The sequence below is a fragment of the Copadichromis virginalis genome, linkage group LG10 (genome assembly GCF_057382275.1).
Source record: "Copadichromis virginalis isolate Kocher_CV1m ecotype Utaka linkage group LG10, C_Virginalis_male_GT1.1, whole genome shotgun sequence".
Taxonomy (NCBI): Eukaryota; Metazoa; Chordata; class Actinopteri; order Cichliformes; family Cichlidae; genus Copadichromis; species Copadichromis virginalis.
In genome coordinates this window covers 8770618-8836910 of record NC_140627.1, presented here as the reverse complement: position 1 = coordinate 8836910, position 66293 = coordinate 8770618, and the positions used below count along the sequence as shown (strand labels likewise).

Sequence of the window (66293 nt, the reverse complement as noted above, 5' to 3'; positions counted from 1 at the left end):
AAGCTACTCAGAAACACCACTATTCCTTCACTCTCACATTCACACACTGGTGGAGGCAAGCTACAGTTGTAGCCACAGCTGCCCTGGGGCTGACTGACAGAACCGAGGCTGCCATATCGCGCCATTGGCCCTTCTGGCCAACACCAGTAGGCAAGTAGGGTAAAGTGTCTTGCCCAAGGACACAACGACCAGGACAGAGAGCCCAGGGATTGAACCAGCGGCCTTCCGGTTACAGATGCGATTCCCAACCCCCTGAGCCACGGACGCCCAATTCATATTGGTCATTCGTGTCACCGGGGCTTCAGGTGAGGTTCTAGCGTCCCCAGCATGTTCACGAGGGTGCGGTTAAACCGTTCAGTTGTCCCGTTGCCCTGTGGGATAGGGCGTGTTGTGGGTCTTAGTGATGCCGGTGTATTTACAAAGCTCCTTCACCACAGCACTTTCAAAATTGCGCCCTTGGTCTGCATGCAATTTCGCTGGGAAGCCAAACCGACAGAAAAAGTTTCTATACAGCACCTTAGAGACTGTGCTGGCTGTTTGGTCTTTAGTGGGGTATGCTTGCGCATAGCGTGAGAAATGGTCAGTGACAACGAGGACATTTTCGATACCACCTTTTGATTTCTCAAGAGTCAAAAACTCCACACAAACTAGCTCCAAGGGGGCACTGCTGTGGATACTGACCAGGGGGGCCCTGAGTTTTTCTTAGGCAGCACCTCTCACATTGCTCGCACCAAGCCTTGATTTCCTGAAACATCCGTGGCCAATAAAATCTCTCCCTTATCATGGTGCTCTCAAAACCAAGGTGGCCTGAGTCATCGTGGAGAGCAGTCTTGACTGATATACACAAATCCTCTGGTAGCACCAATTGCTCAACTACTCCCCTTTGGCTGTCTTGGATGCAGCGGTACAGGACGCCATCCCTTACCACTAACCTTCTCCACTCCTTTAAGAGAAGACGCACGTGCCCTCCACCACTGATCCGCTCACTGCGGCTTGGTTTCTGGTTCATACTCTTATAGTGCAAGACAGGGCCAATAACAAGGTCTTTTTTCTGCCCTGCACGGATCTCCTGTTTGGTTATGGTGGGCAAGGATTCCATCCCCACATCCCTGCAAGGCTCAGTGGATATAGGGGGGCCGAGTTCAACTTCCTCCCCTGCAGACGTGCCATGGCCAGTGAGGCTTTGAGTATCCTGGGTAGCCTGTCTCACACCATACCCCTGTTCGTTGACACCCACCCACTGAGGGCATGTCTGTAGGATGTGCGTGACCTCCTGGTTAGACATGCAAGAGAGGGCATCAGCGTTTGTGTTGCTCTGTGCCCTCCGATACTGGACATCAAAATCCAAAGCAGCCAGCCTAGACACCCACCGCTGGCCTGTAGCATCCAGCTTTGCTGAGGACATAACATATTTGAGAGGGTTATTGTCTGTCTGGACAGAGAACCTACGCCCATAGAGGTGGTCGTAGAATTTGTCTGTGACTGCCCATTTGAGAGCAAGGAACTCGAGTTTGTGTGCAGGATACCTTGTCTCTGCTGGGCTCAAACCTCTGCTGGCGAAGGCTATGACCCTCTCAGCTCCCCCTTGGACCTGAGCTAGAACGGCGCCCAGACCTTCCCCTGAGGCGTCCGTTTGCAGAACGAAAGGCAAGCTATAATCAGGATATCCCAGCACTGGAGCGCTTGTCAGCCTTTCTTTTAGGGTCTCAAAGGCCTTCTCGCATTCATCTGTCCACACAAATGGTGGATCGGTGGCCAGACTTTTCTTTCCCCCTCGCTTTTTCTTTCTGGAGTCACCAGCAGTTAGGCGGTACAGGGGAGCAGCTAGGGTAGAGTACCCACTTACATACCGCCTGTAGTATCCAGCAAATCCCAGGAATTGCAACACTTCTTTGGGGTTTGTGGGCCTCACCCAGTTTTTCACCCTGCTGATCTTCTCTGGGTCTGTCCAGATCCCCTCAGCAGACACCAAGTGACCCAAATACTGAACCTCCTTTCTCACAAGCTGGCATTTAGAGGGCTTTAACTTCAAGCCATGCTGCAGTCTTTCTAGATGCTCATCAAAGGTTTTGGACAATATGATAGGTCATCAAGATAGATTAGGAGGTGGGTGAAGTTCAGATCGCCAAAGCAGCAGGCCATGAGTCTCTGAAAGGTGGAGGGAGCATTCTGCAGTCCAAAGGGCATACGATTTGCTTCAAACAGCCCCATAGGGGTGCTGAATGCCGTCTTGTGTTTGTCATGCTCCGCCACCTCTACCTGCCAATAACCAGAAGTGAGGTCAAGGGTGGAGAAGTATCTTGCCTGCCCTAGAGCCTCCAGGGCTTCCTCTATTCTGGGGAGAGGAAAAGCATCTCTCGTGCTACAGGAGTTCAGTTTCCTGTAGTCAATACACAGCCTTAGTGATCCATCTTTCTTGGTTACGATCACGACAGGTGAAGCATATGGACTTTTGCTGGGCCTGGTAACTCCCGCTGCCTCCATTTCTGTCAGCAACCTTCTCACATCCTGCCACTGTGATGGGGGGATCTTACGGTAAGGCAGTCGAAATGGCTTAGAGTCGACCAGAGGGATTTCATGTTGCACAGTCTTTGTATGGCCATAATCCATGGGGTGCTGTGAGAACACACCTATGTTCCTTTCCACAAGCTCTTTAAGAAGGGAACGCTGGTGCTCATTTTTGACGTCTGCTCCACTTAAATCCACTTCCTGGCTTGCCACAACGTGGTCCATACCCAGGCATACTTCTCTGCCTCCGCTAATGTGATGACTGCCCCACACCCTGTCTGAAAAGTCCACAATACTTTCCACCAGAGATGCCTTGGCCAGATGCGTGTGAGGCTTGATAGTGATAGCATGCTGGGAGAGGTTCATCACTCTTACCAGGGCACATCCTTTCTTTACATCAGCAAGAACTCTGGCGACAAGGATGTCTTGGCTGAGCTGCAGGGAGGGGTGACCTTCAATTAGGGCTGTATAAGTCTTTCTTTGTGGTCTAGCTTTGTAAAGAGAGGATTCGCTAACCCTTTTGGCTAAACAAGTAATTTGTACTGTTATTGTGTATTTGTCCTCATCTATGATTTCTAAGAGCATTTCATGTTGTTTCTCAGTTTTACCCTACTTCAACTGGCCTAAGTAAAGGGAGTGAAGTCAAACCCTCTTGTCTGCGTGGTCATTTTGAAGAGGAGTTTAGTCTGAATGTCGACTCTAGCAAGGCGTTAGAGGCAGAGGACATTACAGCTATATTTAAAAAAACAGAAGTTACATTGTCAGTACAGTGGAAATACATTTCACATAAATAATTTAGTGCTGAACAAGAATTAAAATGTTTAAAAATGAGTTAATTTTATGATGTTTGTAAATGTAGTTAAAAATGAAGTACAGAAGTATTGTGTTTTGTTTATCTTTGTGAAATAAGTGTTATTGTGATACATTGTGGATCTGATATTATCAATGGATTTAAGCAACATTTTGTTCATGTTTTGTCAAAGTTGTATTGAGAGATTTATACAGTCTCTAGCTCAGAATTTTCATGTTTGGTTGAGGTTGTTCAATATCTGTAAGTGGCAAAGGAGGGTGGTTGGTGGAGACTGGACATTAGTCTAATGTCACAGTCAGGAATTCCTTATTCTAAACTTACCCTTCAGAATTAAACACAAGAGACACATTCAACTTTTAATATATTTTTAATTTAGAATATCCTTTTGATGATCACCATGACTGAAAAAATAGCAGGTTTATGGAAAATGACTGATTACTTTAGATAAACAAGATTTCCAATACTGAGATTTTATGTAGAGAACCACAGAGGAAAGTTTATGAGTAAACTTTAAACTTTGTGTCTTCAGTAGCCTTTATAGAACACAAAGGGTCACACAACAGCTCCTGGATGATGAACTAGTTCTGCCTCTAGAACGACATCTAGGACAAACGCTGCCGTTAGCTCCAGGATATGCAAATGGTAATAAGGGAGTTAGAGGAGTAAAAATACACTGTAGCAAGATGCAGTAACATGTAAGACTAGGATGTACATGATCTAAAAGTGACAGCTTATAAAACACAGATATTTCTTTGTAAATTACTACGTGCCTGACCACTACTATTTTTTTCTTGTGTGGTTAGTGAATAGTGAATCATTAATGCAGATGAAATAAACCAGCACAGAACATAACAGCATTAGTAACAGTGTGTGAGCATAGAGTATCTCCAATGTGTCTCAGTCACGCCAGCTGAATTTCATTAATTTAATAGCAGTGTAATCGCGGATGCAGATTAGTGTTTAATGACATGTATCTAACCTGATAAGTAAACATCTCTCATAGTTGGACCAATTGAAAAAAAAGCCTTAAATGTTTGGAAAAACGGGCCTGAAATAAGTGAAAAGCAATCAAAACAGTTCTGTTTTATGAAAAGTACATTTTAATGGAAAATGTCTGCAGCAATAACTCTGACAGGTAGGCTAGTGTAACGAGTTTAAATGTTTAATGTCCTGCTGGAACTCAAAGGTCAACCACGTGATGATGGTACAGCCTGAGTCACTGATAGTGAACTGTCTGATTGCTGTCACGCCACCATCCATGATCGATACGTCATTTAACCTTTTAGGTGTCTGTGGTCTTTTTTGAAAAAATGACGGCGGCACCGTCCACTCCTGAACTGCACTGCATATGATGCAAATAATTAAATCAGATACTGTTTGCATGTTGAGTAGATTGTCTTTAATAAATTCATTACAAAAGTGTCAAGTGTTTATTTTCATTTACACACACTATTTCATCAAATAAATCACCCTTTTGAGCACCTAAACATGCTCAAATTCTTAACATTTTGTAACACAGAGATTGGAGTTATGCATATTAAAATTAATAACAGATCCATATGTAAACATTAAATCACAATCATAGCGCCACCTAGTGGCAACAGAAACTGTCATGTTTTACACTTCGGAGGACTGGGTGGTTGACCTGAGCTATCTAAAATTTGGTCAGAAAAGCCTCAAGGAGTTGGTATTGCTTTATTTTGAAAACAGTCAGTTTCTAACAAAGGGTGTGACCCTGGTGCAAATTTTGATATTTCGAATGAAACACAACCTTGCTTTAACTCAGACAGATTGTCCAGTCCTGACCTGAACACATCAATAGCAAGCAATAGTGAGAGCACCACCTAGTGGCAACACAAAATGATGTTTTATACTCTGATGTACTGCTACACTCAGGCTGACCACATCCAATTCAAAAGCAGTCTGAATAAACTTCAGACCTTCATGGTGCTTTATCATGAACAGTGTGATTTCTCATTCAACAGTGGGAATTCAGCATAAAGAAACAAGATGCTGTTGAGGGGCTTGAAAAACCTAAGAAGTCATGAAAACTGGTACACGCCTCCAAACTGATAAAGGCTTTCATGTTTTATGGGTCATAGTTCCACCTACAAAATGATTATTATTATTTTTAAAATGTAGTGTTATGTGTAGTTAAATGTTACAAGTGTTTATACTGTAACATTTCATCCATGTGTCTGAAATTTAGCAGCCTTGTGGAATGTCCTGACAACTTCAAAAAAGCCTCTTGGAGCCATATCTTACAGTTTTTTCTGATTGCTTAAGCACATTTTTTGTAACTATTGGCTAATTTTGCAAAACTCTTCACACAAATAAGAAAACCTATCACCCAATAATCAAAACATTGTAGTTCTCTTGCAAAAGCAAACACAGCTAGATTAACTCTTCACACCTTCGTAAAAATTGTGTTTCCGTATCAAACAGTACACACAAGCCATCATCTACTAAGCACACAATGCGCCAACTGCACACTGATGGTATGAATACAAAACACATCTGGCTTTTGCTTTCTCTGTGCACAAGGTAGGCTATGTCAGTTTGGGCTCATACTTCTGTCATAGATCCATAAGCATAGAGGGATCCAAACTTCAAGTACTGGTGTTTATTCAAACACATCAAAACAAACACAAGTGTTTATTTCCAAGTATAGGATTATTTGCAATCGCCATAATGACTATATGGGTTACTTGGTCTGCAGTGAACATGCTTCCTCTGCCCCAGCATCTGGTCATCTAGCAATTCTGTAAAGTAACAATTTCAGTATTTTTACATCAATGGTATTGGTGTGTTTCTCATTGGCATATGGCAGTGCTACAAATCTTTGTGCGAAGTGACTGTACTAACCGATTCTCATTTCAAGATGTCCTTATGGTACTTGCTACAGTGTAGCGGCTCGAGTTAGGCTGGACCCGTTGGCCAGCTACCCTCAGGGTCATTCCACGGTTGATTACATGGTCCACTATTGTAGCTCTGATGTCATCAGCAATTCTATTTCTTACTCTTCCTACCCTTCCTCTCCCCCCTCCTCATCTTCCTCTCCCCCCTCCTCGTCTTCCTCTTGCTCCTCCTTGTCCTTGTCGTCCTCTTCATCCTACTTCTTCACCTCCACGTCATCTTCCTCGGCCTCCTCTACTTCTCACTCTTTCTGCTCCCTCCATTGTACTCCGCACACACAGCGTACCTGTATTATAGTGCTTAGGCTGATTGCAAAGTGAACTAATTATCTAAAAAAGTTTTCACATGTGAAAGTGTGCCAGACAGTTGGCAAATTAGTGTTAATGATAGCCATACATGTGTATACTTTTGCTAGGAGTGTGTTGGAAATTTGGTAATTGAGTGTTGTGCAGTGAATTGTGCCTACAGTTGTGCAAAGTGTGTGTTACAAAATTGCAAACTGAGTGCAAAGCAGTTTTTGTGCTTTTAGTTTTGCAAACTCAGTGAGTGGTTTTGCTATAAGTCTGAATAGTTTTAGAGATTGTGCTACAGGAATCACAGTTAGGGTTTAAGCATTCAGAAAAAACTGTAAACCCAACAGGAAGTCAGCCACTTTAAATGTCAGGTGTAATTCTGGCATTTTCACAGTTTTCAGGCTTTGTACTTTAATTCCTCCTGGATTGGATCAACACTACCTTTGGTGAGTTGAATCTAAGCCTTGGCGATGTTAAACTCTGAAGCTTTTGAGTTTTTGTGAAAGGGCTTTTTTGTAGCTAGCTGTGTGCCAGAATTTTGATCATTCCCCACTGGACATGAAATCTCAACTAAATCTTAACTTAGGGCTTAAAGGGTGTGGCTCTGCTGATTAGCCTGACTGTGAGGACACGTGGCTATGCTGATAGCCATGTTGGCACCTGAATCAGGGCATTAGGGCAGATTAAGGCTGGCCTAGCAAGCCCATTATACCCCCCTCCCCCCCAGAGAAGTTCTTGAGATCTAGAGAAGTCACAACCTAACCCAACTGCTGAACAAGACTTTAGTCAGGTAAGACACTGAAAGCAAAATATATCAGTGTAAATACCCCATTTACATCTAATATGACCCAACAAGTCCTCACTTTTACCTCTTACAACTTTAAACACAAGTTCACGCTCCCAGTTCTGTCCTGTATAAAGGTTAGTAAATGTTGGTAAACTAACACATAGTTCACAAGCACTTTCTAGCACAGCTACTAAAGGGCCAATGAGTTTAAAATGTGAATAAAAGGTAATTGTAATCAGAATCATCAGAATCAGAATACTTTATTGATCCGTAGGGGAAATTATTTTGGTTACAGTGCTCCAGATTACAGTAAGGAAAAAAAAGAATAAGTAAGGAAAGTAAGGAAACAAGGACAAACAAGGTTGTTGTTCTGGGAAAAGGTAGTGTCTGTGTTGTGTCTACGTTATGATCTGTAGATTATTTGGATAATGACTGCAGTAATGCATGAACTAATCTTGTAACCACATATTTTAATCAAGTTAATGCCACAATTTGACTTTTACACATCTACCTCTTCCATAAAGCCTAAAAAGATGAACTGAGATTAATTTAGCTAAAGCTAATGTACTCTTCTTTTCTAAAGTGGTTTCTCCTGTAGTTTAAATGCTTCATTAACATGCAGAGCAGTGTTTATATTTTTTTAAAATCTTATTTTAACCAGGAAGTGAAATGCCTAAGATTAAGACTCTTTTGTGAGAATGAACTTGGCATCAACAGGCAGCAAGGTTTTTCAATGGCAGGAAAAACCAACGCTCCTGGAGAACACGCTCAAACACTGGGAGAACATTCAGTGCAGAAGAGCCCCAGGAAGCTTTGCAACTTTGAAATTTTCAAATTTCAACCACAGATGCTTTTCCTTATGAACTTGATCACCACAATTTATTTAGAAAGATGCACAATACGTCACCACTTAGGTTGTTTAGACTGCTGTAAAGCCTTAGAGCCTCATGTTTGACACCTCTGCTTTCTGCAAACCATGTCGTATAATGATGGTTGTATAATACATAATGCATATAACTGCATAATCGTATAATGACAACTTATAAGTATTGACGTGATAAATAATAATACAGCATGACTGTGTCACATATATAAAAGATAAAAACACTTAACCTTGGAGTGTTTTATTATTTAATGCTGAACACGAGAAAAAAGCTCCTAGTTGTCACTCAAAGGTGACCATAAATAACATTCAACCTTAACGGTTAGTAATGTGTAATAATTATTTTTGCTGTAAAATGATGTATTTTACATGGAAGTCTTTGGGACTGACTCATCTTTGGAAGCATTTGAGGAGGTGAATGTCATTATAATTATGGACAACGCTTTACATCATTGTGATCACTTCACAAATCAAACTGCAAACAGCAAGTGTGGCCTTGATGATCTAGTCAGTCCTGTGTTCTACACTTGTTACATGTAACAGTGTGTGTTATCATTTATCCAGACATGTTATTAAGAAACAAATCAGATCTTAATATAATAATAATTCTTTATTTAAAAGGGACAGTGCAGTTTAATATAGTCCAAATATAAAACATGATATTGATGTACTGCACATAGCTATTGCTAATTTAATATTTAAATGTTGGCTAAAACAAGGGCTTTGTCCTGTCCTCGCTTTTCAGTCTTTGTGATCTGCAGCCTCAGGGTTGAGATGCGCCACTGGGACAAAGGGAAGGGTTACAATAGGGAGGGGACTATAAGTGACGAATAAGTGGTTTAGGGTCTCTTCCAACCGCTCCGGATCAACGCGTCCGCTCGCAGGAAAGGCTGGTTTCGGAGATCTGTGAGTAGGCATGGAGAGGGGGGGTGAGAGACAGGGGGACACACATGTTAGACGACCAAGAGGTCAATCTGGACATTTGCTTCTGTTTACATCTCAATTTCTTAAGAGTGTTTTTAAGCAAGAAGAGCAGAGGATGTACACTCAGTTCTCACTTTATTAGGTACACCTAATTTATATCAGTTGTTCCCTCATTTCTGTAAATGAGGTTAAGCTAAAAAAAGAAAAGCAAATAGGAACACCTTACTGTATAATGCAGTACATGAAAACAGCACCACAAACACTTCCTCTTTTTTACAATGAAGATGAAACTATGAAAAGTTGCCTTTATTGCAGGACTGTTGTTAGTCTGCATTAGTTTGAGCTCCCTAATAAACTGACAACTGAGTGTTTATTGTTATAATTTTCAAATCCAGAAAATCTGGAAACACTTGTGCAGTTAAAACTTTGGGTTAAAGCTGAAATTGTCCATAAGAGCTACAAAATTAGCAAATGTGGCAGGAATGCCACATTCCCATAGCCTTGTATTTCAACTGCTAGACGTTGTGCTTCAAAACGGAGAAATTCAAGGCTTTGAGACGGTGAATTTGGCAAATCAGTAACACTAAACAATGAGGACGTTACAAAGTAACCACTCTGGTTACGATACAGTGGTCAACAAGCTCTTGAGTTTGCAGATTACCAAACAGGATGGCTGTCACAGAGGAAACAAAAGTGTGGATACAGACTGTGTTCACGTAAGTTTGATTCTGGTTTCTTCTAGAGCCTGTTGACCAAATAGCTGTTGAGCACACCGCAGGTGACATTTAGCACAGACAAACATGGCGGACGCTGCCGACTGGTGAGAGGTAAATAAACAATGGACAACATGCAACACGTAACAGGAAGGGGTGAGGATGCCATGGGTTACCGGTCCGTTGCCATGGTAACCGGTCCGTTGCCATGGGTTACCTGTCCGTTGCCATGCGTTTACATGCGTTGTTATGGGTTAACTGTCCGTTGCCATGCGTTTACATGCGTTGTTATGGGTTAACTGTCCGTTGCCATGGGTTACCGGTCCGTTGCCATGGTAACCGGTCCGTTGCCATGGTAACCGGTCCGTTGCCATGGGTTACCTGACCGTTGCCATGGGTTAACTGTCCGTTGCCATGCGTTAACTGTCCGTTGCCATGCGTTTACATGTGTTGTTATGGGTTAACTGTCCGTTGCCATGCGTTTACATGCGTTGTTATGGGTTAACTGTCCGTTGCCATGGGTTATATGACCGTTGCCATGGGTTAACTGTCCGTTGCCATGTGTTAACTGTCCGTTGCCATGCGTTTACATGCGTTGTTATGGGTTAACTGTCCGTTGCCATGGGTTACCGGTCCGTTGCCATGGTAACCGGTCCGTTGCCGTGGGTTACCGGTCCGTTGCCATGGTAACCGGTCCGTTGCCATGGGTTACCTGACCGTTGCCATGGGTTAACTGTCCGTTGCCATGCGTTAACTGTCCGTTGCCATGCGTTTACATGTGTTGTTATGGGTTAACTGTCCGTTGCCATGCGTTTACATGCGTTGTTATGGGTTAACTGTCCGTTGCCATGCGTTAACTGTCCGTTGCCATGCGTTTACATGCGTTGTTATGTTTTAACTGTCCGTTGCCATGGGTTACCGGTCCGTTGCCATGGTAACCGGTCCGTTGCCATGGTAACCGGTCCGTTGCCATGGGTTACCTGACCGTTGCCATGGGTTAACTGTCCGTTGCCATGGGTTAACTGTCCGTTGCCATGCGTTTACATGTGTTGTTATGGGTTAACTGTCCGTTGCCATGCGTTTACATGCATTGTTATGGGTTAACTGTCCGTTGCCATGGGTTAACTGTCCGTTGCCATGCGTTAACTGTCCGTTGCCATGCGTTTACATGCGTTGTTATGGGTTAACTGTCCGTTGCCATGCGTTTACATGCGTTGTTATGGGTTAACTGTCCGCTGCCATGCGTTAACTGTCCGTTGCCATGCGTTTACATGCGTTGTTATGTTTTAACTGTCCGTTGCCATGGGTTACCGGTCCGTTGCCATGGTAACCGGTCCGTTGCCATGGTAACCAGTCCGTTGCGATGGTAACCGGTCCGTTGCCATGGGTTACCTGACCGTTGCCATGGGTTAACTGTCCGTTGCCATGGGTTAACTGTCCGTTGCCTTGCGTTAACTGTCCGTTGCCATGCGTTTACATGCGTTGTTATGGGTTAACTGTCCGTTGCCATGGGTTATCTGTCCGTTGCCATGCGTTTACATGCGTTGTTATGGGTTAACTGTCCGTTGCCATGCGTTTACATGCGTTGTTATGGGTTAACTGTCCGTTGCCATGGGTTATATGACCGTTGCCATGGGTTAACTGTCCGTTGCCATGCGTTAACTGTCCGTTGCCATGGGTTACCGGTCCGTTGCCATGGTAACCGGTCCGTTGCCATGGGTTACCGGTCCGTTGCCATGGTAACCGGTCCGTTGCCATGGTAACCGGTCCGTTGCCATGGGTTACCTGTCCGTTGTCATGGGTTAACTGTCCGTTGCCATGCGTTTACATGTGTTGTTATGGGTTAACTGTCCGTTGCCATGGGTTACCTGACCGTTGCCATGGGTTAACTGTCCGTTGCCATGGGTTAACTGTCCGTTGCCTTGCGTTAACTGTCCGTTGCCATGCGTTTACATGCGTTGTTATGGGTTAACTGTCCGTTGCCATGCGTTTACATGCGTTGTTATGGGTTAACTGTCCGTTGCCATGGGTTATATGACCGTTGCCATGGGTTAACTGTCCGTTGCCATGCGTTAACTGTCCGTTGCCATGGGTTACCGGTCCGTTGCCATGGTAACCGGTCCGTTGCCATGGGTTACCGGTCCGTTGCCATGGTAACCGGTCCGTTGCCATGGTAACCGGTCCGTTGCCATGGGTTACCTGTCCGTTGTCATGGGTTAACTGTCCGTTGCCATGCGTTTACATGTGTTGTTATGGGTTAACTGTCCGTTGCCATGCGTTTACATGCGTTGTTATGGGTTAACTGTCCGTTGCCATGCGTTAACTGTCCGTTGCCATGCGTTTACATGCGTTGTTATGTTTTAACTGTCCGTTGCCATGGGTTACCGGTCCGTTGCCATGGTAACCGGTCCGTTGCCATGGTAACCGGTCCGTTGCCATGGGTTACCTGACCGTTGCCATGGGTTAACTGTCCGTTGCCATGCGTTTACATGTGTTGTTATGGGTTAACTGTCCGTTGCCATGCGTTTACATGCGTTGTTATGGGTTAACTGTCCGTTGCCATGGGTTAACTGTCCGTTGCCATGCGTTTACATGCGTTGTTATGGGTTAACTGTCCGTTGCCATGGGTTAACTGTCCGTTGCCATGCGTTTACATGTGTTGTTATGGGTTAACTGTCCGTTGCCATGCGTTTACATGCGTTGTTATGGGTTAACTGTCCGTTGCCATGGGTTAACTGTCCGTTGCCATGCGTTAACTGTCCGTTGCCATGCGTTTACATGTGTTGTTATGGGTTAACTGTCCGTTGCCATGCGTTTACATGCGTTGTTATGGGTTAACTGTCCGTTGCCATGGGTTAACTGTCCGTTGCCATGCGTTTACATGCGTTGTTATGTTTTAACTGTCCGTTGCCATGGGTTACCGGTCCGTTGCCATGGTAACCGGTCCATTGCCATGGTAACCGGTCCATTGCCATGGTAACCGGTCCGTTGCCATGGGTTACCTGACCGTTGCCATGGGTTAACTGTCCGTTGCCATGGGTTAACTGTCCGTTGCCATGCGTTTACATGTGTTGTTATGGGTTAACTGTCCGTTGCCATGCGTTTACATGCGTTGTTATGGGTTAACTGTCCGTTGCCATGGGTTAACTGTCCGTTGCCATGCGTTAACTGTCCGTTGCCATGCGTTTACATGTGTTGTTATGGGTTAACTGTCCGTTGCCATGCGTTAACTGTCCGTTGCCATGCGTTTACATGCGTTGTTATGGGTTAACTGTCCGTTGCCATGCATTAACTGTCCGTTGCCATGCGTTAACTGTCCGTTGCCATGCGTTTACATGCGTTGTTATGGGTTAACTGTCCGTTGCCATGCGTTAACTGTCCGTTGCCATGCGTTTACATGCGTTGTTATGTTTTAACTGTCCGTTGCCATGGGTTACCGGTCCGTTGCCATGGTAACCGGTCCGTTGCCATGGTAACCGGTCCGTTGCCATGGTAACTGGTCCGTTGCCATGGGTTACCTGACCGTTGCCATGGGTTAACTGTCCGTTGCCATGGGTTAACTGTCCGTTGCCATGCGTTTACATGCGTTGTTATGTTTTAACTGTCCGTTGCCATGGGTTACCGGTCCGTTGCCATGGTAACCGGTCCGTTGCCATGGTAACCGGTCCGTTGCCATGGGTTACCTGACCGTTGCCATGGGTTAACTGTCCGTTGCCATGGGTTAACTGTCCGTTGCCATGCGTTTACATGTGTTGTTATGGGTTAACTGTCCGTTGCCATGCGTTTACATGCGTTGTTATGGGTTAACTGTCCGTTGCCATGCGTTAACTGTCCGTTGCCATGCGTTTACATGCGTTGTTATGTTTTAACTGTCCGTTGCCATGGGTTACCGGTCCGTTGCCATGGTAACCGGTCCGTTGCCATGGTAACCGGTCCGTTGCCATGGTAACCGGTCCGTTGCCATGGGTTACCTGACCGTTGCCATGGGTTAACTGTCCGTTGCCATGGGTTAACTGTCCGTTGCCATGCGTTTACATGTGTTGTTATGGGTTAACTGTCCGTTGCCATGCGTTTACATGCGTTGTTATGGGTTAACTGTCCGTTGCCATGGGTTAACTGTCCGTTGCCATGCGTTAACTGTCCGTTGCCATGCGTTTACATGCGTTGTTATGGGTTAACTGTCCGTTGCCATGGGTTAACTGTCCGTTGCCATGCGTTTACATGCGTTGTTATGTTTTAACTGTCCGTTGCCATGGGTTACCGGTCCGTTGCCATGGTAACCGGTCCATTGCCATGGTAACCGGTCCGTTACCATGGGTTACCTGACCGTTGCCATGGGTTAACTGTCCGTTGCCATGGGTTAACTGTCCGTTGCCATGCGTTTACATGTGTTGTTATGGGTTAACTGTCCGTTGTCATGCGTTTACATGCGTTGTTATGGGTTAACTGTCCGTTGCCATGGGTTAACTGTCCGTTGCCATGCGTTAACTGTCCGTTGCCATGCGTTTACATGCGTTGTTATGGGTTAACTGTCCGTTGCCATGGGTTAACTGTCCGTTGCCATGCGTTTACATGCGTTGTTATGTTTTAACTGTCCGTTGCCATGGGTTACCGGTCCGTTGCCATGGTAACCGGTCCGTTGCCATGGGTTAACTGTCCGTTGCCATGCGTTTACATGTGTTGTTATGGGTTAACTGTCCGTTGCCATGCGTTTACATGCGTTGTTATGGGTTAACTGTCCGTTGCCATGGGTTAACTGTCCGTTGCCATGCGTTAACTGTCCGTTGCCATGCGTTTACATGTGTTGTTATGGGTTAACTGTCCGTTGCCATGCGTTTACATGCGTTGTTATGGGTTAACTGTCCGTTGCCATGCGTTTACATGCGTTGTTATGTTTTAACTGTCCGTTGCCATGGGTTACCGGTCCGTTGCCATGGTAACCGGTCCGTTGCCATGGTAACCGGTCCGTTGCCATGGGTTACCTGACCGTTGCCATGGGTTAACTGTCCGTTGCCATGGGTTAACTGTCCGTTGCCATGCGTTTACATGTGTTGTTATGGGTTAACTGTCCGTTGCCATGCGTTTACATGCGTTGTTATGGGTTAACTGTCCGTTGCCATGCGTTTACATGCGTTGTTATGTTTTAACTGTCCGTTGCCATGGGTTACCGGTCCGTTGCCATGGTAACCGGTCCGTTGCCATGGTAACCGGTCCGTTGCCATGGGTTACCTGACCGTTGCCATGGGTTAACTGTCCGTTGCCATGGGTTAACTGTCCGTTGCCATGCGTTTACATGTGTTGTTATGGGTTAACTGTCCGTTGCCATGCGTTTACATGCGTTGTTATGGGTTAACTGTCCGTTGCCATGGGTTAACTGTCCGTTGCCATGGGTTAACTGTCCGTTGCCATGCGTTTACATGTGTTGTTATGGGTTAACTGTCCGTTGCCATGCGTTTACATGCATTGTTATGGGTTAACTGTCCGTTGCCATGGGTTAACTGTCCGTTGCCATGCGTTAACTGTCCGTTGCCATGCGTTTACATGCGTTGTTATGGGTTAACTGTCCGTTGCCATGCGTTTACATGCGTTGTTATGGGTTAACTGTCCGCTGCCATGCGTTAACTGTCCGTTGCCATGCGTTTACATGCGTTGTTATGTTTTAACTGTCCGTTGCCATGGGTTACCGGTCCGTTGCCATGGTAACCGGTCCGTTGCCATGGTAACCAGTCCGTTGCGATGGTAACCGGTCCGTTGCCATGGGTTACCTGACCGTTGCCATGGGTTAACTGTCCGTTGCCATGGGTTAACTGTCCGTTGCCTTGCGTTAACTGTCCGTTGCCATGCGTTTACATGCGTTGTTATGGGTTAACTGTCCGTTGCCATGGGTTATCTGTCCGTTGCCATGCGTTTACATGCGTTGTTATGGGTTAACTGTCCGTTGCCATGCGTTTACATGCGTTGTTATGGGTTAACTGTCCGTTGCCATGGGTTATATGACCGTTGCCATGGGTTAACTGTCCGTTGCCATGCGTTAACTGTCCGTTGCCATGGGTTACCGGTCCGTTGCCATGGTAACCGGTCCGTTGCCATGGTAACCGGTCCGTTGCCATGGTAACCGGTCCGTTGCCATGGGTTACCTGACCGTTGCCATGGGTTAACTGTCCGTTGCCATGGGTTAACTGTCCGTTGCCATGCGTTTACATGTGTTGTTATGGGTTAACTGTCCGTTGCCATGCGTTTACATGCGTTGTTATGGGTTAACTGTCCGTTGCCATGGGTTAACTGCCCGTTGCCATGCGTTAACTGTCCGTTGCCATGCGTTTACATGTGTTGTTATGGGTTAACTGTCCGTTGCCATGCGTTTACATGCGTTGTTATGGGTTAACTGTCCGTTGCCATGCGTTAACTGTCCGTTGCCATGCGTTTACATGCGTTGTTATGTTTTAACTGTCCGTTGCCATGGGTTACCGGTCCGTTGCCATGGTAACCGGTCCGTTGCCATGGTAACCGGTCCGTTGCCATGGTAACTGGTCCGTTGCCATGGGTTACCTGACCGTTGCCATGGGTTAACTGTCCGTTGCCATGGGTTAACTGTCCGTTGCCATGCGTTAACTGTCCGTTGCCATGCGTTTACATGCGTTGTTATGTTTTAACTGTCCGTTGCCATGGGTTACCGGTCCGTTGCCATGGTAACCGGTCCGTTGCCATGGTAACCGGTCCGTTGCCATGGGTTACCTGACCGTTGCCATGGGTTAACTGTCCGTTGCCATGGGTTAACTGTCCGTTGCCATGCGTTTACATGTGTTGTTATGGGTTAACTGTCCGTTGCCATGCGTTAACTGTCCGTTGCCATGCGTTAACTGTCCGTTGCCATGCGTTTACATGCGTTGTTATGGGTTAACTGTCCGTTGCCATGGGTTAACTGTCCGTTGCCATGCGTTTACATGCGTTGTTATGTTTTAACTGTCCGTTGCCATGGGTTACCGGTCCGTTGCCATGGTAACCGGTCCATTGCCATGGTAACCGGTCCGTTACCATGGGTTACCTGACCGTTGCCATGGGTTAACTGTCCGTTGCCATGGGTTAACTGTCCGTTGCCATGCGTTTACATGTGTTGTTATGGGTTAACTGTCCGTTGCCATGCGTTTACATGCGTTGTTATGGGTTAACTGTCCGTTGCCATGGGTTAACTGTCCGTTGCCATGCGTTTACATGCGTTGTTATGGGTTAACTGTCCGTTGCCATGCGTTTACATGCGTTGTTATGGGTTAACTGTCCGTTGCCATGGGTTATATGACCGTTGCCATGGGTTAACTGTCCGTTGCCATGCGTTAACTGTCCGTTGCCATGGGTTACCGGTCCGTTGCCATGGTAACCGGTCCGTTGCCATGGTAACCGGTCCGTTGCCATGGTAACCGGTCCGTTGCCATGGGTTACCTGACCGTTGCCATGGGTTAACTGTCCGTTGCCATGGGTTAACTGTCCGTTGCCATGCGTTTACATGTGTTGTTATGGGTTAACTGTCCGTTGCCATGCGTTTACATGCGTTGTTATGGGTTAACTGTCCGTTGCCATGGGTTAACTGCCCGTTGCCATGCGTTAACTGTCCGTTGCCATGCGTTTACATGTGTTGTTATGGGTTAACTGTCCGTTGCCATGCGTTTACATGCGTTGTTATGGGTTAACTGTCCGTTGCCATGCGTTAACTGTCCGTTGCCATGCGTTTACATGCGTTGTTATGTTTTAACTGTCCGTTGCCATGGGTTACCGGTCCGTTGCCATGGTAACCGGTCCGTTGCCATGGTAACCGGTCCGTTGCCATGGTAACTGGTCCGTTGCCATGGGTTACCTGACCGTTGCCATGGGTTAACTGTCCGTTGCCATGGGTTAACTGTCCGTTGCCATGCGTTAACTGTCCGTTGCCATGCGTTTACATGCGTTGTTATGTTTTAACTGTCCGTTGCCATGGGTTACCGGTCCGTTGCCATGGTAACCGGTCCGTTGCCATGGTAACCGGTCCGTTGCCATGGGTTACCTGACCGTTGCCATGGGTTAACTGTCCGTTGCCATGGGTTAACTGTCCGTTGCCATGCGTTTACATGTGTTGTTATGGGTTAACTGTCCGTTGCCATGCGTTAACTGTCCGTTGCCATGCGTTAACTGTCCGTTGCCATGCGTTTACATGCGTTGTTATGGGTTAACTGTCCGTTGCCATGGGTTAACTGTCCGTTGCCATGCGTTTACATGCGTTGTTATGTTTTAACTGTCCGTTGCCATGGGTTACCGGTCCGTTGCCATGGTAACCGGTCCATTGCCATGGTAACCGGTCCGTTACCATGGGTTACCTGACCGTTGCCATGGGTTAACTGTCCGTTGCCATGGGTTAACTGTCCGTTGCCATGCGTTTACATGTGTTGTTATGGGTTAACTGTCCGTTGCCATGCGTTTACATGCGTTGTTATGGGTTAACTGTCCGTTGCCATGGGTTAACTGTCCGTTGCCATGCGTTAACTGTCCGTTGCCATGCGTTTACATGCGTTGTTATGGGTTAACTGTCCGTTGCCATGGGTTAACTGTCCGTTGCCATGCGTTTACATGCGTTGTTATGTTTTAACTGTCCGTTGCCATGGGTTACCGGTCCGTTGCCATGGTAACCGGTCCGTTGCCATGGGTTAACTGTCCGTTGCCATGCGTTTACATGTGTTGTTATGGGTTAACTGTCCGTTGCCATGCGTTTACATGCGTTGTTATGGGTTAACTGTCCGTTGCCATGGGTTAACTGTCCGTTGCCATGCGTTAACTGTCCGTTGCCATGCGTTTACATGTGTTGTTATGGGTTAACTGTCCGTTGCCATGCGTTTACATGCGTTGTTATGGGTTAACTGTCCGTTGCCATGCGTTTACATGCGTTGTTATGTTTTAACTGTCCGTTGCCATGGGTTACCGGTCCGTTGCCATGGTAACCGGTCCGTTGCCATGGTAACCGGTCCGTTGCCATGGGTTACCTGACCGTTGCCATGGGTTAACTGTCCGTTGCCATGGGTTAACTGTCCGTTGCCATGCGTTTACATGTGTTGTTATGGGTTAACTGTCCGTTGCCATGCGTTTACATGCGTTGTTATGGGTTAACTGTCCGTTGCCATGCGTTAACTGTCCGTTGCCATGCGTTTACATGCGTTGGTATGTTTTAACTGTCCGTTGCCATGGGTTACCGGTCCGTTGCCATGGTAACCGGTCCGTTGCCATGGTAACCTGTCCGTTGCCATGGGTTACCTGACCGTTGCCATGGGTTAACTGTCCGTTGCCATGGGTTAACTGTCCGTTGCCATGCGTTTACATGTGTTGTTATGGGTTAACTGTCCGTTGCCATGCGTTTACATGCGTTGTTATGGGTTAACTGTCCGTTGCCATGGGTTAACTGTCCGTTGCCATGCGTTAACTGTCCGTTGCCATGCGTTTACATGCGTTGTTATGGGTTAACTGTCCGTTGCCATGGGTTAACTGTCCGTTGCCATGCGTTTACATGCGTTGTTATGATTTAACTGTCCGTTGCCATGGGTTACCGGTCCGTTGCCATGGTAACCGGTCCGTTGCCATGGTAACCGGTCCGTTGCCATGGGTTACCTGACCGTTGCCATGGGTTAACTGTCCGTTGCCATGGGTTAACTGTCCGTTGCCATGCGTTTACATATGTTGTTATGGGTTAACTGTCCGTTGCCATGCGTTTACATGCGTTGTTATGGGTTAACTGTCCGTTGCCATGCGTTAACTGTCCGTTGCCATGCGTTTACATGCGTTGTTATGTTTTAACTGTCCGTTGCCATGGGTTACCGGTCCGTTGCCATGGGTTACCGGTCCGTTGCCATGGTAACCGGTCCGTTACCATGGCAACGGACCGGTTACCATGGCAACGGACAGTTAAAACATAACAACGCATGTAAACGCATGGCAACGGACAGTTAACCCATGGCAACGGACAGTTAACCCATAACAACGCATGTAAACGCATGGCAACGGACAGTTAACCCATGGCAACGGACAGTTAACCCATGGCAACGGTCAGGTAACCCATGGCAACGGCCCGGTTACCATGGCAACGGACCGGTTACCATGGCAACGGACCGGTAACCCATGGCAACGGACAGTTAAAACATAACAACGCATGTAAACGCATGGCAATGGACAGTTAACGCATGGCAACGGACAGTTAACCCATAACAACGCATGTAAACGCATGGCAACGGACAGTTAACCTATAACAACACATGTAAACGCATGGCAACGGACAGTTAACCCATGGCAACGGACAGTTAACCCATGGCAACGGTCAGGTAACCCATGGCAACGGACCGGTACAGTACATTTCAACATTTTCAGCAATCACTCACAATCCTGGCACAGTGAACACATCGCACAGTGGCATGATTGTTCTTGCATTTGTGTTTGACCTGACACATGGCTCTTTTTCCAGGACTAGGTGTGGAGGGTTGTGTCCGAAGCAACTGTTCTTTTCTTGCCTTCTTCTCAGCTACATGAGAGTGAGCCAACTCTCTTGCAAGCTCCACCACATTTACATATGAATGACTAGGAATGGTTCCATCAGCCTCATTACTACATTTTCAGAAAGTCTCTCCCCAGTGGGACGATTGGGGTCCTTGCCAAGATATGGGAAGACATTGCAAATGTACTTGGATTTTAGGTCGCAAGCCACCCAAAACTTGATCCCAAACTTGTCAGGTTTACTTGCAATATACTGCAGGAAACAGCACCGAGTCTTTGATGGGAAAAGCTGTTCATCAACGGTGATATGTAGACCAGGGTTGTAGCATGTGATGCAGTTGGTGACCAATGATCCCCACACACTGGAAATTGCAGCGAACTTATCAGTCTTTGCTCGATTTGCTCCATTGTGGCATCAATCAGACCACTGGTATAATGTTGAAATGTACTCACTCACTTTTTATTATTATTTGTAAATATGTGTACAAATGGTTGGTTTTTTGTACTGTTTTTATCAATAAATCTCAGCAACAAAGGACCTACACCCATGTGTGTTGATTTCTCCCTAAGACGGCAAACTGAAACACTCCAAGTTGGTGACTTTTGGAGATTTATTTCCCTGGATGATTGAGAATGCATCAAGATGAAACACAAAAGGAAGTTCACAGCTTTTAGCAGCTCCCCCACCCCCTCATCCACACACCCCCACTCCCCTCCCTCCAGAATTCCCAGCTAACAACCTAATATACATATGAATGACTAGCCAATTTAGCTTCCACTTGGCTGAAGCTAAAGCTTAGCTAAAACCCATTTGGCTGCTCTCCGGGTTTTAAAGGTAGAAAAAGCCAAATGGCAGTCCGTGGTGATGTAAGTGTTAAGTAACTTTTGTCCCATCTTACCCACACTTCACATGATTGATTAGAGTCCATGTCTGGAGACATCTATGTGCCAGTATCAGGTCACCCTTATGGCACCTCCTATTGGCAATAGGTGATAATCATCCCATGTCTTTCCCCAGGACACTGACAAAGAACTGAAGCCTGCTAAGTAAAAGAGTTTTGCTCTCTCTTCTTCCCATTCGGTTGAGCAATTTTCTTGCATATATGCTATAATTTACAAGCATCCATGCACCCACTACACTACACTTGTTCTAAAATTTTCAGTCAGTTTAATTAAATATATTTTGGTCCTATAAACTCTGTGGTCTTTTTGGTCTCTCCTTTTGTCTGAATTCTGGGTTGGCTCATGACAAAATGAGGTCTTGTCCTCTTTAAAAACAGACTGGTTTAGTGGGTTTTAGCCTGCTTTCCAGTGGCATTAATTTCGTTTGAACTTTCCTGGTAGGGGGCTCGAAGGGGACGTATCTGACAGTGTAATTTATTTAGAGAGATTCATTGGTATCTTTGGGGGAGAGAGAGCTAAGTCACTGGTTGTTCAGGTAGTTTGTTTGTTGGTGCATTCAATTGGTTCTTTACAAGATGTGCTACTGCCATTCAATTCTGTATGTTTCACTTTAAACAGTAAATATGTTTTCTTTGTTCTATTATGAATAAAATGCAGGCTTATGAGATTTGCAAATTATTGCAGTTTAAAAAAATCTGTTTTATGATATTATATTTTATAATTTGCGTCAGACTTTTTTAAATTGAGGCTTTAATTAGAAAAGGTGTACTTCACAATAGATAAGGCACAAGAGTCTATTTTCAATCACTGTAGACCTATAAAATGTTCCCTACAGCTGGAATAAAGTATTATAAAGTTCATTAGTTAAGATCAATATGTATACACACACACAAACACACACACAGATGTTGTTCAGACACAATATCACAGTATTGGTTCAGCATACTGCTTACACAGTGTTGACTATTTCCCAGACTGGCTACCATCAGAGTTTCAGAGTGATCAGAGTTATTTAGTCAGTCAGGAAGCAGTCTGCCCGTCTCATTAGCCAGCCTCCAGTACCTCTTCCTCAAGAGGAACGCTGCTGCCTTGGGCTGCCTTTGCCGGGTGAAAATACCCTTCTTGTTCCCCACCACACGATAGATTCCTGAAGACACAACACAGTTTGACAAGAACACTGTCACAGTGCAGAATATAATAAGCTGAATAAATAAAGCTCTGGTTTTTAACCTAATGGCTGCTTCCCTAGAGCTTCAGCTATTGTTGTATTTAACTGCAGTTCTGGCTCTACAGGTTGCTTTATTTTGAAGCTGCAGTACCTTGTGATGTCATGAAGTCTGCAAAGTTCCAGATGAGTTCACCAACGAAATACTGATTCCTCTTCTGGTCGAACACATCATGGTAGCTCTGCAGGAGAGCATTCTGGTACTCCTCAGTGAACATCATGGGTGGATCCTAAAGAGTGACAGTAAGACTTGTTAAAGGTGCAGAACTGACTTGTGAGTGAGTGGAGTGAGTTAGTGAGTGAGTGTATTCTTACCATGTGAAGCCCTGGAACTGCATCTGCTCCATATTCACTCTGGATGATGGGTCTCTGGTACTTTCTGTACCAGTTTTCAAAATGAGTGCTCAGCTGAAGAGGAATGATATCCAACCGGCCTTGATCAAAATACCAGGCAAAGTAACTGTTTGCACACACTACATCTACATAGGGACCCTAGAGAAAAAAAATAACCCAGAAAAGGATTCAGAAGTATTCTTCAACATGGTTATGATTTACAATTATTTATTAAATATTTATGACACAATTTTCTTGCAGTCACCCTTTAAATAATAAAATCTGTAAGGTGCTTTTTATCAACCAGTTTCAAGTTGGGTAAATGAGTGCATGGCGCTTCTGTTTTAAAATAAACACCATGCCCCACACTGACATGCATTAATGTTCCTCGGTCCACTGCATTAAACTGGAGGCTCTGCTCTTCATCTCTTCATTGCCTAGGTGAATCGTGGTATCAGAACTCCACTCTCAGTTTAGGATAACAACCGCATCATAGGAGTCAAGACGGAGCACATATAATCTTATTGTATGCAGATGATGTTTTACTATACTAACAGAACCACACTCGTCATTATCTCCATTGAAGAATTTTATCTCTGAATTTCGTCTTTACCCAGCGTATAAGATCAATACAGACAAAACTGAGGAAATGGATGTAAACAATAATATTCCAAAGAGGGTGAAACATACTCCTTGTTCATATGTCCTTGTCCTTGATGTAAATATATAAAAAATTGTGTATGTTTCTGTTCTGTGTCTTGTGTACTGTTTGTTTGTATATGTGTCTTTCTTGCTGCTGTTACACCCACATTTCCCCTTGTGGGACAAATAAAGGATTATTATTCTATACTCAGTTGACTAAATTTACTTACTATGACTTATTAGGACTTAAAAAGAAAAATCAACATGGGTTTTGTGAGCTGCTCATCTGGTGTTAATTAACTAACTTAGTTAAATTGCTATCTTGAGCAGGGCATAGACCTGAAGCACTCAATGTGATTCATTTCACTTAGTATAAACTTCACCTTTTAACATGATTATAACAGAGGTGCTACTTAGCAAATTCTGTTACACTATTATCATCAACGATGTGTCAAATAAAAAGTCTGGAAACTGAAAAAAGAAAGGGATGTGCAGACTTTGTTTAATATGTGATGTTGACATTGATTGATTGAATCTTTATTTTGAACATGTTGAAAAAGTACAACAAAATAGAATTAAAAGAGACAAATGAACAAAGCAAACAAAAGGAAAACGAGCAACCACAACTCCAAATAACTTTCATGTTCAAAAAGGAGCAGGAAGAAGCATAAGCTTATTTAATCCCACCCCTTTTCCACTATCTAGTATCAATAGACTACAGAAATACCTCCTTGCAATTACATTATATGTCATGTGTATTTATTTTTTTAAATATATATACATATATGTTTCTATCTATCCATACATACGTATATACACATACGCACATATACACATTTTCAATAACCCCATTAACACCTCTAGGATACACAACCTACAAATATATATATATACACCCATACCAACATACCCGTGCACCCGCACACACATGAAAATATTAGACAACACCCTATCAAATCTCTACCTTTTCCCTGTACCCTGTAAAAACCATATCCTTAAACCGCTTTTTAAACTGCGCCATGCTCGGACATTGCTTCATATCTTTACTTAGTCTGTTCCACAGCTTCACTCCACACACAGAGATGCAAAAACTTTTTAATGTTGTACGGATACGAGGATGTTTTAAAATTGAATTCCCCCCTCAAATTATATCCCCGTTCCCTTTTAATTAGTGTGATGGATGAAGAAACTCACCCCTTTGTCCATGTCAGCTGCAGCGATTGTGACGTAAGTGACAGGTCGGGTTTGGTCCAGAGCTTTGGTGTGCTCAATCAAAGTCCTGTAAGGGGGTAGAAAAAAAGGAAGTGATTTGATGTTGGGCTCAAATCAGCAAAAGATGTGTCTTGAAATGCAGTTGTACTAAATACAGGAAATGCCGTCTGGGACATACCAAGTGTTGCTACATTATGGGGAATTGGCTGGAATTATTGACTTTAAATGTTAAATTTCCTTCCTTAGTTGGACATTTAGTTGTCTTATTTCTGTTTGGTTAAAATAAATGTTTGTTTCTTAATAATTACATTAGTGTTTGTCTCTAAGTTCTTCTTTGCTTGTTTTTTTTTTATTTTTTTTAGCTCAATTGTTTGTTGTTTTATGCTCAATTTAGTTTGGTTTTAAATGTTAGTTTGTTATATTTTGTTGCCATTACAATTAGGGCCAGTAGGATACAGAATATTTAAGCTCAACATGATATTTAGTAAATTAAAAAGCCGATATTCCAAAATATCAGCCAATTTTTATTTATTTGATCATTTTTTCCTCTCTCAAACATGACTTGTTTATACTACACTCTGCTTGGATCAGCTGGTTTTTGTGTTTGTGGGGTTCCAAACAACAGGGACGTTGCAGAGTTGCACCTTCTAATGGCTGAACTATGCAAAATCAACACTCTACTTTTTAAAAAAAATAAATTCATCACTTCAGCTCGAATTAGTTCTGTTCACTTAATTTCTTAGGGCTCCATGATCACCTTTTGGGTTTTTTGCTTTTTTTTGTAAAACAAAATCCACTTTATAAAAAACTACATTATGTTACTCATGCCTAACTAGCCTTGTCCCTCATACCAGCTATCAGATGGATATCAGATGCTACAGACAAACTGATCTTTTCTACCAGGATTTTAAGAGTTATTACTGTTACACCTTCAGTGTGATAAAGCACATATTTGAGAAGTAGAATAAACATCAGAATTCACATTTTCAAACAAACGGAATAATCCAACATCATGTTGCTTATCTGTGCAGTGATGACTATTTGAAGGGTGGCAATAATTGGAGCTTTACACCTCAAAAGAAAAATAACCTGTACTCACTTGAAATAAAATTCAGCAGGAGGCATCTCTGAGGCGGGCTCATTGGCTACCGACCACATGACCACAGAGGGATGGTTCTTGTCCCGGCGCACAAGCTCGTCCATGACAACCAAGTGGTGAGACAGAGAGGCGTTTCGAAAACTGCGACTATCAGCAAGGCACAAAAGAACACAACTCAGCCTGAGCTGAAAGACTAACGACTCAGATCCATCCACACTGCAAGATGTGAAGACCTAACTCACAACTGTTCTGCTTTCCAGTAAAGTTCAGCTATTGTGAGTTAGTCTTTTATTATAAAATGTAATATTATGAGTACTGTACACATTCAGGTTTAGAAACATGTGGACAAAAGTCAGTTAAAAAAATATGAAAAAAAACCCCTCCAATTTGTCAAAGGAGCTTGCAAAGAAAAGCGTCTGGACTTCTTTAAGTTGCTTGAAGACGTTTCACCTCTCATCCGAGAAGCTTCTTCAGTTCTAAGGTCAAATGGTGGAGATGTAAAAATACTGAAATTGTTACTTTACAGTATCAGAATCAGAATCAGAATCAGAATACTTTATTGATCCCTGGGGGAAATTATTTTTTTGCTAGATGACCAGATGCTGGGGGCAGAGGAAGCATGTGGAGAGTCCCAGATAGTCCCACTCCAATTTACAGTTTTTTCTGAATGCTTAAACCCTAACTGTGATTCCTGTAGCACAATCTCTAAAACTATTCAGACTTATAGCAAAACCACTCACTGAGTTTGCAAAACTAAAAGCACAAAAACTGCTTTGCACTCAGTTTGCAATTTTGTAACACACACTTTGCAAAACTGTAGGCACAATTAACTACACAACACTCAATTACCAAATTTCCAACACACTCCTAGCAAAAGTATACACATGTATGGCTATCATTAACACTAATTTGCCAACTGTCTGGCACACTTTCACATGTGAAAACTTTTTTAGATAATTAGTTCACTTTGCAATCAGCCTAAGCACTATAATACAGGTAAGCTGTGTGTGCGGAGTACAATGGAGGGAGCAGAAAGAGTGAGAAGTAGAGGAGGCCGAGGAAGAGGACGTGGAGGTGAAGAAGTAGGATGAAGAGGACGACAAGGACAAGGAGGAGCAAGAGGAAGACGAGGAGGGGGGAGAGGAAGATGAGGAGGGGGGAGAGGAAGGGTAGGAAGAGTAAGAAATAGAATTGCTGATGACATCAGAGCTACAATAGTGGACCATGTAATCAACCGTGGAATGACCCTGAGGGTAGCTGGCCAACGGGTCCAGCCTAACTCGAGCCGCTACACTGTAGCAAGTACCATAAGGACATCTTGAAATGAGAATCGGTTAGTACAGTCACTTCGCACAAAGATTTGTAGCACTGCCATATGCCAATGAGAAACACACCAATACCATTGATGTAAAAATACTGAAATTGTTACTTTACAGTATCAGAATCAGAATCAGAATACTTTATTGATCCCTGGGGGAAATTATTTTTTTGCTAGATGACCAGATTGCTAGATGACCAGATGCTGGGGGCAGAGGAAGCATGTTCACTGCAGACCAAGTAACCCATATAGTCATTATGGCGATTGCAAATAATCCTATACTTGGAAATAAACACTTGTGTTTGTTTTGATGTGTTTGAATAAACACCAGTACTTGAAGTTTGGATCCCTCTATGCTTATGGATCTATGACAGAAGTATGAGCTCAAACTGACATAGCCTACCTTGTGCACAGAGAAAGCAAAAGCCAGATGTGTTTTGTATTCATACCATCAGTGTGCAGTTGGCGCATTGTGTGCTTAGTAGATGATGGCTTGTGTGTACTGTTTGATACGGAAACACTATTTTTACGAAGGTGTGAAGAGTTAATCTAGCTGTGTTTGCTTTTGCAAGAGAACTACGATGTTTTGATTATTGGGTGACAGGTTTTCTTATTTGTGTGAAGAGTTTTGCAAAATTAGCCAATAGTTACAAAAAATGTGCTTAAGCAATCAGAAAAAACTGTAATCTAGCTGTGTTTGCTTTTGCAAGAGAACTACAATGTTTTGATTATTGGGTGACAGGTTTTCTTATTTGTGTGAAGAGTTTTGCAAAATTAGCCAATAGTTACAAAAAATGTGCTTAAGCAATCAGAAAAAACTGTAAACATGTGTATGGCAGACAGTCATCTTGTCTAATACTGTCAGGGTCCTCTGAGCAATTATGGACTAATATTATAATGTATGTATTTTGTATTGCTGTCCCTCATTCTCCCTGCTTGTAGACATATGTGCATGTAGGTGTGTGTGTGTGGCCCTGGCAGGTGCTTGGCCACACCTGAAGACCTTGACACACCTGCAGTTGATCAGGCCTGTCGGAGGAGCTACTTGAGAGTGTGGTGGAGCTCTCTCCGATGCTGGATCATTGCGTGGCTTCACGTTAGTCTCTCGACCAGTTCTTAGTTTGAGTCTCCTGCATTATTGTGTGTCTGACAGCTGCCTCTCTCTTATGTCCCCAGGAGTAGCGGGAGACGAGAGGGCAGCGAGCACGGGGTGCTCATCATGGAGAAGCGGAGACAGGAGCACTAACACTGGGAAGAGGACACGTCACGGGAGTCGGGAGAGCACGGGATTTATTGTCATGTTTTTCCATCACTGTAAATAAACGCACTGTCTATACACAGAGCACCGCACCTGGGTCCTCATTCCCCATATCCCCACGGTCTGCCAGCCAGACCGTGACAGATACACTGTGTGACATAGCTGTAATTAACTTAGGAATGAAGTCAAGTTTGATATGCAGACTGAATGCTTATAGCCTATGACAATCACATGTCATTTCATGCAGTATTCCTATTGGTCACAATAGTGTGTAACATTTTTTGGCAATTCTAACTTGGGCAGCATGAAGTTCATAAAGAGTTTCAGCAGGGGTGGTATTGGACAGCATGTGCAGTTTTCTCTATGTCTTCATATGCTGTGGCAAACAGAATCTTTCACTTTTGACCTTACTGAACCCTCAAACATATCCAAAGGTCACACAGATATGTGTGGTAACACTTACATGTCTTTGATGCCAACACCTGGGCACTCATCTATCACCACAATCCCATGACGGTCACACATCTGCAGGATCTCCTCAGCATAGGGATAGTGGCTGGTACGGAATGAGTTGACCCCTAACCACTTCATTAAATTAAAGTCCTTTGCAATTAGGGGCCAGTCAAAGCCTCTACCACGAATCTACAACACATTAAAACCAGAAAAGTAAACATATGGTCATTGGAGCCTATTTTCTGCAAAATTTAAAGGAGTTTCATCCTTCTAGGGGTACTTACGTCAGAGTCCTCATGCTTATTGACCCCATGGAAATAAAATGGCTTGTTGTTAATGAGGAACTGGGTGTTGGTAACGTTTATTGTGCGGATACCAACTGGCAGAGTATACTCATCCTCATATGTTGATGTCTCACTGACTGCAATTAGGTGGACCTCAATGTTGAAGAGAAAATGTTAGAATAATCGAAACAACACAACCTGACAAATCGAGTGGCAATGCTCAGTCAAACCACATCACACTGCAGAAACACACCTACATGCCTGTGAGCATGTTGCCTTACCTTCATAGAATAAAGGTAACCTGGATTCTCGTGCATCAAGTACGGCCACCACAGCTTCACATCTACCACTTTAAGCCCTCCAGATGACCTATTGGAGGAGGCCACAAAGTGGCCATCTTTGTCCATTAGAGTAATGTTCAGAGTGTTGTTGAAGCCACCTTGAACAGATACTTTGTATCTGACAAGACCTACAATGCAGAGGAAACAGCAACATCTAATGAATAGACAGAAACTACACATTTAAAGTCTGATGTATATGATGCGGATGCTAATCTCTCTAAGCTTTTAAGATAAGATAAGATAAGATAGAACTTTATTAATCCCTCGGGTGGGTTCCTCTGGGAAATTCGACTTCCAAAAAAAAGCACAGCAACGACCGAAGTTACAGTTACAGAATTGTTATATATATATATATATACACTCAACAAAAATATAAACGCAACACCTTTGTTACTGCTCCCATTCCCCATGGGATGGACGTAGAGACCTAAAATTCATTCCAGATACACAATATAACCATCCCTCCCAAACAGTGGTCACAAATCAGTCCAAATGTGTGGTAGTGGGCACATCTGCCATATTGAAATAATCCATCCCACCTCACAGGTGTGCCACATCAGGATGCTGATCTGACATCATGAGTAGTGCACAGGTGTACCTCAGACTGCCCACAACAAAAGGCCACCCTGGAATGTGCAGTTTTTTGCTCTATTGGGGGTCTGGGGACCCAGAACCGGTCAGTATCTGGTGTGACCACCATTTGCCTCATGCAGTGCAACACATCGTCGCATGGAGTCTATCAGATTGTCAATTGTGGCCTGTGGAATGTTGGTCCACTCCACTTCAATGGCTGTGCGAGGTTGTTGGATATTCGTGGGAACTGGTACACGCTGTCGTATACGCCGGTCAAGCACATCCCGAAAATGCTCAATGGGTGACATGTCCGGTGAGTATGCTGGCCATGCAAGAACTGGGACATTCTCAGCTGCCATCTGCCCTGAACAATGTGAGCCATGATTCATCCGTGAAGCGCACACCTCTCCAACGTGCCAGACGCCATCGAATGTGAGCATTTGCCCACACAAGTCTGTTACGGCGACGAGCTGGAGTCAGGTCAAGACCCCGATGAGGACGACGGGCATGCAGTTGAGCGTCCCTGAGACGGTTTCTGACAGTTTGTGCAGAAATTGTTTGGTTGTGCAAACCAATTGTTCCAGCAGCTGTCTGGGTGGCTGGTCTCAGACGAACTTGGAGGTGAACCTGCTGGATGTGGAGGTCCTGGGCTGGTGTGGTTACACGAGGTCTGCGGTTGTGAGGCCGGTTGGATGTGCTGCCATATTCTCTGAAACGCCTGTGGAGACGGCTTATGGTTGAGAAATGAACATTCAATGCACGGGTGACAGATCTGGTTGACATTCCTGCTGTCAACATGCCAGTTGCACGCTCCCTCATTGCTTGTGGCATCTGTGGCATTTTGCTGTGAGACAAAACTGCACATTCCAGGGTGGCCTTTTGTTGTGGGCAGTCTGAGGTACACCTGTGCACTACTCATGATGTCAGATCAGCATCCTGATGTGGCACACCTGTGAGGTGGGATGGATTATCTCAATATGGCAGATGTGCCCACTACCACACATTTGGACTGATTTGTGACCACTGTTTGGGAGGGATGGTTATATTGTGTATCTGGAATGAATTTTAGGTCTCTACGTCCATCCCATGGGGAATGGGAGCAGTAACAAAGGTGTTGCGTTTATATTTTTGTTGAGTGTATATATATATATATATATATATACACACACACACACACACACACACACACACACACACACACACACACACACACACACACACACACACACACACATATAAATACAGAGACAAATATAAATAAAATATACAAAGGGGATAAATATAATAAATAGGAATAAAAAATAAAAATACAAGTGAATTGCACATTTCAAGTATTGAGTCTATTGCACTGTTGACTATTTACAAAAGTATTGCACAAGGTATTGTACAGTGAGGTGAGGAGGCACTACAGCTTAGTTGTTCCCCCCTCCTTTGTCCTCCTGTTTCCTGTTTCCCCTCCCTCTCCCCTCCAGAGAGGAGTTAAACAGTCTGATGGCGTGTGGGACAAAGGAGTTTTTAAGTCTGTTAGTTCTTGTCTTGTGGAGAAGCAACCTGTCACTGAACAGACTCTTCTGATTGTTTATGGCCGTGTGCAGAGGATGCCCAGCATTGTTCATAATGTCCAGCAGTTTCTTTAATGTCCTTTTCTCTGCCACTGTCACCAGAGTGTCCAGCTTCATGCCGACCACAGAGCCAGCCTTCCTGATCAGTTTCTCCAGCCTGGATGAGTCCTTCTTTGCTGTGCTGCTCCCCCAGCACACCACAGCATAGAAAAGTACTCCAGCAACCACCGACTGGTAAAACATCCTCAGGAGCTTCCTGCAGATGTTAAAAGACCTCAGCCTCCTGAGGAAGTACAGTCGGCTTTGGGCTTTTTTATACAGGTGCTCTGTGTTGCATGACCAGTCCAGTTTATTGTCCACCCACAGCCCGAGGTACTTGTACTTGTTGACCACCTCCACCTCCTCCCCCTCTATCTGAACCGGCAGTGGACCTTCTCTGGACCTCCCGAAGTCCACAACCAGTTCCTTAGTCTTTGAGGTGTTGAGTTGCAGGTGGTTTGTGTGACTCCATGCGACAAAGTTCCTCACCAGACTTCTGTACTCCTCTTCCTGATCATCCCAGATACACCCCATGATGGCCGTGTCATCTGCAAACTTCTGAATATGGCATAATTCAGAGTTGTAGCAGAAGTCAGAGGTGTACAGGGTGAAGAGAAGAGGGGACAGCACAGTTCCCTGTGGTGCTCCTGTGCTGCTGACCACAGTGTCAGACGTGATGTCCTTCAGCCTGACGTACTGTGGTCTGTCGGTGAGGTAGTCGGAGATCCAAGCCACCAGGCAGGGGTCCACCTCCATCCTGTTCAGTTTTTCCTGAAGCATACAGGGCCGGATGGTATTAAAGGCACTGGAAAAGTCAAGAAACAGTATCCTGACCGTGCCTTTTCCCCCATCCAGGTGTGAGTGGGCTCTGTGTAGGAGGTACAGGATGGCATCCTCCACTCCGACACCCGCCTTGTATGCAAACTGTAGTGGGTCCTGGGCATGTTGTACCTGTGGTCGGAGGAAGTTGAGGAAGAGCCGCTCTAGAGTCTTCATAAGATGTGACGTCAGTGCCACCGGTCGGAAGTCATTCAGCTCATTGGGCCGGTTCTTTTTGGGGACCGGGACGATGCAGGATGTCTTCCATAGGGCGGGCACTCTCCCCAGTCGCAGACTGAGGTTGAAGACTCGTTGTAGCGGCTCCCCAAGTTCAGCAGCACACGCCTTAAGCATCCTAGGACACACCTTGTCTGGGCCTGCTGCCTTTCTGGGGCGAAGCTTCCTCAGTTGCCTCCTGACCTGATCCACTGTGACACTGGGAGATGTTTGGGAGGAGGGGAGGGGGGGAGATGTCTTGCTGCTGAGAGAGGGATTGGAGGAGGGGGGTGTCATGGTGTCAGGAAGGGGGGGAAGCGAGGGAGGCAGGAGAGTGGGGAGAGGACTCTGTAGTGAAGGTGAGGGTGGGGGGGTTGTGGGCTGGTCAAACCTGTTGAAGAAGTTGTTGAGTTCGTTTGCCTTCTCCACAGTCCCCCCCACTGTGCTTTTCTTGGTGTTGTGGCCTGTGATGGTTTTCACACCATTCCAGACCTCCCTCATATTGTTCCTCTCCAACTTCTGCTCCTGTAGGTGTCCTTTGCTTCCCTCAGGCAGCGTTTCACCTCCCGCTTTTGTACATCAGTTTACCTGCTTACAAATTCTTTTGTGCTAGTAAGGATTTTAAATCACTGTGCATCACTGTATTAATTAATTTAATTTACCAGTGTTATCCATGAAGTTGGTCTCCACTGAGATGTCATCCACATGCACTTTAGGAGTAGTATACAACAGTACAGAACGATGAATCCCAGCATAGTTGAAGAAATCAAAGTCAATGTTTTGCACAAAAAACCCATCAGGATACCTGCAGACCAAACACAGTCTTCTCGTTATTTACATTCTCACTGATGCATCAGCTTAAAGTTTTGAAGTGTGGCAAGGAAGTCAAAAAGAACCCAGTATCACACAAAATGTGTAATAGACACTCTGGTCCACTGTGTCCATTTCACGCTTTGCAGGACACACGTGCAGAAGTTGCATTACTAGCAGGGGAAGATAATATATGTAAAGGCAAGCAAAAAAAATATGACGTACATTCCAGGTCCTTTACTGCAACTTACTGCAACTTCTGTTTGCGTGTACATTTCATGTTTTGTAGAGGCAAAGTGTGAAATGGACCAGCGTGCCTATTACTTGCTTTGCCATAATATTAGGTTGGACAAACACATGAACCAAAGAAAGAGCCTACCTGCTGCTGTCATTCATGTACTGGATGGTGCCTGGAGGAAGAGTCTCCAAAGTTAGGGTGTTGTTTACCGCGATGGTGATTCTGCATGGCTTTGTTGGTTCCTTGCGGATTAAACTACTAATCTCTGCCTCAAAAGGAAGGTGGCCACCTTCATGCTCTGTCACTTTCTCTCCATTCACCCACTGCAACAGAGAATGATCACCGTTTTACATGAGCTGAAATTTAATGATACACAATCTAATTTAAAATGAAGCAAGGATGTATTTTGAAACAATACATTTCTTCCTTATTTTAGCAAAATGCATGTATTACAACAGCATTAATCCACAGGTTTAATGAGTTTAGGTTCTAAACAGTCCAGACTTTTTTACCCACTGAAAACACAAAATATTAAGCAAACTCTTAAGTCGGTGAGATCTTATATCAAGAAATTCATCTGCTGCTGTACCAGATTTTTTGTAAAGTAATCATATTTTTTCAAGAAAACATGTGTTTCGTTACATGATGTGTTTTTCTGTAATATTTTCAAATAAACAACATGATTTTTAAAATGATTTTTGTGGCGGATGATAACTTTTTATATTTGAATTTATTCAAACTTTGAGTGAATGGCTCATAAAAGATGCAGGTGATACTCACCACTATTGAGTAATAGTGAGCACTTCCCACTCTAAGAACCACTCTTGTTCCCTCATCGGAGATCCAGCGGGCCGGCACGAACACCTCTCGCTCATACCACACCCAGCCAATGAAATCTCTCAGTGTGGGGTCCTGTGTGATGTCATTGTAGCTGGCAGGAACTGGCATTTCAATCACTGGGCCCGTCTAAAGAATACAAAACAACAATAAGAAGACAGGACTTTACAGGGATACCCATGGTAGCCATGTTTATTATATTATATTATTTATTATTAATTTTAAAGTAGACAATATACATATTCATCTAATTGAGGTCATTTTGATTCTCTGAGGTCATGGTAAACTCCCTTCCTGGGAGTCTGGCCCTAACAAGATGAGACTTATTAATATAAAATTTCAACCTTTGTTCTCATTTTAAAAATGTTTCTTTCTATTTTTTTCTTTTTCTAAAATTGTGAACATCTTCAGCTCTAAATGTCCCTACAGAACTCAAAAGGAGGCACAGTCTGACAGGAATATATCCTATTGTGTGGCATTTAAAGGGCTGATAAGCCAAAAATATTTAGTTACGACTGTGAGCCAAACTGATAAGTTTATGCATGCCTTACTGCTGTGTTGTTTACATAGTTATTTTGTTTTTGTTTGTTTTTTTCTTTTTTTTGGGGGGGGGGGGGGGGGGATCTGAATTTTTGTTTTTAATTCAGTTTAGTTTCAGTTTCAAAATTTAAAAAAAAATTGAAAACACCAAAACCAAGGATACTTCCTCAAATATTCAATTCAAAGCATTCAAATTTTCTTTTAGATTTTCTTTTTTGGTATAAATCTACATAATTGCAAAATGTTTAAAAGTTCTTGTTTACCGAGAGTACTGTATGCGACCGTTGTATCCATGTCAACAGTAAAACAAGTAAAACAACGTAGACTGATTTGTTTCATCTGACCTATCACCTCCGATCCCGCTCACCTCTGTCAGCCGACGTTTGTACCAAGCCTTCTCGAAGCCCTCGTTCCTGTTGGGGGACCCGTCAGCCCTGAAATCCCACAGCCCGTTCAGCTCCTTCACCTCTCTGAAGGAGGACTCCTGGGGAAAGAGCATGCCGCCGTCCAGCGGGAGCACCGTGCCAAACACTGATAGCAGCCACAACACACGGAGCACCGAGAAGCTTCCAGGTACAGACATCCTGAAGCCCTCTTCTACTGCCCTCTCAGAGAGGAACACAGTTTTTATCACCTGTTCTGGGGTCACATGACAGCAGCCGTTATTTTACATCGGTGACGAGATTTTCCGACTCTGCTCCGAGATTACAGAGGGCAGATGTTTCAAAACAGGTGAAGTCTGGACAAAACGGGGACACCGCAAACTAACAGAAAGTTCTAAAAAAAAAAAGTAATCTCAACTTGCATGAAGCAGGACGAACAACAGTAACCAAAGCTAAAGGCACTGAGAACTGTTTGAACTGTTTGAAACTAAGTAAATTTATTTAGGGCTTTTCAGAAACAGTCACAGAGCCCTGCACACAAGAAGAGCAAATAAGAACATTAAGTACCACAAAAATAAATATTTAAATAACAATTCTCAACAGAACTTCTAATCAAAAAAGTGTTTAGAACTGTAAAACCAATACTAAAATCTGTTGGGAGCCAAAGTCATATCGTTTTAAAAATGCAGTCGTTTCTTAAATTTAAATTATATTTAGTGACTAGAAAGGAGACAAAACATGGTTTCCTGCACTGTCATCATCATATAGAGAATTTTTTTAAAATAAGGAGATTGTCATTTAAACACTAAAACTAAAAAAGAGACACTGAACAGCCACTACTACAGTCGCAAAGCGTAGGCTGTAGTTGCAGGAAGAATAACAGACGCCTTCGAAATACCAAAATTATGCATCACTGGTGGTCAGAGGGCCCGGTGGCGCCCGCCAGTGTCCGGCAGCCTCGCCTCTGTCAGTGCGCCCCAGGGCAGCTGTGGCTACAATGTAGCTTGCCATCACCAGTGTGTGAATGTGTGTGTGATTGGGTGAATGACTGAATGTAGTGTAAAGCGCTTTGGGGTCCTTAGGGACTAAGTAAAGCGCTATACAAATGCAGGCTATTTACCATTACCATTTTAAGGCCATTTTGTTTTCACCACAGAGAAATATGGTGTTAAACACATTCTTTCTTTTTCTGGGAATATGAATGTGAAAATGAATTTAAATATAACATAAAGAACCTTTGCCGTACAAGTAAATTATGGAAAAGCACGTCCCTGGGTGGGCTCGAACCACCAACCTTTCGGTTAACAGCCGAACGCGCTAACCGATTGCGCCACAGAGACTCGATGAAGTTGGGTGACACTTCAGGAAATATAGAAATACAGAACTATGACAACGGTGAAACAAGTTTATTGTCTTTGTCTTTTTTTAACCGAACCAAAACGAGGAAAATTACTTTATTTAATTTATAACAAATATGAGTGAGCTTCACCAAAATGTGAAAAATTAAGGTAAAATAAGTTAAAAGAAATCTACGATTTTTGGATTTACTCAGCAAGTACGACAAATAACATTCACTGGAAGTTCGAGGCTTTCATTACATTTTCTGAGCTATAAAATATGCTATTTGGATAACTGTTCAATCGGTGACCCTCTGTGACAAGGGAAGAAAGTAAACAGCAGAAAGTAAATGATTCATTCTAGTAGACTGAACATCTTTCCAGGAATTGTGGAAAATTACAATGACAGATATTTTGACCCAGTAGTTTGTGCTGTTCTAAGGTGAACTGAGCAAAACCTGGGACATTTAGGGTTTAAACATTAACAGTCAGTTACCGTAAATAACTGTAATCTCAAAGCTTTGTAGCAGTATTTGACATTTAGCATGTGATTTTATTGCTCTGAGCTTGCAAAGGAGGGCAAGATAATACCTTGTGTTGCGTCTGCCACAGAAAACTGCACAATGAGTCCCCTGACATGCCAAATCTTACTTATCTAGGGTGACCAACCGTCCTCTTTTTTTTGCACTTGTAGACTTGTAAGAGCCTATGTGACACTTTTAATTTCACCATTCATTAACCACACAGAGAAGGCATCATTTAAATATGTTAAAGTTTTCTCCTAGGACCTGGCGTCCACATATGTGGACATCACAGTTTGGGTAGTCTAGACCAAAATACAAAATTTTGCTCTACAAGGGCCTGATATCTACTTACGAGGACATTATACTCCCACTGTTACATCGAAATTCAAAACAAATATCCTCATTTCTCCCAGAAACAAAAATCAGGTAAAAAAAATACAAATAAATATGGTAATTCTTTGTTTTTACATTCATCAGGTCCCAATCAGCCCCTATTCATCAGCGATTTTGAAGTAAAAGAATGTCACGTCAAGAAAAGCTTGAGTAAATGTGGTCAGCCCAGCTGGACATTTGTCAAGGCTGGGAAGACACCTAAAGAAAGCTCCTGTGATCCAGGAGAGAAGGACAAATGCTGCTTAAATGAAAACCCTTAGGCGAAAGCGCATCAAATCCGATTTTTTTGACCCTACACTCAGAAAAATTAGGGTTCTTAAATGGTTCTTCAGATGTCTCTATGGTTCTTTAAAGAACCATCATACATCAAAGAACCTTTTTATTTTGAAGATGGTTCTTTAGCTATTACAAATGGTTCTTTAAAGAACAAAAGGTTCTTCATCCTTAGCTATCTGAGTTCGTTGGTGTAAAATGGCATAAGTAATATTCACTTTAATGAGGGTGTGAATTATACTGTGTGTTTTGTTTGTGCGGGGGGTGGGGGCAGATGGTGGGATACTGAATATTCAAATTAAAGTTAGAAACACTTGCTTAAAAATATTCTGGTGGCAGGGGTGGGGCCAAAGCCTAAAGACCCCCAGCACCCACCCTGCAAACCCACTGATCACAAATAATAATAAATTCTATATTCTGTTACCACATTAAGACGTTTATGAATATGGTGAATTTATAAATTAACAATCCATTCGGGGGATATTAGACAGATTCAGATACCTCTCATATCTATCTATCTATCTATCTATCTATCTATAGACACATAAATATAGCATAATGATAATACAAGTTACTGTGAACTTTACAAACCACCCAGCAGTATGTAAAGTCAAATTATAAAATAATATAAGTAAATAACAATTGCACATGTGATCTGAGTACTTGTTTATCACTGCGCAATTTATTATTATTTGTGTCCAAAATAAATGACAGGGAGAGAGAGAGAGATGGAGAGTGAGAGAGACGTTAGAACACGTCGTTCATTGATAAAGTTTTGGATCTGACCATGACTCATTGTCTGTAACAGCTGCTGATAGCTACACCATTATAGACCTGTTAGTTGTGCTCTTCTCAGCTTTCTTTTGAAAGGTAGTAGCCTTTCTTTTGACTGGGTAATCAGTCCCACTTTTATCTGCTACTACAGCGTACATGCTTGCACAGAGGAAACATTTGTTCCGACTGGGAACAGGAAGCCTGATACAAAAACCAAACATGCTCCCTTTAGAACAGTACCCGCAGATCTTAGCAGAATAAGTTAAATCATAGACTTGACAGATTCGGGCTTAGATTATAGTTCACTGATTACTATTCCATTATAGTGTTTGTGTATGTTATGAAAGATAAGTGTGATGGAGTGTAAGCTTGTGGGAACCAATGTAAGCACTCCAGCCACAGTGTGGTCAGACATGAGACCACACAGTTTGACATGCCAAGGTGTATGCTAATAGAGAACAAGTTACCTACGAAGTTATGGAGTTATGTAGTGCAGACAGCAGCTGTAGTTAGGATTTAGGAACAAAACACAAAACAGGCACTTTACTTAATCCTGACGGGAGGAAGGCCAAACCTTTGCAGGATTCAAAAGTTTTGAAAAGCGACAAGAACACATGAGCTTGATGCTGAAATGAGGATAAGCAAACATGGAAGCATACATGGAAGACAGACTTGGGGAGACAAAGGATGAAACACAAGGAGAGGAACATGGCAAGGGAGATGACTAAGACACAAAGGGTGAGGGAGCGAGATACACAGAGAGACAAATAGGAAAACAAAAAAGAGACCGAAAGGAAATAAACAGAGACTTGACTTTGGGAAATATACACAGACAAGACAGACTCTCATATAGGAAACACGGGAAGTGGACAAAGACAAGGAATGATACAAATACAAATAAACTCAGAACAATAAGCAGAACCAAACTCATAAAGCAACAGAAAGAATCATGAATATAAAATAAACTCAAAGTGCTGAGTCAAAGACCCACCATCCTGATAGCACCACTGGCGAACATTGGGCTGTGAGGTACGTTTTTTGATCATTAATTTTGAACACCAATTTTTGGCTCTGCGTGTCACTGTGGCTTTTAACCCCTAAACACGCTGCGCCAACAATCGGTCCTGTCACAGCTGCGGCAACAGTCGTGTGGTATAGTGAAGGAAAGGCCCAAACTGCTGGCACTGGCTGTGTTGCGAGTGAGCTTTGTTGCAGAAGGTGAACACAACAAAAGTGAGTGCAAAACTAAAACATACCCTAAACTGGGAACAACTAAAGAACAAACCTGAAACTATACAAACATGGGATGAAGAGCAGAAATGCCACGGAGAATGTTGGGCAGAGAGACGCAGAAATTACACCAGGTTACACAGACAACGCAACAAGGAACACAGGTAGGCACACACTATAAATACACACAAAGTAATGAGGGAATGACACACCAGAGGAGAACACAGCTGAACCTAATTAGACAAGACAAGGAAGGAAAACAGAATACACTAGCATGAGACAGGACCTTCAAAGTAAAACAGGAAACACAGGGAAGCCACATAACAAAACCTAAAGCTAGAACTCAAACACTAAAGTGATAAGGGGCTAGACACAGTGAGAGAGAAACCAAAACCTAAGTGTCCAAAACTCAAAAACACTGGGTCACCGACCCAGGAACATGACAGGTCCAGCCCAAGGATTGGGTCTCCCCACACAAACAGAGTAATATAGTGTAAGGTGTTAACTGCCAGGTGGATTGCCATGACTCAGTGTTTTTGTGTTTTTGGACTTTTTTTTTTTTTTTTTTTTTTTTTTTTCACTTAATGAATACGGGACAGACTTAATGAATACGGGACAGACTTAATGAATACGGGACAGGACTTTTGTAACTTATTTATTATGGGGGCGATCTTTGTTTCTTTGCCTTGGTGTGTGCTTCCTAATTTAATCATTTATGTTTCTGGTTCTTAGTGTTATGGTTCTGTGGTTAGGGTTAGGGTCATTTTAGGTCAACACTGGGCGTTTTTGAGTTTCTTGTGTTTTAGTGTTGTCGTGATATTTTGTATTATGGTATATATTCAGGTTCATTAGTAGTCTTAGTTATGGTTTTTTGAGTTTCTTATATTCAGTGTTTAGTTCCTTGATTATTAGATTTCCCCTTGTGTTTCTGTCCTTCTGTGTCTCTCTCTGTGTGTTTGTGTTTTGTGGGTTGTGTGTGTGTCTTTGTGTCTGGTTTCCCTCCCTTGTGTTTTGTTCCATGTCTCCCTGCCTATCATGTTTATCCTTGTTCCGCAGCCTGTCTTGTCTTTCCCGCTCGTGCTCCCTCTTGTTCTCTCACTCCCTCTCTTGTCTGCTTTTCCTCTACTCCTGTGTCAAGCTCATTTCATCGTTTCCTGTTTTATTATGAAAGTCTTGCGTATCCTGTTCAGTGTCTTTAGTTTTTGCTTTCTCTGTCTTGTCATGTCTAATTTGTCTCATCTGTTCCCCATGTTATTCTAGTTTCCTCATCATTCCTTGTGTATTTAAGCCCTCTGTTTCCCTCTGTTCAGTGTTGCATTCTTCCTCATTCCCCACCGTGTGTTCTGCCTCCCTCCCTGCCTATTTAGTTTCATGTCTATTCCAAGTTTGGTTAGTTTTGTATTTCTGCTGTCCAGCAATAAAGTTGTGTTTTTGAGTTCATTTTCGCCTCTGTGAGTCTGGCCGTGTAAAGCAGGCAGGATAGGACCGTTCATGACACTTAGTTACTTGTTCCTTTGGTCTGTTCCCTTTCGTGTCCTGGTTGTCTTGGTCTTGTCTGTGTTCCCACCTGTTGCCCATCATCCTCAGTATCTTGTGTGTGTATTTAAATGTAGTCTTCCTCTATTTGTTGTCGAGTTGTCCCCATTTGCTGTGTATTTCCTTGTGTTCCATGTTCCCTCGTTTATTCCTAGTCGTAAATTCCCAGTTGCAAGTTTCTAGTTTATTTCTGTTTGATTTTATTAGAGATTTTTAACATTTCCGAGTACCAGTTTACAGCAAATAAAGCTGCCTTCTTTAGTTCACTCCCTTTGTTTCTGAGTCCTACATTTGGGTCCTTCATCTGCGTGCCAGATAGCCAGACATGACAGCTGCTGCAAAACACAGCTCAAGAAAAACTGATTTTCTAGTGATCGTCAATACTGCCTACGCACATGCACTAGTAGATTATGAGATACTGTATAGGCTGAACCAGAGGAAGGACCTTAGGGTTAGGGGTGCTGAAGTGTGTGCGTGGTGGCAGGGAGTATATTTATTCTAAGGCATAAACTGTAATAATGATAATAATAATAATTATTAGTTGTATTATTATTGTCACATATGGGCAGCGCAGTGGAACGGTGGTTAGCACTGTTTCCTCACAGCAATATGGTCCTGAGTTTGACCCTACCATCTGGCTAGTGTGGAGTTTGGATATTCTTCCCGTGTTTGCTTTGGTGGGTGCACCCTGCCTCGTGGCAGCCCATGGTAGCAGGGATAGGCTCCAGCCCCCACAACCCTGATAAGGATAATCGGAAGTGAATGTGGATTTGCTGCAGCACCTCCACTTCCAATGGGGTTGAAGGGAACAGCCAGGCAGCTGTGATGTGGAAGCTAACATAAATCACAAACAAAAGCTTGAAAAGTCTCTATATGAAAGAAAGCAGAAATCTGAAGAAATGTCACATCTGAATGAAAACCACTTTGTGCAAAATCCTGATGAATCCCTTGAAAATCTTAATTATAAGGGTAGATAAAATTGCTGACAGTGAAAATGCATTAATTGTTGTAGAGAAGAATTACAGGTTCACACACTGGAAGAACTCCCATTTTCCTTAGTAATTGCAATTGCTTTTCATCAGACAATGAAACATAAGGTGGCACCACCTTAAATCATCTGTGATAGGTCACATGGCAGTGTCTTTTTACAGAATATTTTGAGATGGTAAATGGTAAATGGACTGGTTCTTATATAGCGCTTTTCTACTCTTCTGAGCACTCAAAGCGCTTTATGATGACAGACTTGGGTAAGCAGAAGCATTTACTTGGTACTGAGTTTGGCAAACTACCTATCTGAAAAATCACAGAAAGAAAACATGTAGAAGGATGCTAGGAATGTTTGAATGTGAGCAAAAGCTACACTGACGATGCAGACATGATGAGTGATTGCAGAAAATACAGTATAAAGCATAATTTGTGAACGTTCAACCTCATAGTTCATTGTTTTGAACAGTAGGGGGCAGTGCTGAATAAAAAACATGACCACATTGTTTCAAGCGCTTAAAATCTACTCCAAATACACTACAGCATATGAATTGGCACTAGACAAGTCAGATCTGCAAAATATTAAGTAACTAAAGCTTTAACATAAATTGGATGGAGTACAAAGTACAACTTTTGCATCTAGGTTGTAGTTGAGTAGAGGTAAAAAAAAAAAAAAAAAAGCAGCATAAAATAGATATACTTAGATAAAGTACAACAATAAAGGAAAACTAGTACATTTTTCCTTTTTGTTGGTTTTCAGTGATCACACAGCTTCATCACAAAGTCAGTGACACAAGATGGCGCCAGACACTTTTGCATCAAAGTAAGATCATCACTTCAGTTACTTTCTGAAGCGCAGTTTCAATCTGGTCTCTGAGTAATGTCTCTGTATACTTTCAAGAGGCTTCACCACATTAAATGATGTTCCAAATCAGCTTTAAGTAGAAATGAATCATAAAGCCCTCCATCACCGGGTACGTGCTGAAGTAGCCAACACATAATATAACCTGAGCTAGAGCAGGAGGTAAAACCGTACTGACTAGATGATTCAGCTTGCCTCCACAGCAAGGGTTCTAGAACCAAATGCCTGAAAAAGAGCTGATACTATGATACTATGTGATTGGGAGTTGCAGTATTACTGTCTATTGTTTTTGCTTATGCACCAAAGAGCAGTTTAGAATATTTCTTGGGGTCTTTGGGTTTAACTGGGAATGTGTCATGGGTTCCTTAACTCTTATGTCCAGAAGACTTTCTCTTGAGTCCCAAGTTTGGAGACATGGAGTCTGAATGGGACATGTTTTAAACCTCCATTGGTGGGAGCTGTGCTAATAAGGTCATCAGTACCTGTCATGGTGTCAATCGATGGACTTCATCAGAGCCTGACCTACAGATGGTCTTTGAAGAAGCCGTGCTGCTGAAGAAAGAAGATTACAGGTTTTAGCTTCTGAACCAGCAGGTGTGCATTGTTGGGCTAAAGGGGGAAAAAGCCTGGTTTGGGGAAAAGGGGAGGCCACAGAGGAGGACTTATCAGCTACACTGGCAGATGTTGCTGGGGTAGTGATAAGGTGACAGTGACAAGGTGCCAGGTTTGGATGAGATTTGACTACATCAGGGTTTACCCTTGTCTTCAATGCTATTTGTGATATTCATGGGAAAGCTCAGAATAACATCTCTCTTGCTTCTGAATTATGTGGTTATGTTGGCTTCACTGAAGCATGACCTTCAGCATGTACTGCAGCAGTTGGGAGAAGAGTTTGAAATGACACCTCCAAGTCTGAGGCCTTCGTTCTCTGCCAGAAAACTCAAGTTGAATTTATAATCGAACAGAGCGAGCGAGCGCATTCGCTCCACACCAGGGCCTGTCCATCTGCCTGCAGTGAGCTCTGTTGTCAGATGGAGCTAATGTACAGTATGTTCTCCAACCGGTCTCTGGGCCACTCTTACTCATGTTGTTTTTGGTACATGAACCAGCCGCAAAGGAGAGCGAAGTTCTAACATACAAGGAGCTGAAATGAAACCGGATGTGTAAAACAATAAAAGATGACATTGCACCCACTGGCTGTGCTTTTCATGCTTTATTTTGTTTTACCAGTGCATTTTGTGTTCCTACCCTCACTTATCTGCATATCAACGACTAAAAGAGTAAGGTCTTAAAAAGAAGTGACTGAAATGATTTTGCTCTATAGGGTGGCTGGGCTTAGCCTTAGAGACAGTGTGAGGATCTGGTACATCCCGAGGAAGCTAGGAGGATATTTCTGTTAGGCAATGTTAAAAGTAACCAGGAGGTGGTTGTAGTGGCATCTGGCTTGGCTGCACTTTTCTCATCTTATGTTGGAGGTTTTCCACACGCCCAACTAGGAGAACACCCCAGGAAAGACCCAGAACTCACTGGAAAGATTATATATATTGTATATAATGTGGCCAGGGAAGGCCTTGGGTTCCAACATGAGGAAATGAAAAGTGTTGCTAGGGAGAAGGATTTCTGGAATACTGTGTTTAGTCTGCTGCCACTGTGACCTGGTTTTGGATAAGTGGAAAATTGATTTTAATGAACAAAATGAAATTTCTATTAAAGTTTCAAGTCATGGTTGTTGAAAATTTGATTTGTTTTCTTTCCCCAAATTGTTTCTTGTTTCCAGATAAACTACTTCAACAGACTCATGCAGATGGAAAATACATTGTCTTACATTAATATTTAACAGAATTTATATTATGCTGTTCATAATATTATATTGTTGATTTATGCCACTTTTGACCCAGTGATTTATGTGATTTGGAAAGTTTTGCTATCCAGCATCAAAAAAGTCAAATTTACTGTGCATTGAAATAAACAAGACAGATTTATAATAAAGGGCTGCTCAGAGAGACCAGCTCATCCAAACAGTCCATAACTCTGCCATCTGCCTAAAATGAATGTGAGGTTAATGTTTAGTTCAGTGTTGATTTTCTGTGTGAAATCCACCCTGTTCCATTTTCCCACTGATTCATTTGGGATGTTTCTAAACTAAAAGGACTTTTGATCTATTTTTGGAGCTATCAGTCTTTTGGTTCCCAAGTCTTCTTCACCGTATCTGTCCTTTGATTAAAGATTTTTGTGAAGCAGCAGAAAAAGCTTATCATCACAATAAGATATGAGAGAAACAACTGCAACCGTGGCGACTTAAATTTTGTTTTGCCAAACACTAAACATTTCATTTTTCAAAATCCCTATTCATTAAGGTGAAACTAAACCGCCAAGTATCTTAAAGAAACTCTTGCACATTTCCTTCGGCCCTGATGGTTTTAGAATGAAAGGCTGGAGTTTCAGCAGCAATTTGACAATCAGTTCATGTCCCACTTCTTGTTTCAGACTGCCACTTTGAAAGTAGTACATATTTTAAAAATGTCACAATTGAGTAGACTCCAGAGTCTGATTTAGGGTATCAACCGGCTCTGTTACAACTCTTTTTTGCTGTACGAGTGAAAACCTCGCTTAAATAAAGCCCCACAGAACTCAAGAAAAAAAGGAAAAGAAAAGACCTGCCTTGATTTGCTGTATCATGTATTTGTTTCATTCAAACATGATGTAAAAAAACCCCCAAAAAATCTGGGCGTGTGTTCCTTTTTTATAGTCTTGCAGCCTTTATGACACAGAACCATGTAACTTAAAATACCCGCATGCTTTGGATTACAAAATAAATCATAACCTTGACCCATTAAAAGAAGAAATCGGCTGGGATCAAGGGCACATCAGACTGCAATGAACCATGGAGGGCTTTGCTTCTGGCAAACATGTCAATCCACATGACCAGTTTGTTGTCAAAAATCCTCTCCGTCCTTTCCAGTATTTTTTATTTTATTTATTTTTTATTATCACTTGCATGTCACACGTAACTGAGTCGTTAATGATTTCTCTGTTATTGCTGTGATCATAAATAGAAATTTAGAGACGCTACACATCTTGAGGCTTTACCTTTTTCATACCTGACATTCAAGCTATTAAAATACTGTTGTAGCTCGTCATGTTTATCGATGTGTAAATGTACTTATTTATTTATAGCATTTTTATAGTTCACCTGCTGTTAAACTTGTTCTTACGTATATATATATATATATATATATATTATAAATAAATGCGTTGGTCTGCAAAAACATAAAGCAGTTTGCAGTAAAAACACTTTTGAAAGAGTGTTCATTCATGCATTATTGATAACTAAGCATTATGTAAAATATACAGGGCAAGAAGCAGAGAATAAAGGAGGGCAAGAATCCCCAAAGCCAGAGTTTTTGCTGATATACTTTCCTCAGTCTCACTGGGCCCATGTTACACTAAATCAGTGGCGCAAGAAAACACTGACATGTTGGGGAGAATAGTAACAGCCTCGGTTCTGACGTGCCCACATAAACCAGCTGTCATCCACCAAAGCGTGTCTAAAATGCAGCCACTGCTTCCCAAAGATATTACGATAGTTTAAAACCCATCTGTTTTCTCTGCAGACACAGTCAATGATCAGAAATGAAATTCTCTGATAGCGAGAAAATTAAACATCAGCTGAATTTCTTCAGTGATTGCTTGCATTCAGTCATTTCATTCAGATGGGAATGGACTAACTTTAGAACATGATTATAAATCTTAATATCTTTTTATCCGCTAGAAGATTTACAATATTCTGAATAGAGCCTGATGTCATTTTAAAAAAAGAAAGGCATGATCTACTGTGGTGGTGAAGGACTTGTACTGCAGTCATTTGTTTGTCCCATTTATTTAAAACGTCTAATAATAGTAATCCAGTCATTACCAGAAACAGACTGCTAATTAACTGGCTCCAGTGCATTGTGGATGAAATTGTGTGTTTCCTATAGGGCCGTCAGCATCCTGTTCCTTTTCATAGTCTATATTGTTCTGCACTTCTTGGATAAAACATTTGCTGCTTGGTGACGCATCTGATAAACATCCTGAAATGTTAGGCATCATTCAGGCAGAAATCCCAAACACCACGGATGGGAAGATGTTGCTTTGGTTAATATTTTTAGAGCGACATTACAATAAATAAAATGAAAATTAATAAGAAGATTTAAAAATGTTGTTTTAACCTTTTCTTTAGAAATTTCACTTAATAATGTCACTAAGAACACATGTATGAGAGTTGTCTTTGGCTTTCTGCTTCTTCTACAACTTGTGCCAAGTGTGCATGTGTTACAGGGTGAAACAGGGGTTTGTGCTTTCCTCCTCACTTCCTATCATCTGTCCTGGGCAGTACAGGCATGTAGTGTTTCCAGCACCTGAAATAGTTTCATCAACTCCTCGTTAGTGTGCAGAATTTTTTGAATGTGATATAACGCTATTCTACTCAACTTGAGCACTTAAAGCACTTTGTAGTACAAGTCTCATTCACTTGATCACACACATACATAGAGCTCTTTTTTCCATGCCTAAATGCTTTATCTAACATTGACACTCACACACTGACAGATACATCTTGGGGTTCAGTAGCTTGCCTGAGAACATTTTGATACATGGACTGGAGGAACTGGAGAATCACTGACCTACCAGTTGGTAGGCACAATGCTCTTCCACCTGATCCATTACCTGAGCACCAGCTCCAGGACAATAAAACTCAATGAAAGAATAAAGTTTCCAGGTAGCAGAGTACTGATAACAATATTCAAAGAACTGATTGGCTGGCAGCCTAATGACACAGTGTGTCTAATGTCAGTTACTAATGGATTATGAAGTGAGTTAAACATAAATAGGTATGTGAATGTGTCCTTTAAAATTGTAGACTGGACACGTGGAGGACAAAAAAAGTGGCAGGCCCAAAAACTACAGCAGTTGAACAGTATCTCTACAGACATGACGTCAGTGAGAAAGAGGGGGGGAAATCCAGCAAAGACCTGACACAGGACCTAAGAGTTGCATCTGGCCCTTCAGTTAATCCAGTGTTTACCAAAGCCTCATTGGAAATAGTCTCAGTGGCTGTCAAAAAGCCATGCTTAAGGAAGGAAAATCAGGACAAAAGGCTGAGGTATGCCAAGTTACACAAGAACTGGACTGAAAATCAGTGGGAGCAGGTCTCAGGGAGTGATGAATCCAAATTTGAAACTTGTGATTCAAACCACATTGGAGGCTCTGTCATGGTTTGTGCTGCTTGTCAGTCGTTGGTGTTGAGGATTGTGTCATAATTAATGGATTTATGAATGCAGAAAAGTCCTGCATATTTTGATGCACCATGCAATGCCATCTGGAAAGTGGCTGATTGGCAACAATTTCCTTTTTCAATGATCCAAAATGCACTGCCAAAGCTGTAAGCAGTTAAAATACTATTTACAAGAAAGCTTTTCTATGAGAGTTCAGGCTGTGTTGAAGGCTTAAGGTTGGTCTTGCCAAACGCTGACTTCCAAGCTCATTAGAAATGTACAAACCTTATATTTCCATGTATTTCATTAAATCACTGTAAATTTTTAACATTTTCTTGGTAAAACATAAAGAAATTAGTGTTGACAGAAGACTTTTACACAGTACTGTACATACATACAGTTCAGTTACCTTTCAGTTATTCTATTAATTGATTTTTTTAAATGATCCCATGCAGCACCGTTTTCCCTTGAGGTACAAATGTTGGGCAGATAGAGGAAGCTCAAATAAGGGTGTAGCTGTCCTGAGGGTCCAGGGAGGCTCACTCAGATAGCAGTAGTAGCAGATTGGCTGTGTGGGCGCACGGATGACAGAGTAGGAAGTCATCTCTTAAATCCTACTCCCTCTGTGCCACGGCTTTATTTTGCCAAAGCCCTAGCTGTGACTGGGAGCCTACAGATCCACCACCACCTCAGCAGAGATCCGCTCTATCTCCCACGCTTCGTTACTGCTGTTTTTCCTGAGTTTGAGGTAACATTCTGGTTATTTCTGCTGCAGCTGTCTACAACAGACTTTCAGCTTGTACACAGGGTTGAAATACTGAAATATGTCAGGTGTGGTAGTTTTAATGGAACCCAAGATTTATGTCCTCTATTGTGAATAAGAATAATAAGAATAAATATACACATGGCATAGAGGCTGGTTGGTGAAACCTGTTCCCAATGGAAGCAGTAAAAAAAAAATAAAAAAAAATAAACACCATAAAGTGTGAGATGTGAGAGTCTCAGCTCCTCGTATTTCTTGTATTTTCAACTGACTGCAGAGACTGTGCACACCGTTTTGTGCCCTATTTAGAAATGAATGAAATTATCAGACATGTCACTGAAAATAACCTTAAGAACCATATCAGATCATGAGTAAAATTGCTTTTTTCACAAATGTGGTAGTCTGCGATGAATACCTTCATCTTTCTTCTCATTGTCCCTAATGTGCCAGAATGACAGCACCGCATGGGAGAGGGGTACTGAGCTAAAGAGGCAGGGGGAGAGGAGGAAGAGGAGAGAGAGACAGACAGACAAAGGACAGGAAACAGGCAATCCTTGTGTCTTCTCACTGTTCTCATGTGGAAATAAGTGTTGCATAATTCATAGCCTGTGGGAGGCAAATAATGAATATGTGTGAGTAATTAAAGGATGCATGCTGATAAGCTAGAGAGAGCGAGAGTTAAGGGCTTCCCCCGCTGAGTGATCTTTCACCTGCTTCACCGATACACAAAGAACAAAAAAAAAATGTTCCTGAAAATTGCAGATACAGCCTGCATTGCACAACATAAAATACCAGCTACCCACATTCTCTGCTTGATGCATTTTTTCCCTCTGATTGAATAAAACTGTGTAAACGGAGTGAAAAGGAGAATCCATGTTTTAGGAAGATTAATAAAACATCACTGCAGCATCACGCAGACATGCCAGAATGCTGGGGTTTCCTTAGAAGGGAGGGGATGGATGTGGGGGTTTTCTCCCACATGCTCTCTTTTGTATGTATGAGGATGTAAATGAGTCTTTGTAAGGCTGAGCCTCTGCAATGACACCATCTGAAAAGTGATGCATGTGTGGCTGCTTATGCGGAACATGCGTTATTGGTTACAGTGATGATGAGCTCCTCTCATCCACCCCAAAAGACCCAATGTTACACACATGCATTCTAACTTTGTATGTATGAGAAGAAAAAAGACAGCTGCTGGCAAAACAATCAATACACGCTGCACTTTTACTTAATAAAGAGATGTAGGAGGGACGTACATGTGCGCTGAAGGTTAAAACCTGAAAGGCTGGTTGAGGAGGTGGAGGCTGGTGTGTGATATGTGCAATTCGCTTCTAAGTGATCGTTACAGAAGCATGTATTATGACAAAAAGGAAGGCGAATGTTGAGCAGCGAGGTGAAATATCTGTGCTTATTTCAATGCAGCACTCAGGATTTCCCCTTCTAAATGACAAAAAGCAGCTGGGTGTCCATTGAGCAGGTGCTTCAGGAATAATTTATACTGACAACAAACATAATGGAAACGATGTTGGTATAAAGGCTGTCAGCCCTGCAAAAAAGGCTGAGCAGTTAATCTACCACGTCTCAGGATGAATAGAAGTGGAACAAAAATAACTGCAGTATATAAAAATGGAACTTCAAGATATCCTTGCCGCACTAGGAAACAGCTGTTTGATTTACACAAGGATTGGATCTTTTTCTTAGTAAGGTTAGCCAATCACTGGGCTCAGAAGATTGAAGGGCTTTGTCAGAAGAGAGTTTAATTTGCTCAAAAGTACTTTTCCACAGGTGTACATCCATCGGATAATAACAAATTACGGGGCGGGGGGGGGTGTATAATGACAAAAACATCCCTGCATTAAATAATGGAACAATCCATATTTCTAGAGTGCATTTAAGTACTTGGTGTGCTTTAAAGGTTAATTTAAGCTGGCTGCTAATATTGCCTAAAGATACAACAAAAATAAATTGTAGACACAGCACTGGTTAATTTTTTTGTTTGGTGCTTTCTCTCACATGAGGTCAGTGTTTAGGGGCTTAACAAACATAGAAAACATCCCTCTGAAAAGGCTCAGGTCCAAGGAATGAGTGAAAAAACAGCCAATGTCCAAAGAAAGCCTTTGAAATAGCTTCAGCAAACCTGGAGAACTGTTGCTGAAGCCTGCTTTAAATAGTTAAAAGAGAAGTAAAAAGAAAGTCCGACAATTTAGAAGCAAAATCTTAAAAAGTTTCCACATGCTGTGGTTAGACTGGACAAAACAGTGGTTGGGCCAATATCATTGCAACATGTGCATGTGTAAGCTTGCAGTGACTTTGAATTGGTTGTTTCGAACACGTGTAGGTCAGTTGCCATTTCCAAAGGGCTTTCATTTGTGAGGATACCAAAAAGACAGTCTGCTATCAGTTTGCAGTTGAATGGGGTTGAATTGGTGCGATCTGTTTGTGGTAACATGACAAATCTTCTTCCGTCTGCATACACAGAAATTCACATTAACTTTTTACGTTCAGTTCCAGTTATAACCTCATAGTTCTGAAAGATAATTCAGAAATTTGTAAACAAATCAATCTTATGTGGAAGTTCAATAAGGAAGATCTGTAATCACTCATCTGCCTGCTTTCCTGAGTGTTAGGCTGCTTCCTGTTCTTTACATCAATACCACTTTCCCACGCTGTCAATGTCAATACTGACATCAGTACTCTTGTCCAATCATCTTCTTGGCCACCTTCTTTACACCAATCACCCTCCGCTTTGCATGGTTTAAGTCTGTGCTCTCCATCATTCTCCTTTTCAGACTTTTATTCATGTAGCCCATCTCCACCTCACAGACACCTCAGTCAGAGCTCCGTCCAAGCCTCAGCCTTCATCCTCACCACCACCAGCCTCTGGACTTTGGGGGGTCCTGCCCTAAATCCTATCATCGCTATGATTCCTTTCTGCCATGATGGCTCATCAGAGTCTAAATACATGAATTTTTATATATCAGTAATTCATGTTCAATTCCAAGTGATCTCTTCTTATTGAAATAGTGACATGGTTGTTGCACGATGGCGATTTAACAGCAGAATGTCATAGGCAGGAGGCAGCTTTACTTTTACATATAAACATAATCAGATTACAACCACCAGGCAACTCTTACATTGGTGATTGCAAACACATGCACTCACAGGTCAGGCTGATGATGATTGCAATGTTCTGGCAATCTGTCAGTGGTCATCAATCAGCCATTATTTGCAAACCTTCTCCAATCAGTCTGAGTTGGACTGCAATTGTTCAGAGACAGGCTGCCTCCCGCCAGTTGACCTTGTGATTGAAAGTGGCCACAAAGAGCCACAACGAACTCTAAACTATGAGCTATTGCACTGGAAGCATTAAACGATATTTTATTCTAACCCAGTAATGAAGTGGTATTTTCAACTACCTCTCTACATTTAGAGTATGTGTCAAAAATGTGGACGTTAGTAGTTTTTCTTCAGTACATGCTGAGTTTGTATTTTTGCCATTGCTTTACCTCCTCATCCAGAGGATTTTCTCCAAGCTGTAATGCACTTTTATTCTTCTTTCCTTTCTGTTTACGTCTGGACACACATCCCCACAGTACATGAACTGTCATTTGATATGTGAGAATAGGTGCGCTACTACTGAAACTCTGCTAAAATGCATGTCTCCGTGGACATAATCTTGAAATGAATAACATGTTAGTGTGGAGACCTGGGAAGTCTCAATTCTTTGTGGATTCATCAGTGCAGGTGGTCAGCTGATGAAGTATTCATGTGAAAATATTGATAAGTGCAGCTTTAAGGTCATAGCTAAAAGCCCCAGTTGGGGTTATTTTCCATTAAGAGTGCAGGCTGTTTATATTTGCTCTCTCTATACAGAGTAGACAACCTTATTCCCGGCGTGGGCCAGTGTTGCTTGGTGTGGACTAGCACCCTGGGGTCTTCAGCTGAGAAAATAAATCAATGATCTCTCTCTGCCTGGCTTCAAAGCTGTCCAGCATAGCTCTGGTGACAGTCTTTAAAATGACCTGATGGAAAAGTACAGCTCCTAGGTGAATAGCACTGTTGTGCCATTTGTCACATATTTCTATGCTCGTGACTTAATTTGTTATTAGGGGAGTGGTAATCTGGGGAGAGGTCTGATCACTGTTTGGTCCCAACACACAATCAAACAATCAACTTCCTTTTCCTGCTTCAGAGGAGACTGAATAAGAGGCATACTCTGTTGGAGACCGTACACAGAGAGACAGACACAGAGGATGTCTGGGGTGGAGGAGTGGAAGTATGTCTTGTAAAAGCACACATACACAAACACACGCTCCACTGCATGGAAAAAATATGTGTCATAAACTGGAGCTCTCTGTATTGAGGGGATCATATGAAATGGATGGTCCATTGTTTTGGTCAAGACTGAAATATTTCAACAGTTATAAATATGATAAGAACTACTTTTGGTGCAGGTGTATATTGTTCCCAAAGGATACATCTTAATTGATTTACAATTAATTGCTATAAGCTTGTCTGACTGTCGACTTGGCATCTCCACTGAAATCCAAATTTTACTTTCCCTATTACTATACAAATGAAATGATCTTCCTGGCACCTTCCTGGCTTTGTTTATGAATTAATAATGTTTTATTGTAACATAAGATGGTAACTCCAGCATGTTAGTATGACAACATTAGAATTTTTCTCTCTCTAACGTAACATAATTTCAGCCTCTCTGAGCTGCTAGCCTGGCCGCAGGCTCATACGGTGATTACACACTGTATAATTCTACAGACAACAGGATACTTCAAAAGACCAATGAATTTCAATCATGGAGAGCAAAGAATGCCACTATTTGAGATATGATGGGGTGAGAAACACATACAGGCTTGTGGGAGCCTGGAAAAAAGGCTTTTGAGGGAAGCAGACCTTGTATCAAAGAGCTTGTCTCAACAGAGTTTCAGTCTTGGTAAATCTGAGATAAGATAGCAGAACAGTTGTGCTGGGAAATTAGTATTATTACAGCAGCAATATTAACGGAAGGAAAGTCAACAACTATACATGGTAGAAAGACAGAAAAAATAGAAGGGGATATGGTATTATTACATTAAGTTGATGAAAAAAAAATTACATGTCACGGTCTGGCTGGCAGACCGTGGGGATGTGGGGAAAGGAGGACCCAAAACGCAGACTCTGCGATGCAAACAGTGCTCTTTATTTACAGTGAAAAGCTGTAAACACAATAACTCCCCGTTGCTCCCTCGAACCCCGTGTGCGTGCTTCCCTCCGACATCTGTGCTCGTGCTCGTGCTCCCCGCTGTTGTACCCGAGATTGGGTACATAGCCCCAAGTGCAATAGGAGAAGGATCGTTGAGTGCGAGAGGAACTGACCTGAAAAATAGGCCAAGTTTGAAACCTGGATCCCCCGTAGCCGGTTACCAAGATTACGTGAAGTACCCTCAGAAGGTCTGCTAGATGATGTTAATGCGGACGATACCTACAACCATGATTACCGACACTAACAAACTGATCTACAATACGGCAGCAGTGATCAGTGAGATGCTTGGCTACAAGTTGAACAGCCACAAGGGGCAGTACCCTCCATGGAGAAGGAGGCTAGAGAGCAAGCAGAAGGCAGGAGAATAAACCAGCTGTTCTCCACAGAACCAGCAAAGGTGTACTCTCAGTGGCAAGGGAACAATAAGAGAACAGCACCACCAAGGCTGGAGACGGAGCAATACTGGAAGAGCATATGGGAGAAGGACGCAACCCATAACGGCAATGCTCAGTGGTTAGTGGATCTGAGGGCAGACCATAGCGACCTCCCTGAACAGGGTCCAGTAACCATCACAGTGGCAGATATCCAAGAAAGGGTCTCCAGTATGAAGAGTTGGACAGCACCAGGGCCCGACATGGTTCACGCCTACTGGCTGAAGAAGCTGACTGCACTCCACGAGCGTCTGGCAGCACAAATGAACCAGCTGCTAGTTAACGAGAGACACCTGGAATGGCTAACCAAAGGTCGGACGGTCCTGATCCCCAAGGACCCCAAGAAGGGACCGGTCCCATCCAACCTACCGACCAATAACCTGCCTCAGTACTACATGGAAGCTCCTGTCAGGCATTGTATCGGCTAAGATGAACAGGCACATGGGTCAATACATGAGTGGGGCACAGAAAGGGATTGGCAAGAATACCAGAGGCGCAAAACACCAGCTACTGGTAGACAGAACAGTCAGCCGAGACTGCAAGACCAGACTGACCAACCTGTGCACTGCCTGGATTGATTACAAGGAGGCCTATGACTCAATGCCCCACAGCTGGATACTGGAATGCCTAGAATTGTACAAGATCAATGGGACCCTAAGAGCCTTCATCGGGAACTCAATGGGGATGTGGCGTACAACACTAGAGGCCAACTCCAAGCCCATAGCACAAGTTACCATCAAGTGCGGGATCTACCAAGGGGATGCTCTGTCCCCACTGCTGTTCTGCATAGGCCTGAACCCCCTCAGTGAGATCATTAACAAGACTGGTTACGGATACTGACTACGGAACGGAGCAGTTGTCAGCCACCTCCTGTACATGGATGACATCAAGCTGTATGCCAAGAGTGAACGAGACATCGATTCACTGATCCACACTACCAGGCTATACAGCAATGACATTGGAATGTCGTTCGGACTGGAGAAGTGTAGTCGAATGGTAACAAAGAGAGGGAAGGTAGTCAGAACTGAGGGGATTGAATTACCAGAAGGCAACATTGCAGACATAGAGGACAGTTACAAGTACCTGGGGATCCCGCAGGCGAACGGGAACCACGAAGAGGCCGCTAGAAAGGCTGCAACCACCAAGTACCTGCAGAGGGTCAGGCAAGTCCTGAGGAGTCAGCTGAACGGTAAGAACAAGATCCGGGCCATCAACACCTACGCCCTGCCCGTGATCAGGTACCCTGCTGGGGTAATAGGCTGGCCAAAGGAGGAGATAGAAGCCACTGACATAAAGACAAGAAAGCTCCTTACCATGCATGGAGGGTTTCACCCCAAGTCCAGCACCCTGAGGCTGTACGCTAAGTGGAAGGAAGGGGGCCGGGGACTGGTGAGTGTCAGCACCACAGTCCAGGATGAGACAACGAACATCCAAGAATACATTGGGAAGATGGCCCCAACTGACTGAGTGCTCAGTGAATACCTCAGGCAGCAGAAACCCAAGAAAGAGGAGGGAGACGAGGAACCATCATGGAAGGACAGGCCCCTGCACGGTATGTACCACCGGCAGATAGAGGGGGTGGCTGATATCCAGAAATCCTACCAGTGGCTGGACAAAGCTGGACTGAAAGACAGCACAGAGGCACTAATCATGGCAGCACAAGAACAAGCTCTGAGTACAAGATCCATAGAGGCTGGGGTCTATCACACCAGGCAAGACCCCAGGTGCAGGCTGTGTAAAGATGCCCCAGAGACAATCCAGCACATAACAGCAGGGTGCAAGATGCTAGCAGGCAAGGCATACATGGAACGCCATAACCAAGTGGCCGGCATAGTGTACAGAAACATCTGTGCCGAGTATAACCTGGAAGTCCCAAGGTCAAAATGGCAGATGCCCCCAAGGGTGATGGAGAATGACCGAGCTAAGATCCTGTGGGACTTCCAGATACAGACAGACAAAATGGTGGTGGCTAACCAACCGGACATAGTGGTGGTAGATAAACAGAAGAAGACGGCCGTAGTGATCGATGTAGCGGTTCCGAATGACAGCAATATCAGGAAGAAGGAACACGAGAAGCTGGAGAAATACCAAGGGCTCAGAGAAGAGCTCGAGAGGATGTGGAGGGTGAAGGTAACGGTGGTCCCCGTGGTAATCGGAGCACTAGGTGCGGTGACTCCCAAGCTAGGCGAGTGGCTCCAGCAGATCCCGGGAACAACATCAGAGATCTCTGTCCAGAACAGCGCAGTCCTGGGAACAGCTAAGATACTGCGCAGGACCCTCAAGCTCCCAGGCTTGAAGGATAAACCGCCCGCAGGGGCGTGCTGGGTGTATATATATATATATATATATATATATATATATATATATATATATATATATATATATATATATATATATATATATATATGTCCTTTTACACTTTCAAGTTTTTATTGATAATTTTAATAAACACTTTCGCTTCTTTTTATTCTATACATTTTTAAAACAAAACAAAACATGTGACACTGGGTTCCCATACATGTCACTTAGTAACCCAGTCTCACAGTGGTATCATTTTCTGTCTTCATGTACCACAGCCCACGGGTTTGTTTCTGTTCTATCAATAGCAAAAACTATTGTCCTGCTCTTTTCTTGTGCTCACAACAACAGCTTTAATCGCGTCAACACAGAGGGGTTGGTCTTTAGATGTTAGGGCCAGTACACTGCAGGGACACCAGTTAGTTTAAGCTGAGTTGCAAAAGTCATGTACAGCAGGGCAACGTGTCACAGACAAACCCACTGACTTCATGCCTGTTATGTGCCATGACGTGACACAGTTTTGTTGTCTATTGTCCCAGGGTGGACAAGGTGTCTCTACCTTTTTCCCTCTGGGAACTTTCTAAGGCTGTGTCCTGTGTTTTTCGAGTAGGCAACCCACAGCCCTCAGATCAGGTCTCAACATAGAATGTGGAGCACGTAGCTGCCAATTCAACGCACGTGCCATCTAAAATCACTCTAGGAAAGTGAAGTGACAAGGAGAGTTTCCCATTGTGCTTAGGTTTGCACCAGGGGAATGTGTGATGATGTGTCCAGGTTTCCAACTCTTTGGCACCTCTTGATGGATATTAGAAGAGAAGCTAAAGTGATGTTTTCAGAAAAAATGTCTCTGTGCCAACTCAGCACCTCAGTAAAGTCAGCTCCATTAAAAAAGTTTGGACAAAGTTGGCAGAAGTCCCATGCAGTCCTGCGGGGAGTTGCACGAAACATGCTTGTGTAAGGCGAATTTGGATAAAAAATATATATTATATTTCAATTTACATGTGTAATAAGCTACTGACATTCAGCCATAATTCGTTTTAAACAATACATTGTGTATTCAGTGACAATGATCGAAATCACCATTAAAGGTGATGACTTGTGATCACTGTATGTGATAAAATACTGAGTCTATGAAAATCTAATCAAATCAAGATTGTTAGGAGTGTCACTTTATGTATAACAATTTAAAATTCTTATCTTTGTTTTTAAATGCTTTCACAATCTTGCCCCGCCTTACATCTCTGAGCTTCTTCATCACTACACACCCTGTTGATCTCTAGGTCAGCTGACCAGCTGCTCCTGAAAGTACAGGGATCCAAGAGGAAGCTCAGAGGGGACAGGGCCTTTTCTATCGTGGCTCCTAAATTATGGAATAACTTGCCCTTGCATGTTAGAGAGATCCCCTTCACTGTCCACTTTTAAAACAGGTCTTAAAACCCATTTTTATCCTTGGCTTTTGGCAGTGAGACATGATTTCTCTTGTAATTAAATTAGTTATTAACTAACTAATTAATTATTGTACTTTTTCCCCCAGGTAATGGCTCCTGCTCTTAAAATCTGTCTTGGATATCATCATCATTGTAATCTTTACTTATAAAGCACTTTAAAACAACCACAGCTGATGCAAAGTTTTGTACATTGGAACTAATAAAATAAATAAATAAAAGCCAAATAAAAGAGAAAAAGTAATGTGGTGTTAAGCTTGATGTTGTGATAAGCTTGTCTGCTGTCTGCGTTTGATTTTGTTTTATTCTTTTTTATACATGTCATTTTATCATCATGGTTAGCGCTTTATATTATGGGTCATGACTTATTTCCCCTAGAATAAAATAAAATTTCAATGCATCTTATCTAAAACTATAGCGCTATAATGCTGCTATACTGCTACACCAACTTTTAGTCATTTCAGCCAGTTTGTGACTTTAGATACTTTATAGGAAAGAAGAAATAATTATACACATAGTAACTTTACGTAGTATGCAAGTAATTTTGAGTAGTGCATGGCTTCTGGGTAATTTAGTAGAAAAACAAACAAAAGTTCCCCGTCTTACTCTGTAAATATGTTACACTTTTAGTGGTATGACTTATATTGTGTAGTAGCTTAACCTTACCCTTTTACATTTTTATTTTATTGGTGTTTGACTTGGTTTGATCATTGTAAGAGCACATGAACCTATGGCATGCAATGTGTGTTGGATGTTTACTGCTTCTCAGAAGCAGCAAAGGGAGGGCAGTGTAATATAAAAGGACAACTGAAACATTTATGATACACACTAATATAATGCATAATAAACATGTAAAAAGGCAAGGTTAAGCAAGTACACTTCTAACAGTACAGCAAATTTAGAGTGTGAAATGGAGGCAAGTTTGTTTGTTTTCTGCTAAATTACCCAGAAGTTACACACGGCTTGAAATTACTTAGAGTATAATCATTTCTTCATTCCAGTCAACTCAGACACCATCAAGAGAAAAACCAGCAGAAGTCCAAACTAGTCAATCAAATTCATTCACATCACCAGTGAAACCATAGTCCTTAGTGCCATTTGGCATACCTCTGACATACACACATAAAAATCCAGTATGAATAGTACCCTGTGTTCAGTTATCCTATCTAAAACTACCATTTAATACTGTAAAACAGCCACTTTAAACCTGAGCACAAACCCAGTCTTGGGTTTCATATTCTATATCTGTACTTATTGTTAGGATACCTGGGTCGTTGACCCAGGGTTTGGAGTTCATATATTATTTATCATTTCTATGCTTTGGTTTCTTTGTTAGAGTTATGTCTTATGGGTTGTCTCTGTGTAATCTTTAGTTGCTGTCTCCCCTGTCCGCTATATCCCCGTGTCCAGTCAGTGTCTGTGTCTGCCCTGGTCCCACGTCTCTGTTCCCTCTGTTGTAGTGCCTGCATGTGAGTGTGTGTCTTTGGTTCAGTCTGTGTTATGTGTTTCCTGTTTTACTTTGAAAGTCCATGTCTGATGTTAATGTATCTGGTTTCGCTTCCCCTTGTCTCGTTAGGCCTGATTTGCCCCATCTGTGTTTCCCTCCTGTTACCCATTCCCTGATTGCTCCCTCTGTGTATTTAAGCCCTGTGTTTCTCTGTGTCTGTGTTGCGATCTACTGTTTACCTAGCTGTGTGTTCTGGCAGTCCTCTGGTTTAAGTTTATTTTGATTTTTTTCCCCAGTTATGTTATATTTTGAGTTTTACATTAAAGCTGTTTTGAGTTCACGACTGTCTCCGGAGTCTGCACCTTGGGTCCTATTCCTGTCTGCACACAGCCACACATAACACCTATGACTTATGACTAAATATGTAGTGAAACTGGTGGGAAGAGGGAAAAAAGTTCAAACCTATGCAGGAACCCACCCACAATAAACAATGTCTGTAACATCAGAGACATTTTAGACTATACATTTAGTTGATTATTGGTTGACCCTGAATCTCATCAGAAAAAAAAATCAGTCCAAAAAACACAAAAACAGACATACAGTGACACAAATTGTATAAGACTGCCTGTCAGATGTCAGTTTCTCACAAATGCTGCAGAATGGACCTGAATGTACAGCAACCAATCTGAGGCCTCTCCTTAGCTGGGCTTTGATCTAAACTAACATGCAGGAGCAAGTCAATTTTAGCATACAAGTTAGCTTACAAAGCACTCGACAAAAAGTTATGAGAACATCATGACATGAAATTATTTGATAATTTAGAATTTTTATAATTAATTAAATCAATTAATTAATTAAGAATTTTAATAATAGCAAATGATTTTGATGAGGTCATGAAGTGTCAACCTATGACTGTCGGAAATGTCAGGTTTTCAAAATCATTTCTATCCTCAGTTTATCTGAACTGAATGTGCAACAATTTCAAAGGAATTCAAGATCTGCACAAAAGAGCTGTTGAGAAATATTTCCACGGTAGCCTCACTGACATTAACCATGACTAAAGCTGGCTTGCATAAATTATTGCTACATGACTGTGTGAATGTGTGTGAGTAAGTGGATGACTGGATATGTAAAGCGCTTTGGGGTCCTTAGGGACTAGTAAAGCGTTATATAAATACAGGCCATTTACCATTTACAGTACCTGGGTGTAACATTAAAGAAATGTGAAATGCTGCAAATTATTATAGAAAACTGCTTTTTTCAATGGTTCACTAAATTGTGTCTGAAAGTACACCCAGATGCTCTCGGTTACTGTTTGTCGCAGACTATTCCTGAACACCGAATGATCATGTGATTGAATTCTTCAACCTTGCTCCAATGTGGCTCCTGATAAAATTAAACGGGGTACCAGATACTGCAGGGCAGGTTGACACACTTGCTGCAGTGGGAATAGATCCAGGCTAGAGGAGGAAAGCGGGTAAGTATAAATGTTCGTTGTCTCACAGCTCACCTAATTAAGACTTTCATCTTTAGTGAAAATAACATTTTAATGAGATGCTTAAGATGCCTCAGGTCTGTCTACGTGACCTGCTTTGCATCGCTGTTAGCAAAGTTATTTCTCCATTTCATCAGTTGCACAACTCCCAGCCCCACCAAAGTGACAACGATTCCCGTTTGCTTACTATAGGATCCATGACATCATCTTTGGGATTGAGGGTCATGGCGAGGGCGTGTGAGACACAAATAATGTCCCCCACAGAGGCGCACCCGTTTTTATAAATAAACAAGATCTCATTTTTCCAGCTAGTGACAAAATCTCATCCCATTCTTGACAATAATTCAGTGCAGGATGTGTGAATGATAAATATTAATAATCCAGGGGGCCGGTGTTTTGAGAGCCGCTCATCTGGGCAAAAACTCAAGACCAGAAAAACCCAAACACGCTGCAGTGGTTGTCGGCACGACTGTGGGAAAAGGCTGGATATGACAGATTCAGGAAAACTTTGTATGTGTAAACATCATTTCTGACTTCAGATGGTCACGAAACGGTCTTAACATGAGCATAGACAGTTTTTAATAACTGCGCCATACATGTAACATTCAAATATACTTGCACTTGTTTTTCAGTACTGTTATTCCTTATTACACACGTCTTGTATGTGCACTGTTCTCATCTGTGATTGTAAATTGTAGGAATTGCAACAAGAAGCTTCACTTACGAGGGAATATAGCACAGAGTATCTATTTTTTGTTGTTGCTGGGGGTTTTTTTTTTTATAGAAATGTCTGTCATCTGAATAAATCATGGAAAATATAAAAATAACCCATCTGTATCCTGTTTTCCTTTTTTTTTTTGTCTGTGTAATCTGTTTGAGAATAAAGATAGAAACTGCAGATTGATCCTGGTACATCAGGAGGGAACACTTGTCAAGCCAAGAAAAGCTGCTCTCTCTTTTGAGAGCAGGTCTCCTGTAAAATCATTGCTTTTAAGTCTCCCAGAAAGAGCAGTTTTTCTTCCACCAGCACAGATGTATCATACAGTGTTTTTGTTGTTGTTGTTGTTGTTTTGTTTTAACAGAAACTGATGCTGGAGGCTTTGGTGTCTTATTGGGTTTATGTGAGTGGTGAAATCCCCCGATCAACAGCCACGCAGCTATCTGATGCTGACGAAAGTTTTCATCTGCACAACATCATTTGGGGCAGAATGAGGACACCCACTTTGCAGCTGATCACACAGGCAAACAAATAAACAAATGCGGCTTGGGGTGTATGTGGGGTGTGTCAGAGGGGCAGTCCCCCTGCAGGATTCGCACTCAGACACCCCTGAAAAGTTCTTCACTTCTCCTTCCAAATCAGCACAAAGTCAGCAGAAGCGAGGGAAAGAGAATCCCCAGTCCCCTTCAGGCCAGCGGGGAAAAGGCTGAATGGACTAAAGCAGACATCTGAGAAGCTCGCAGTGTCCCAAACTGCACAGCTGAGGAATCAGCTGCCAAGAGGCTATTGGACTGGCAGGAGGAAAAAGTGTGTGTGATTAACATACAATGTCAAGTCATTTGATATGTTACAACACAACAATATTATGCAAACTGTTTAAATATTCAAAAAGTCTTTTAATATTTATTCCTTCAATGATTCACTTGACTGTGTCTGAAACCCCACGAAGGCCATCCTGGCTGGCTTCTCGTATGCACAGCCATGGTGTGCCCTTGTACGTATGTGTGTGTGGACTTGGCCACAGAAACCTCTCACTAATGCTGCTTTCTAAATCCTGCCGATGCATTCTCTTTGAAACCAGAGCGCTTGTCTAATTCAGCGTAAAATTGAAGGGCTGCAGACACCCCCAAACCTCATTCAGCTATGAATTTAATGCCTGATGAGGAAACAGTCTCTTATTTTAATAGTTTACAGCAGCACTAATGATGATCTTCTGAAGTAACTGAACAGGAAAGAAAAGAGAGGGAAATCTTTGATCTTTCCTCTGTTTTAAAGTTGTTGGAGGTGAGGGTTTGCACAGTCTGCCTAATGTGCTGTTTTGGCAAACACTACAGCTAACGAAAGCGGGTGAAGTGGTTGTAACAATATATGAAAGCTATTTCATCAGCTTCTGGACAGGTCAAATGAAGCACTTGGACAGAATTGCTTCATTTGACCTGTAACCACTTATTAATTAAAGCTGTTAATTGCTTCAGATATCCATGGGCTGATGTTTTTAATCTGTACAACTGCTGCACACATCCGTGGTCCTTAGAAGATGAAACATAACAACTTGATCTCCTGACCTTTCAACTGAGGACCATCACCACTGGTGGCTCTAAAGGAGTAGCCTTTTAGAGCCAGTAGCACAGTTTTGCAGGCTATTCCCTACATTCACAGTATGTCCCATTTTGTGCCAAGCACATGAGGACACAAATAATAAATGTATTTACGAAATGATTTGGAAATGATCTGGATATACAATGTCGGCTGTTCCAGGTGGCATTACAATACCTGGCACAGCAAATTAAAAAACTGGGTTTTTTTCTAGTTTTAACATAGTGTAGCACACCACATTGCTACATGAGACACACTTTAGCAATGTGATGTCACAATGCAGTGACAAAAACAAAAGGGAAGTGAGGCAACATGTCACTTGCAATTTCAATGATACTGACATCCTTTAAAAAAACGACTCTTACATGGTCTTCCTGTGCCAGTCAATCTGAATTAGGCCTATCTGTCAAAATCTGAGGAACTTCTTTAACTGCTTATCAGTAAGTGTGAGCACTTCTATAAAAGCAGAAGCTTTGACAGTTTGATGGTCTGAAGCATTTAGGGGAGTTAACAATATGCCACAATCTTCCAATAAATGGACATCCCAGCAAATTAATGCGAAAGTCAGATTGTGTAATGCTCCAAGAAAAGCAGACACTAAAGGCCTCTGTTAGCATGCTAAATGTTAAAATTAAGGACAGTACACAGCTTAGCTTTGCAAAGTTGTATATAAACAAACCACAAGACTTCTGGATTCATGCCCTGTGGACAGATGAGTCCAAAGTTGAGATTGTTAGGCTATAATGCACAGTGCCAGGTTTGGAGCAAACCAAACACAGTGTGTCAGCACAAACACCTACACTAAACCATGATGGTGGTAGAAGGAGGATGATTTATCTTTGTTTTACACACACAGCACTTGGGTATCTTGCAGTCATTGAGTTGATCAGGAACGCTGTATACCAAAGTATTCAGGATTCAGATGTCAGGACATCTGTCCGGCAGCTAATGCTTGGCCCGAATTGGCTCATGAAACAGAACAATGATCTAAAGAACAGCAAAAAAAATCTAAAGAAAAATTTAAATCAGAAAGACTGAAAAACAGAAGAAGTCAATGTCCCAAGACCTCAACCCAAATGAAATGCTGTGGTGGGACTTTAAGAGAGCTGTGCATAAACACATGCCCGCAAACCTCAATGAACTAAAGCAACGCTGTAAAGAACGAGTGAGCCAAAAACAAGTCCTACAGAAAATGATTACTTCAAGTTATTGCTGCTAAAGGCAGTTCTACAAGTTCTTGAATCATGGTGAAATTAGTATTTCACAGAAGTGCAGTGTACTGCGAAAAACTTTCTTTGTCACATACAGTGGGGCAAAAAAGTATTTAGTCAGCCACCGATTGTGCAAGTTCCCCCACCTAAAATGATGACAGAGGTCAGTAATTTGCACCAGAGGTACACTTCAACTATGAGAGACAGAATGTGAAAAAAAAATCCATGAATCCACATGGTAGGATTTGTAAAGAATTTATTCGTAAATCAGGGTGGAAAATAAGTATTTGGTCAATAACAAAAATACAAGTCAATACTTTGTAACATAACCTTTGTTGGCAATAACAGAGGTCAAACGTTTACTATAGGTCTTTACCAGGTTTGCACACACAGTAGCTGGTATTTTGGCCCATTCCTCCATGCAGATCTTCTCGAGAGCAGTGATGTTTTGGGGCTGTCGCCGAGCAACACGGACTTTCAACTCCCGCCACAGATTTTCTATGGGGTTGAGGTCTGGAGACTGGCTAGGCCACTCCAGTACTTTCAAATGCTTCTTACGGAGCCACTCCTTTGTTGCCCGGGCGGTGTGTTTTGGATCATTGTCATGTTGGAAGACCCAGCCTCGTTTCATCTTCAAAGTTCTCACTGATGGAAGGAGGTTTTGGCTCAAAATCTCACGATACATGGCCCCATTCATTCTGTCCTTAACACGGATCAGTCGTCCTGTCCCCTTGGCAGAAAAACAGCCCCATAGCATGATGTTTCCACCCCCATGCTTCATAGTAGGTATGGTGTTCTTGGGATGCAACTCAGTATTCTTCTTCCTCCAAACACGACGAGTTGAGTTTATACCAAAAAGTTCTACTTTGGTTTCATCTGACCACATGACATTCTCCCAATCCTCTGCTGTATCATCCATGTGCTCTCTGGCAAACTTCAGACGGGCCTGGACATGCACTGGCTTCAGCAGCGGAACACGTCTGGCACTGCAGGATTTGATTCCCTGCCGTTGTAGTGTGTTACTGATGGTGACCTTTGTTA

The 66293-nt window shown here is 42.7% G+C and overlaps 1 protein-coding gene and 1 non-coding gene across 3 annotated transcripts; both read right to left on the bottom strand.

The window, feature by feature from the left end:
- Positions 1 to 8789: 8789 nt before the first annotated feature.
- gusb (glucuronidase, beta) lies at positions 8790 to 35879 on the bottom strand. 2 transcript variants are annotated; one of them, XM_085469654.1, is made up of 13 exons: positions 35405 to 35877; positions 34441 to 34626; positions 33802 to 33983; positions 33275 to 33417; positions 29344 to 29531; positions 29063 to 29215; positions 28789 to 28967; positions 25750 to 25896; positions 24633 to 24717; positions 22779 to 22955; positions 22558 to 22693; positions 22301 to 22385; positions 8790 to 9102 (listed from the first exon to the last, which is right to left on the bottom strand). In XM_085469654.1, the coding sequence occupies exons 1-13, from the start codon at positions 35618 to 35620 to the stop codon at positions 8940 to 8942; spliced, it is 2040 nt and encodes a 679-aa protein (XP_085325780.1). In that variant the 5' UTR covers positions 35621 to 35877; the 3' UTR covers positions 8790 to 8939. The 2 variants fall into 2 exon arrangements, with proteins under 2 accessions (XP_085325780.1, XP_085325781.1); XM_085469655.1 differs by having other exon boundaries at positions 9038 to 9102; positions 22192 to 22385; positions 35405 to 35879.
- Positions 35880 to 36686: 807 nt separating this feature from the next.
- On the bottom strand, positions 36687 to 36760 carry trnan-guu (transfer RNA asparagine (anticodon GUU)). The gene has a single exon. It is a non-coding gene; the product is annotated as a tRNA-Asn (tRNA).
- Positions 36761 to 66293: the final 29533 nt, after the last annotated feature.

Bases quoted from the DNA above. Each gene is read 5' to 3' on its own strand.
- gusb (XM_085469654.1), bottom strand. From the start codon at position 35,620: ATGTCTGTACCTGGAAGCTTCTCGGTGCTCCGTGTGTTGTGGCTGCTA. The intron at 33,418-33,801 runs GTAGGCTCTTTC...TTTGGTCTGCAG, and splicing joins TACATGAATGACAGCAGCAG to GTATCCTGATGGGTTTTTTG. The intron at 22,956-24,632 runs GTGAGTTTCTTC...TTTTTTCTCTAG, and splicing joins CAGCTGACATGGACAAAGGG to GGTCCCTATGTAGATGTAGT.